Source organism: Anomaloglossus baeobatrachus, chromosome 7 (genome assembly GCF_048569485.1).
Source record: "Anomaloglossus baeobatrachus isolate aAnoBae1 chromosome 7, aAnoBae1.hap1, whole genome shotgun sequence".
NCBI lineage: Eukaryota > Metazoa > Chordata > Amphibia > Anura > Aromobatidae > Anomaloglossus > Anomaloglossus baeobatrachus.
The window spans coordinates 16648545-16720633 of record NC_134359.1 but is presented as its reverse complement, the minus strand read 5'-3'; the positions used below and the strand labels follow the sequence as shown (position 1 = coordinate 16720633).

Sequence of the window (72089 nt, the reverse complement as noted above, 5' to 3'; positions counted from 1 at the left end):
CCAATGTTATCCTATGGGAGACCCGAGTATTTTTGTGAAATGACCCCCGGCAGCATGTAGAAACTCTAAAAATGGCACAAAAGTCTCAGAAGAGTGCTCAAATGACATGGCAACAGCATGGGGAAGACCCCTTGAAGCATTTATCACTCAAAAGTCACAGCTGTGAACAATTTTGTCCGCGTTTTACGCCATTTTTACGGACTCACCAGAAAACCTTCCAAAATGACCCCAAAATGATTTTTCATGGCAGAAATGTTAAGGGCACATACCCAATAGTGAGATAGAGCTGGTGTATGTTACTTTTTGAGATTAATACATGAAAGATTTTACGTGAAAACATTGTGTGGCACTCCGATGTCCCTGAGAAGAGACGTACATGAAGGCCTCTTGAGTCTAATGTGCCCATTTTGAGGAAGTGAGTCTTTGTAGTATTTTCCTTTGCCAGGGCAGTCCAAAATTGTGAGGTTCACCAATGCCCCTGCATACAGACGTGCATGAGGGCCTGTAAACCTGAAGTGCCCATTGTAAGGAAGTGGGTCTATTGTAGTATAGCCCTTAGGCAGGGCAGCCAAAAATTGGGAGGCTCCACATTGTCCCTGGATAGAGACGTGCATGAGGGCCTGTAAACCTGAAGTGCCCATTGTAAGGAAGTGGGTTTATTTCAGTATAGCCCTTTGCCAGGGCAGCCAAAAATTGGGAGGCTCCACGTTGTCCCTGGATAGAGACGTGCATGAGGGCCTGTAAACCTGAAGTGCCCATTGTAAGGAAGTGGGTGTATTATAGTATAGCCCTTAGGCAGGGCAGCCAAAAATTGGGAGGCTCCACGTTGTCCCTGGGTAGAGACGTGCATGAGGGCCTGTAAACCTGAAGTGCCCATTGTAAGGAAGTGGGTCTATTTCAGTATAGCCCTTAGGCAGGGCAGCCAAAAATTGGGAGGCTCCACGTTGTCCCTGGGTAGAGACGTGCATGAGGGCCTCAAAACATTAAGTGTCCATTTTAAGGAAGTGGGTGTATTATAGTATAGCCCTTAGGCAGGGCAGCCAAAAATTGGGAGGCTCCACATTGTCCCTGGGTAGAGACGTGCATGAGGGCCTCAAAACATTGTTCCCATTGCAAAGGAGCGGGTCTCCTGTCGTTGTAATGTCCATTCTGCAAAGAATGGTCGAAAAAATTTACCACTGGGGGTATACCTGAAACAAAGGCCTAAGTATTGCAATTTGTAACAGTCATCATCATGGTGGCGCATGAGGAGAAGGAGGAGCAGTCCAGCGATTATCCAAAGTCCAGAAGTGTGTACCCATGGGTGAGTGGAGGTACATGGCAAACTTTAAATTCCGCTCTCATTTGCTGGTGGTGTGGTGAAGTCTGGCCCAATCCCACCCTTGTTCATCTTGATCAGAGTCAGCCTGTCAGCATTTTCAGTTGACAGGCGGGTGCGTTTATCTGTAATGATTCCACCTGCGGCACTAAAAACACGCTCTGACAAAACGCTAGCGGCAGGGCAGGCCAGGACTTCCAAGGCGTAGAGAGCCAATTCATGCCACGTGTCCAGCTTGGATACCCAATAATTGTAAGGCACAGAGGAATGTCGGAGTACAGTTGTTCGATCTGCAAGGTACTCCTTCAGCATCTGGGCAAACTTAGGATTTCTTGTGGCACTACCCCGCACCTCAGGGGCTGTGGTACGTGAGGGGCTGAGAAAACTGTCCCACATCTTAAAGACTGTTCCCCTACCTCTGGCGGATTGGACTTGTGCCTCTCTCGGCTGTACGCCTTGGTTGTCCACTGATTCATGACCTATGCCGCTAGCGTTTTGTGAGGGGAATGCTTTGCCTACTTCCGTGAGTATGGCCTTCCGAAACTGCTGCATTTTGGTTGACCTCTCCTCCACGGGAATAAGAGACAAAAAGTTCTCCTTGTAGCGTGGGTCTAACAGTGTTACCAACCAGTAATGATTGTCGGCCAAGATGTTCTTAACGCGAGGGTCACGAGACAGGCAGCTTACCATAAAGTCAGCCATGTGCGCCAGACTCTTAACAGCCAGGACTTCAGTAGCCTGACCAACAAGATGACTGAACATGCTGTCCTCCTCCTCCTCCTCCTCCTCCTCATCTACCCTGTCCTCTGGCCAGCCACGCTGAACCGAGGATATGACTGGTGTGCATGTCATATCCTCAATTTGGCCAGAGAGTTGCTCCATGTCTTCATCCTCCTCCTCGTCATAGTCCTCCACTGCACGTTGTGATGAGACGAGGCTGGGCTGTGTGTTATCACCCACACCCACTACTGTTTCTTGCTGCAACTCATCGCGCTCCGCCTGCAATGCATCATGGTTGTTTTTCAGCAGAGACCGTTTTAGAAGGCAGAGTAGCGGTATGGTGACGCTAATAATGGCGTCATCACCACTCACCATCTTGGTGGAGTCCTCAAAGTTTTGGAGGATGGTACATAGGTCTGACATCCATCTCCACTCCTCAGGTGTTATGTGTGGAGTTTGACCCATTTCCCGACGGCTTAGGTGATGCAGGTACTCAACAACTGCCCTCTTCTGCTCACATATCCTGACCAACATGTGCAGAGTTGAATTCCAACGCGTGGGGACATCACACACCAGTCTGTGAGCCGGAAGATGCAAACTGCGCTGAAAGCCGGCAAGGCTGGCTGAAGCAGTAGGTGACTTTCGAAAATGTGCAGACAGGCGGCGAACTTTTACCAGCAGATCAGACAGCTCTGGGTATGACTTTATAAACCGCTGAACCACGAGGTTGAGAACATGGGCCACGCATGGAACATGTGTCAGCTGGCCTCGCCTCAAAGCCGCCACCAGGTTCCGGCCATTGTCACACACGACCTTTCCTGGCTTTAGGTTCAGAGGTGTGAGCCAGTGATCTGCCTGCTGTTTCAGAGCTGTCCACAGCTCTTCTGCATTGTGGGGTTTGTCACCTATGCAGATTAGCTTCAGCACAGCCTGTTGCCGCTTCGCCGAGGCAGTGCTGCAGTGCTTCCAGCTTGGGACTGGTGTGGAGGGTACAGTGGATGAGGATGCGCAGGAGGAGGAGGAGGCTGAAGAGCATGACATTCCGGAGCTGTAGAGTGTGGGTGAAACACTGACTGAGGTAGGGCCTGCAAACCTTGGTGTGGGAAGGACGTGTTCCGTCCCTCGCTCAGACTGGGTCCCAGCTTCCACAATATTAACCCAGTGTGCCGTCAACGAGATGTAGCGGCCTTGCCCACAAGCACTTGTCCACGTGTCTGTGGTTAGGTGGACCTTGGGTGAAACAGCGTTGTTCAGGGCACGTGTGATGTTTTGTGACACGTGGTTATGCAACGCGGGGACGGCACACCGGGAGAAATAGTGGCGGCTGGGGACCGAGTAACGTGGGACAGCTGCCGCCATCAGGTCACGGAATGCTTCTGTCTCCACCAGCCTAAAAGGCAACATTTCCAGCGCAAGCAGTCGCGAAATGTTAGCATTTAGAACTGTGGCATGTGGGGTGTTGGCAGTGTATTTGCGCCTGCGTTCAAAGGTTTGCTGAATGGATAACTGAACGCTGCGCTGGGACAAGGACGTGCTTGATGATGGTGTTCTTTCTGCGTAGGCAACTGCAGGTGCAGGAGTGGAGGAGGCTTGTTCGCAGGCAGCATGGACAGAGGATTGGCTCGCATGCACAACCAGCGAAGACGTAGCAGTGACATCAGCAAGCACTGCTCCTCGACTCTGTTGTACTTCCCACAAAGTCGGGTGCTTGGCTGACATGTGCCTGATCATGCTGGTGGTGGTCAGGCTGCTAGTTTTGGTACCCCTGCTGATGCTGGCACGGCAGGTGTTGCAAATGGCCTTTTTTGAATCATCTGGATCCAACTTAAAAAACTGCCAGACTCGGGAAGACCTAACATTTGTACAGGCACCTTGTGTCGTCGTGTTGTTCCGGGGAACGGTTGCCTGACTTCTGCCTGGGGCCACCACCCTGCTTCTTACTGCCTGTTGTGATGCTACGCCTCCCTCCCCCTGTGCACTGCTGTCCTCGCTCTGCATATCCTCCTGCCAGGTTGGGTCAGTTACTGGATCATCCACCACGTCGTCTTCCTCTTCCGCACCCTGCTCCTCCTCCTGACTTGCTGACAATTGTGTCTCATCATCGTCCACCACTTGTTGAGACACGTTGCCAACTTCGTGAGAACGTGGCTGCTCAAATATTTGGCCATCTGTACAGACGATCTCCTCATGACCCACTTCAATATGAGCTGGCGAGAGGCCAGAATGTGTGAATGGAAACGTGAACAGCTCTTCCGAGTGTCCAAGTGTGGGATCATTAATGTCCGAGGAGGACGTGTACTCAGCCTAGTGGTAGGAAGGAGGATCAGGTTCAGAAATGTGCGGTGCAGTATCACGGCTACTGACACTTGACCGTGTGGAAGACAGAGTGTTTGTGGTGGTGCCAATCTGACTGGAAGCATTATCTGCTATCCAACTAACAACCTGTTGACACTGGTCTTGGTTCAAGAGCGGTGTACTGCTGCGGTCCCCAAGAATTTGGGACAGGACGTGCGAGCGACTAGATGTGGCCCTTTGTTGTGGCGAAATTAGAGCTTGCCCACGACCTCGGCCTCTGCCTGCACCACCATCACGTCCACTTCCTTGTTCCTTGCCAATGCCCTTGCGCATTTTGCAATGCTGTGCACTGCTGACGTGTATATTCACTACTTGTGCGTTATATCAAAGTGTGTGGAAATTGCACACAAGTGCACCTGTACGCTGCCACCAACAGGCACACACGTGCGGTTTTAAAAACCAAGCACGGACGCAATAATAACCTAACAGGTTTTTTTGGGGAGCGACAATTACAGACAAGTCAGACACTATCTGGACTGTTTTACACTGTGTACACCAGCCCCAGATATGATGAAGGCTGGTATACGGTCACCACTAGGAATGGCTATATACCCTGCCTGCCTGCCTGTATACTGGTACAATAGTCCTGACAAGGACTCTTTTGGTCACTAGCCTGTATTCAGACCTGGCTATACCCTGCCTGTATATAGCAACAATAGTCCTGAGAAGGACTCTGCTACTGTACTCCGACCTGGCTATACCCTGCCTGCCTGTATACAACTAGAATAGTCCTGAGAAGGACTTTTGGTCACACTGTTTGCAGCCCTGCAACTGAAAAAGCTATAAAGGGCCGCAAAGCTTTCCCTGAATCAGCGACACTCTCCCTACACTCACTGTCAGAATAGCTGTGAGCAGAGCACAGCGCGCCGGCCGGTATAAAGGCTCGGTCACGCTGTGCAGGCCGGCCAATCACTGCAATTCCACAACTAACAGGGCTGTGGCATTGCAGTGGTCTGCCAGCCAATCCCTGCATGAGGGCTGGCTCTCAAAAGAGCGCCAACATGCAGAAATGAAGACCACGAGTACAGCACGAGTATCGCGAGATTACTCGGTCCCCGCCGAGCAGCCTGAGTACAGCGATACTCGTGCGAGTACCGAGTAGTTACAAGCATGCTCGCTCATCACTACTCACCATCAGTAAGATCTTTGCTGTTCGTGAATGAGAAGCCTCTTAGTTACATTCAGATACAGCAATCCTGTCCATAGCTAGTGCTGCTCCCAGCTAGGAAGTAGATACAATTCAGACCAAAACATTGTAGCAAACTAAAGATTTCTGCTGCTGCTGTTGCTGATGATGATGATAATGATGATGATGATGATGATGAAGTGCTTTGCTCACAGAGCAGTCTCTGCACTGGTTACAATTGTTTCTACTTGTATCAGCTGTTATATACAGGTTGTCTGCCTTTGAATGAAGGCAAGAGTGTTTCTATTCAAGGACAACAAATTATTTTGAAACAAATTTTATTAGAAAGTTGTAAAATATTTTATTTATAGAGTAAAGGTTTTATAACATAAAACTGGAAAATCCTTTTCAATAATTAGAATATCCGCAGTGCATGGACTGGCCGTGGCTCTCCTGACCCGAGCGTCTTATATTTCTATAAGGTTGTGGTGCTCGGGTCGGGAGAACCATGGTCTGTGTATTGCTGGCCGAGATTGGACCGATTTGCACAGATGTCAATATTCTCACACGCAGAAATGCTATATTTTCTCTGCTGCATTTTTTTCTGCAGCTGTCTGAACCAAAATATGCAACAGCCGTCTGCACTGCATTTTTATTGGGCTTTTTCTGCAGAAATGCTGTAATTATTTACTTAAAAAAACAATTGTATTTTTCACATGAGTTTTTTATGGCTCTCTATAGAAGGCCTAGAGTGAAATTAAAAAAAACACAAAGTTTAACAGTCTTTGAATGTACAGCAGGCTTTTTCATTTAATCATACAGTATGTTTAACGTTGAAAAACAAAAAAGCCAGCAGTAAGGCTATGTCTGCACTTTGCGTCGAGGTAGTTGCAGTTCTAAACGCATCCTCTGGCAGAAATTGCTTTTGACCTTCAAAACGCTATAAATACACGTGCGTTTTTACCACGTTTTAGCTGCGTTTTTAGTGCTTTTTACATACGTTTTCATTGCATAAAGACAGATGGGTTTTGAACTCAAAGACACTGCTAAATAAAGTTTAAACATTCAAACACTATGAAAAAAAAAGAAAAAAATGTAAAAAAAAATAAGCTTAAAATAGTAAATTTTATTAAAATTATAACTGTTTTGTAATATTTATTGATAAAATTACGTTTAATTATATATTTTCATTATTTTAATTGTCGGACTAGGTGTGCCTGTAAAGGGACATATCATGCCATTAATATAATGTCCAAAACGCATGCGTTTATTTTGTCTAAAACGCATGTTTTCTGCATCAAAAAAGCATGTAAAACGCATATATTTTGATTTTGTTTGCATTTTGACTTTTCTCATTGACTTCAATGTTATCAAAACGCAGCCCAAATGGCAAAAACGTTTGACATGCTGCTTCTTTGAACGCTGAGTTTTTGCCCAAATTTATGCAAATTAAACGCAGCGTTTAGAAAAGCAAAGTGCGCACAAGAAAGCTCAATGTCCCATTGACTTTGCTTGAAAAGCAGAACGCAAGCATTTTGGAATGAAAACGCTGCAGTTCAAAACGCAGCAGAAACGCAGGTAAAAACGCAAAGTGCGCACACAGCCTAAATGTGCACTAACAGCACTAAAATTCCAAACTGTACTTATTATAAAAAATTGAGATTTTTAGCAAAAAAATTGCAATTTCTTGAGCTGCCTCGCCACGTCACGGCACATCTCTTTGGGGCAGTCCTACACTAAAATATTTTTAGAAAATGTGCCATACGGCCTCACATATGAAATAGTAGAACTGCTCTTAGCAGCACTTAAGGGCTATTTACATGCTGCGATATCGGTAACGATATATCGTAGGGGTCACGCCGTTAGTAACGCACATCCGGTGCCGTTAGCGACATCGCAGCGTGTGACACCAAGGAGTGACGATCAATGAGCGCAAAAATGTGAAAAATCGTTGCTCGTTGACACGTCGCTCTTTTTCCAAATATCGCTGCTGCAGGTACGATGTTGTTCATCGTTCCTGCGGCCGCACACATCGCTACGTGTGACACTGAAGGAACGACGAACATCTCCTTACCTGCGTCCACCGGTATCGAGGAAGGAAGGAGGTGGGTGGGATGTTCCGGCCGCTCATCTCCGCCGGCCGCTCATCTCCGCCCCTCCTCTTCTATTGGACGTCTGCCGTGTGATGTCGCTGTGACGCCGCATGACCCGCCCCCTTAGAAAGGAGGCGTATTGCCGTCCAGAGCGACGTCGCAGTGAAGGTAAGTGCGTGTGACGGGGGAGCGCGATGTTGTGCGCCACGGGCCGAGATTTGCCCATGACGCACAACCGACGGGGGAGGGTACAATCGCTAGCGATATCGGTACCGATATCGCAGCGTGTAAAGTACCCTTTAGTTGGTCTTTTTCAATCCCGTACCCATGACTGAATCATGGCTGTGGGCGGGACAGGCCTAAGCAAATGCTGGATGAAGTAAATAGCCTGTGGACAAAGCCTGATGACTTAATGTGAACAGTCACCAACCGCCAAAATCTAGACAGGTGGAATACAACCTAAATTAGGGTGCAAAGCAAGGTGGAGGTCAACCACCGACCAATTCAATGAAGAAAAACAAAAAAGCCAGCACAGTATGTATAATGTTGCAGATTTTCTTCACACAAAAAAAATAAGCAAAAAAAAAATACACCAGAAGAAAATACATTTAAACTATGTGGAAACGTGGGCTGAATGTGCTGTTTATGTGGACCATACTCCTGTTAAGTTCACACAATGCAGTTTTCTCACACCATGCTTTTTTTGCCATGATTTTCTAAGATGACAATAAGGCTAAGACCGCACTTTGCGTTTTCACCTGCGTTTTAGCTGCTTTTTAGGTCCGTCCATTCCTTCCATGTATAAAGCATTTGACATTTCATCTCTCTATACATACATCAGCTAATATACAAGAAGCGCTATGGAGCATGGTGGAAGTCAGAGATCGGCAAGTTCAAGATGGTGAGCATTGCAGATCCAGCCATACTGGAACTGGTGGTTGGACAAGAGGGCAAATACCCCCTGAGGAATGAGATCGACCTCTGGAGGCTGCACCGGGAGCTGCGAAACGTTTCATACGGACCTTTCACTGAGCTAAAAATAGCTGCGGATGCCGGCGGGCAGCTGCGGGAAACATGCGGCCGTACCTGCGGTACGAGCGCCCGTGGGCACATGGCCTTAAACTGAAGGAAAATCACTGCAAAATATGCCGTGTGTTTGCATTGTGTGAACATAGCCGTAAAGTTGCTGAAAACCCAACACTAAAGGGTACTGTACACGCTGAGATATCGGTACCGATATCGCTAGCGTGGGTACCCGCCCCCGTCAGTTGTGCGTCATTGGCAAATCGCTTCCCGTGGCGCACAACATCGCTTACACCCGTCACGCTACTTACCTGCCTAGCGACATCGCTGTGACCGGCGAACCGGCTCCTTTCTAAGGGGGGCGGTTCGTTTGGCGTCACAGCAACGTCACTGAGCGGCCGCCCAATAGCAGAGGAGGGGCAGAGATGAGTGGGCCAAACATCCCGCCCACCTCCTTCCTTCCTCATTGCCGGTGGACGCAGGTAAAAGGAGGTTCCTCGCTCCTGCGGTGTCACACATAGCGATGTATGCTGCCGCAGGAACGACAAACAACCTCGCTACTCACCTGTCAACGATTTTTGGTGTTGGAGCGACCGCTCCAATACCAACGATTTTTACCTCTTCTGCGATCGTTTTAGGTTGCTCAGAGGTGTCACACGCTGTGATGCCGCTAACGACGCTGGATGTGCGCCACAAACACCGTGACCCCGACGATATATTGTTAGCGATGTTGCAGCGTGTAAAGCACCCTTAAGAGATAAAAATGTCACCTATATAGCATTTGGTAATATACAAAAATAACAGTGCCATAACGACGTGGGGACCCCCCTATTTTTGTTAGCCAGTTCAGGTAAAGCAGACAGCTGCAGCCCACATCTGGCAGCTTTACCTTAGCTGGTAAGTCAAAACAGAGGTCAGCCAATGCTGTTTTGTTTTTTTTTAAATAATTTATTTAGAAATAAATGATAATAATAATTATAATAATAATAATAATAATAATAAATGGGGTACCCCCCAAATTTGATATCCAGCCAAGGTGAAGCTGACAGCTGGGGGCTGGTATCTCAGGGAGGGAAGGGCCATGGTTATTGGGCCCCCCAGCCTAAAAATAGCAGCCTGCAACTGCTCCAGAAATGATGCCTCCATTAGATGCTTCAATCCTGGCACTTTACCCGGCTTTTCCTGGTGTGGTGGCGATATTACATAATACTGCCATTCAGTATCCAAGTGACATATAGTGCCCAAATCACACTGCCTCAATAGCAATGTCAGAATTTCCTCTTCTGCAGAATTCCTTCCATGTATAAAGCATTTGACATTTCATCTCTCTATATACATCAGCTAATATACAAGAAGCGCTATGGAGCATGGTGGAAGTCAGAGATCGGCAAGTTCAAGATGGTGAGCATTGCAGATCCAGCCATACTGGAACTGGTGGTGCGACAAGAGGGCAAATACCCCCTGAGGAATGAGATCGACCTCTGGAGGCTGCACCGGGAGCTGCGAAACGTTTCATATGGACCTTTCACTGAGTGAGTTCAGGACAGGGGAGGCCTGAATACAATGTAACGAAACATAAAGGTCTGCAGCTGTGTAATACATGTCACGTTTCCTTTCCTCTGCTTCTTGACGGTGAATGTGGACATTTCTGTTAGTTCAATATGTCTTTCAGGTGAGAGATTGCTACAATTCTATCCAGCTTAGATATTCCGTGGACTCCAGACTGATACATTATAGCTGCACTGACACATTGATTTGTGCTGCTGATGCGTTTATCACAAGACTGCATGCAACGTCAGCTACAAGATGTATCAGGCTGTGTTCATACCTGCCAAAAAAACGCAACTGCATTTTTGAACTTTCATTGCTTTTAATGTTTAAAAAAGCAGCAAAAACGCTGAAAGAATTGACACGCGGCTTCTTTAAAAAACGCAGCAGTTTTCCATTTCAGTCAGGAAAAAAAAATGCAAATGTGTGCATGAGATTTCTGAAATCCCAAAGGTTTTGCAGGTGCTGTAACAAGCAACTTTTTATTTGCAGAAAACCAATGAAAAATCATGCAAAAAAATCATGTAAAAATATCATGCAAAAATGCAAAGTGTGAACATAGCCATAGGTCTTGGATATAAGCTCAAATATTCTATTTGTATTATACAGCGACCAGAAATCTTGACAAGTATGAGGATGTGATGCAAAGTGTATTAGGTATATAAAAGATAGAGGCCAGGGACACAGGGGGCGGCACGATGAATGTGGTGCAGTAGAGGGACTCGTTCTACAATGGGCGTGCATTACAGAACTTTCTGCAATTGTTATTTTTGCAATTCTCCATGTAGAATCAATGCATTGACTAATGGCCCCGTATGAAACATTACGATGTCTTGTCATTCCAGGCATGGGGAGAAGTGGCACGCTCTCCGGACAGTCCTAAACCAGAAGATGCTGAAGCCTCAAGAGGCGAAGAGCTACGCCGGGAGCATTAATGAGGTGGTCTCAGACTTCATGGCGAGGATCCAGGAGCTGCGCAGGCAGAGCCCGTCCGGTGAGACCGTCAGCGACGTGAACAACGAGCTCTACAGATTCGCCTTTGAAGGTATCAGTCATCAAAAATATAAAAAGCATTGGACGTTATAGAGGTACTTACCTGCATTACAGCAGCCGAGTAAGGTCAGCCCTCCACTCCGCAGCCGCCCCTCCCCTGAGGGGGCCGAAAAGTGACCTGCGACCCTAGGACTGCCATGTTATTACTTAGTTTTCCTTTGCGCATGCGCCAGATGACATGTAACTTAATTCCTTTCTGTGCCTTGTAAGGCTGCGTGCGCACGTTGCGTTTTCCCTTGCGTTTCCGCAGAGTTTTAAGCAGCAGCGTCTCATTGTCAAAATGCATGCGTTTTGCTTTTCAAGCCAAATCTATGGGATTTTGACAAAATTCGTTCCTACGATGCTTTTTTAAACGCAGCGTTTTTAGTGTAAAAAAATTGCCAAAATCTCTGCGTTTAAAAAAGCAGCATGTCAATTCTTTTGTCCGTTTTGGTAGCGTTTTGTTATCATTGAAGTCAATGAGATTTTAGAAAACGCATCCAAAAACAAAAATATTGCGATTTACATGCATTTATGTTGCAATCCGCATGCTTTTTTGACATAAAAAAGCATGCGTTTTGGCCTGTAAGTGAGGTCAAGTGGTTTACTATTGACCTCACATCCAGCCCTAAATAAAATTAGAGTTGTACTATAGTTAATATTAATTTTAATCAATAAATATTATCATTTAATATACTTTTTCTGAATATTCACATTATAGTGAATGAGTAGAAGCAGGAAATGACATCCGTAGGGTTTATTCTTTTTCATGTTGATTGATTGAAGAAACTTTATTTTCCATTCACAAAATTTTGTAAACGCATCAAAATTTAACCATGGAAAATGCATGGAAAAAAACGCTTAAAACGCAAGAAAAAAACGCATGCGTATTTTCAGCATTTTTTTTGACAAACAGAATTTTGACATTGTCAAATTCTGCCAGAGGATGCATTAATTTCTGCAAGGTACAGGACGCAACGTGCGCACATAGCCTAAAAATGCGCCCTCTGCCTGGGACTGGTCCTTCCATGGTGGGAAAATGAGTCTGGAAGGCGATAAACCAGAGGTTACATTGGGATTGGCGCATGTGCATCATACCATGGGGCAAACGCTCCGTCCACTGCTGTATAGAGAGGATATAGGAGGTGTCAATCAAAGGAAAAGGGCCTGGAGTAGTGTGGATAGACCAAGACACTTTATGGTCCGGAATGGCTTAAAAAAAATGTTATAGTCCGGAAACGCTCCGTGAACTAATTTGTACATAAAATAAGGGTTTAAAATGACAATTTCTAGAGTCAGGACTGCTGAGCAGTATTAGTTATCATTTTGGAATACAGTTTGCTAGACTTACCAAGGGTTGGGAGGAAGATTTGTAGTCCAGCTTATTAAGATCCATGGCTGCAACTGACTTGCATAGATATTGCTTAAGAACCTAATATTGTGACTGCTTGCAGCCACCACTAGGGGGAGCTCATTGCGCACTGTTATTATAGGGAGCATATGCGGTAAGCCCCACTGCTCCCCCTAGTGGCTGCAGGCAGCACGCCATCTTCACTATTCTATGTCTCGTCTCTCCAGGAGTCTCCTACATCGTGTTTGAGACAAGGATCGGATGTTTGGAGAAAGAAATCCCCCCCGAAACTCAGAGGTTTATAGACTCCATCTGCCAAATGTTCAAGAATTTGGTGTTTGTGACCTACCTGCCCGAGTGGACGAGGCGAGTCCTCCCCTACTGGAACCTCTACATGGAAGGGTGGGACAATATCTTCAATTTTGGTAAATTCACATTCATTATATCCACATTACAAGATGGTGAATGTAGTCCTGTGCGGATGCCTGGTGCTGTATCACATGCCATACTTAGATACACTAGACTGTATCACACAGGATGGGATTAGATACACAGCTCAGCAGACAGTATCACACAGGATAGGATTAGATACACAGCTCAGCAGACAGTATCACACAGGAGAGGATTAGATACACAGCTCAGCAGACAGTATCACACAGGAGAGGATTAGATACACCGCTCAGCAGACAGTATCACACAGGATAGGATTAGATACACAGCTCAGCAGACAGTATCACACAGGAGAGGATTAGATACACAGCTCAGCAGACAGTATCACACAGGAGAGGATTAGATACACAGCTCAGCAGACAGTATCACACAGGAGAGGATTAGATACACAGCTCAGCAGACAGTATCACCCAGGATGGGATTAGATACACAGCTCAACAGACAGTATCACACAGGAGAGGATTAGATACACAGCTCAGCAGACAGTATCACACAGGAGAGGATTAGATACACAGCTCAGCAGACAGTATCACACAGGAGAGGATTAGATACACAGCTCAGCAGACAGTATCACACAGGAGAGGATTAGATACACAGCTCAGCAGACAGTATCACACATGATGGGATTAGATACACGGCTCAACAGACAGTATCACACAGGATAGGATTAGATACACAGCTCAGCAGACAGCATCACACAGGATAGGATTAGATACACGGCTCAGCAGACAGTATCACACATGATGGGATTAGATACATGGCTCAACAGACAGTATCACACAGGATAGGATTAGATACACAGCTCAGCAGACAGTATCACACATGATGGGATTAGATACACAGCTCAACAGACAGTATCACACAGGATAGGATTAGATACACGGCTCAACAGACAGTATCACACAGGATAGGATGAGATACACAGCTCAGCAGACAGTATCACACAGGATAGGTTTAGATACACAGCTCAGCAGACAGTATCACACAGGATAGCATTAGATACAGAAGCTCAGCACTTAGTATCTTACATGACTCTGATTTTACATGCCTACTGTATATGATGGATTTAACCCTTTCTTCACCTTTACTTCCTATATAATAGTTATTATCACCATCCAATCCCTTATTTATGTCTTATTATTATATATTTATTATCTAGGTAAGAAGATGGTGGATAAGAAGATGAGTGAGATCCAGCAGCGTGTGGAGCGCGGGGAGGAGGTGCAGGGGGAGTACCTGACGTACCTGCTGTCCAGCGGGAAGCTCAGCGTGGCGGAGGTGTACGGCAGCGTGTGCGAGCTGCTGCTGGCCGGCGTGGACACTGTGCGTATATATATATATACATGGTCTCCTTTACCTACAGTGTGACAGTGACCTGACGATCCACAGACAGGGGACATTTCATTTTTGGATGGAGGCGGCTGTATCTAACACTCCGACTGCTGCTTGTTTTCCTTGTCAGAGGACATAGTCTCTGATTATACAAGACAACAAGAATCCACCATGGAGTCCTCCACCCTGGATGAAGGGGGAGCTATTAAACACCATGGGGGCGCTGTTGCTTGGTTTCCTATGAGAGTATTTGCTGCATACTCAGGCGAGAAGCGGTACTGCAAGTAATGGTAAATTATACACGGTATCTACAGTGGTTTTCCACCATACTAAGCTTTTGTGTTCATTTCCAGACATCAAACACATTATGTTGGTCCTTGTATCACTTGGCCCGAGACCCGAAGTTGCAGCAACTCTTATACGAAGAGGTCACAAACGCCGTTCCCATGGACCGCAACCCCGGGGCGGACGATATTACTCACATGCCCTTACTGAGGGCCGTGATCAAGGAGACCCTGAGGTGGGAGCATTAACTTTTACAGATAAGAGACTAAACCTGTATTAAGGTAACACATACTGGGTGACAACCTTCGATGCCGCTATGGGCCCCCTGCGGTTGTCACCGAGACCTTGAGTTGGTGTTTTGCTGTCACCCCTCTCCGCAGACTTTATCCCGTCATTCCAACCAATGCAAGAGTTGTTCATGAGCATGAAGTGGTGATCGGAGACTATAAATTCCCCAAAAATGTAAGTTTTGTGTCTCAGATGTGACACCGGCTCAGTGACTCAGGGTTCGAATCCCTTATTTCTGCTCCTCTTTACAGACCCTCTTTGTCCTGAGCCATTACGCCATTTCCAAAGATGAAGCCAACTTCAAAGACGCAGAGAAGTTTTATCCACAGCGGTGGCTCCGGGATGGGGGCATGACGCACCACCCCTTCAGCTCCATACCCTTCGGATATGGGTTACGCGCCTGCGTGGGAAAACGGATTGCAGAATTAGAGATGCACTTGGCACTGTCTCGGGTACGGTTGTGTATGGAAAGGAACAACTTTGCTTTTGCCCCTTTTTTGGTATAAATTTCAAGATACACCTTGCATTTACCTTCGGAGCTGCACTCATAATTCTGCTTTTTTTTTTTTTCTAAATCTTACTGGGTCTCCGGCCGGTCTCCATTCATCCAGCTCAGTCCAGACGGACGGGTCGGCTTCTCCAATTATTTATGTATTTTATAGTAAATGAAACGATCGCAGGTTCAAGTTCTCTAAGGGCACTAATAATAAGTGGGGGGGAGGGGAATATTTGTAATATATACACATATATATATATGTGTGTATATATATATATATATATATATATATATATATATGTACATATATATATATATATATATATATATACAGTAATCTCTCACCTATCACAGGAGTTACATTCCAGAGACCCCCGCCGCAAAAGGTGAAAATCCGCGTAGTAGCGGAGTTATATTTATTTTATTATGTACCCATATTTTTTGGATTATAAGATGCACTTTTGAGGGGTGCGTCTTATAAGCCGAATCTAGCTTACCAGGGGGTGGTGGAGAATGATGACAGGGACAATGCTCCGGACTATGGACTGTGCTCTGCGGGCTGTGATGCAGGGGAATCCTGAAAATGTTGGCAGTGAGGGCTTCAAATAATGGCGCCCGGAGTCAATGCGTGAGCAGATGGAGCTCTCGGCCCAAGATCTCATCCGTGCACGCAATGTCTCCGGTCCATTGATCTGCCAGCAGTGGACTTAAGGAAAATGGCGCCCGGAGGTGGCACGTGTGCAGGTGAGATCTCGATTCGTCATTGAGCCGATAGCCCAATCTGCGCACATGCCGACTCTAGGCGCCATATCTTTGAAACCCACTCCGCCGACAGTTTATGAATGTTCCTGCCACTGTTTGCAGACAGCATCGGGGACACCTGCCGCACCGCCTGCAGCATCGCCCTGCTCCACCACTGCTCCTGCCTCCTGTGACCCCACTCCACCACCGCTACCACGCTCCCCGCCCCCCTCCCCAGTACCCACGATGCAATCAAGCTGCAATAAGTGAACTGCGGTATAATGGGGGACGACTGTATTCCCATAAATTAAACAGCAAAATAATTTTTAAAAAAATCGTCATTTTCAGTTCTCATTCTTCCTGTAAAAAAATGCAATAAAAAGCTTCTAAAACGGCAAATACACCAAAGTAGTGTCAAGAAAACGTCAGCGACTGAGCGCACAGTAACAAAAACCAACCCCATGCAGATCCATGGACAGAAAGTGAAAGATTTTCAGGTCTCAAAAAATGTGGACTAAAGTCAGACTTTTATTCTGAATTTTAATTTAGTCAGTAAAATATAATAATAATAATAATAATAATAATAATAATATAATAATAATAATAATAACTGCACAGGTTTGGTATCACCATAATCACACTGACCTGAAGAATCATATTTCCAGCTTATTTTAACTGCACAATGAACACAGCCAAAATTAAAGCCAAAAAACAATGGCTGATCTGCTTTTTTTTTCAACATTTCAACACATTTGGACTTTTTTTCCCCCCATTTTTTAGTTTATTATATGGGACAGGGTATGGAAGCGAGTCTTATCCCGTTATATGGGTCAAAAACTAAAAAAAAACGTATGATTCTTGGAAGAAGGAAAGGAAAAATACAATCACTGGTCCCTCAAACTAAACCAAATAGTTACAATAAACAGCGCTGCGCTGTGACAACATATTTCTTTCAAATACTTGTGGTGATATTAATCTGTCCATTTATTACCACCATATAGTGCCGAAATAAACGTTCCTGCACTGCAATATCATCATACTGTGCCCATAAACAATCCTATAATGCTGCCATGAATCACTGAAATAATAGTCAGATATAGCGTCCAACTAATGATACCAAATTAATATCTGTGAAATTAATGCCACCATATAGTGCCAAAATACAGTACCAGTATCATGGGGTGCCCAAATAAGAACAACATATAATGCACAATTCCAAACAGTGTACAAATGACCCAGCAATAGTGCTGAATAATGCCATCTTGTAGCTCTCAAATTAAGTATCAATAAGTCTTGTGGTGGCTCAGTGATTAGCACTACAGTTTTATGGTGGCTCAGTGGTTAACACTGCTGTCTTGCAGTGCTGGGGTCCTGGGTTCAAATCCCATAAAGGATAGCATCTGCAAGGAGTTTGCATGTTATCCTGGTGTTTGTATGGCTTTTCTCCAGTTTCCTCCCACACTCCAATGGGGACAGTGTTAGTGACGTATGTAAAGCGCTTTGGAGTATGTTACCGCTGTATAAAAATAAAGATTTTATTTATATCCAATATGTAAAACTAATGGTGCCATTTAGTGGCCAAATGCTACCGCCATGCACTACCACAATAGCAGTGGTCATATAATACTGCCATATAGTACCCATGTAGTAGTGCTAAATAACAGGGTTATCATCTGATTTAGTATTATTAACCTTTTCTTTTTCTCCTGCAGATTATCAGGATGTTCGAGATTAAACCAGACGATAAAATGGAAAATGTGAAATCCATCGCCCGCATCGTCCTGTCGCCGAGCGAGAAAATCAACCTGCGCTTTGTAGAGAGAAAATCCGCCTGAGGTTGGATAAAATTCTGGACTCTTTATGTCTCTTCTCAGCGCCATTCACTTCTCATCAGAACCGGAAATCATATTGAGTAATGCGTCCGCCATGGCGTAGCTCAGATCTTCAGTGCCTATATATTGCCACATTATGGCTGAAAAATAATTGTGACATACTGTGCTAAAATATAACGCCATACAGTGCTAATATCATATGGCTATTTAGTGCTTAATAAGTAGTACCTACATACTGTACATAAATACTACCACCATTCAGTACACAGAGGATACCAACACTGATACTACAATTCGGCACTGTATGGCGGTATATTATTAGGACTGCCATGGCGGTATTATGTAGGCATATATTTTTGCTTAGCTGTAACCACAAATGCCTTAAGGTGCTCAAAGAGAATGTAGCCTCTAATTTATAGCCGAATTCGTCTTTGTTTTTTTTCCTTCATTTTTTTTTGTTTTTAGCCGTTGCTTTACTTGTCACGATGATTTGTTTTATTATGTTTGTTTTATGTGATTAACGTCTAAGGTTTATTAGATTGACCTTGAATAAACTTGTTTCATTAAAGTGAAGCTGTAATTAAAGGGAGAATAAAAAAAAAATAATTCACCTTGTAATAAGAGAGTGTAGCCTGCAGTGTAAAGCATGGAGGTTTTCATAATAGTTACTGTAACCATGTCCCATCACATCTTCTACTGTAATGGAATTTCTTCTATTGATTATTACTTGCAACAAAGAAACCTTTGAATCCTGCTTCCTAGGATGTCTCCATAGCAACCAGATTGAAGTCCTCCATTCTTTACACCTCTGGCTGCATCCAGAGAACTGAAATGAGGTTTATGTGTAATATATTCTAAGTAAAAAAAAAAGCTTGTTGAGGCAGGAAACAAAGAAAAAAGAATATTCCTTATAATAAGAAACATTTCTATTTTGCAACATTTTCCAGTTCACTAAGAAGGGGTCCATAATGTTTCCCACGCTTGTGTCCAGTGACATCTTCTACTGTCAAAGCCTTGTAAGAAAAAAAAAAACTTTAGCATTCTGATTCCCAGGATTTCTCAATTTTAAACAATACCCTCCATGCTTTACACTGCTGGCTGGATCCCGAAAAATAAAATAAAGCAATAATAATAATGTTTTTAATGCACGATCACATCTTCTGTGATATTCATCTATATATATAATTGCCTTATTCTGTCTGTCTGTCTGTCTGTCTGTCTTGCTCCAAAATTGTGTCCTTACGGTGACACAAAGCTGATTGGCCGCTGGGCTCGCCATGGCCCCGCCCCCCCCCACGGATTGGCCGCTCGCCCAGGCTCCGCCCCCACACGGATTGGCCGGCTGCTCGCCTAGGCTCCGCCCCCCACACGGATTGGCCTCTCGCCCCGGCACCCTGCAGGCATTGGCAACTCGCCCACGCCCCGCCCCCCTCACGCAATGCACGCTCGCTCTGGCTCCGCCCCCCGCACGCATTCCCCGAACCGACCGACACGGAGCCACGACTCCCAGGTGAGTACTGTACCCCCGGGAGCCCACATCAGCGTACGCCGACAACCCAGCCGACACATATCCTCGCATTGCTGGGGCTGGCCGGCGTATGCTGGTGTGGGCTCCCGTGTGAGCGAGGGACGGGATACGCTGGTAACCATGGTAGCATAGTTACCAGCGCATCAAGGTCCTGCAGCGGCGGAACATACACACACGCACGCACACACACACACATCAGATCACACTCACTCTCACACACACCTCACACACACATCACATCGCATCCACACACTCACAACATCCTAGGATATCGCTTGCTTCTCGGCGGCGATACTGTGCTGTGAGCTTCCAGGACCTGCCGGAGGATCACATGGCCAGAAGCATGTGGTATCTCCGGATGTTGTGAGTGTGAGCGCGTATGTGCGATATCGTCAGTGTGTGTGTGAGTGTATGCGATCGGGTGTGTGTGAGTGTATGCGATCGGGTGTGTGTGAGTGTATGCGATCGGGTGTGTGTGAGTGTATGCGATCGGATCTGTGAGTGTCGGCAGAGGAGCACGGCGTGCTGGAGGAGGCTGGGAGGAGAGAGGCTGATCCTGGGGAAGGCTGGGAGGGGGAGGCTGAGAGAAGAGAGGCTGATGCTGGGGGAGGCTGAGGCTGGGGTAGGCTGGAAGGAGAGAGGCTGATGCTGGGGACAGAAAAGGCTGATGCTGGAAGGAGAGAGGCTAATGCTGGGAGGAGAGAGGCTGATCCTGGGGAAGGCTGGGAGGAGAGAGGCTGATGCTGGGAGGAGAGAGGCTGATCCTGGGGAAGGCTGGGAGGGGGAGGCTGAGAGAAGAGAGGCTGATGCTGGGGGAGGCTGAGGCTGGGGTAGGCTGGGAGGAGAGAGGCTGATGCTAGGGACAGAAAAGGCTGATGCTGGGAGGAGAGAGGCTGATGCTGGGAGGAGAGAGGCTGAGGCTGGGAGGAGAGAGGCTGATGCTGGGGACAGAAAAGGCTGATGCTGGGAGGAGAGAGGCTGATGCTGGGAGGAGAGAGGCTGATGCTGGGAGGAGAGAGGCTGATCCTGGGGAAGGCTGGGAGGGGGAGGCTGAGAGAAGAGAGGCTGATGCTGGGGGAGGCTGAGGCTGGGGTAGGCTGGGAGGAGAGAGGCTGATGCTAGGGACAGAAAAGGCTGATGCTGGGAGGAGAGAGGCTGATGCTGGGAGGAGAGAGGCTGATGCTGAGAGGAGAGAGGCTGATGCTGGGAGGAGAGAGGCTGATGCTGGGAGGAGAGAGGCTGATGCTGGGAGGAGAGAGGCTGATGCTGGGAGGAGAGAGGCTGATGCTGAGAGGAGAGAGGCTGATGCTGGGAGGAAAGAGGCTGATGCTGGGAGGAGAGAGGCTGATGCTGGGAGGAGAGAGGCTGATGCTGAGAGGAGAGAGGCTGATGCTGGGAGAAGAGAGGCTGATGCTGGGAGGAGAGAGGCTGATGCTGGGAGGAGAGAGGCTGATGCTGAGAGGAGAGAGGCTGATGCTGGTGCAGCATGGGGGATGGAGCACGATGGGGGGTGCGCAGCATGGGGGATGGAGCACGATGGGGAGTGCGCAGCATGAAGGATGGCGCACGTTTGGGAGTGCGCAGCATGGCGGATGGTCCACGTTTGGGAGTGCGCAGCATGGGGGATGGAGCACGTTTGGGAGTGTGCAGCATGGCGGATGGACTACGTTTGGGAGTGCGCAGCATGGCGGATGGAGCACGTTTGGGAGTGCGCAGCATGGCGGATGGAGCACGTTTGGGAGTGCGCAGCATGGCGGATAGAGCACGTTTGGGAGTGCGCAGCATGGCGGATGGACTACGTTTGGGAGTGCGCAGCATGGCGGATGGAGCACGTTTGGGAGTGCGCAGCATGGCGGATGGAGCACGTTTGGGAGTGCGCAGCATGGCGGATAGAGCGCGTTTGGGAGTGTGCAGCATGGCGGATGGAGCACGTTTGGGAGTGCGCAGCATGGCGAATGGTGCACGTTTGGGAGTGCGCAGCATGGGGGATGCAGCACGATGGGGAGTGCGCAGTATGGCGGATGGAGCACGTTTGGGAGTGCGCAGCATGGCGGATGGAGCACGATGGGGAGTGCGCAGCATGGGGGATGGAGCACGATGGGGGGTGCGCAGCATGGGGGATGGAGCACGATGGGAGGTGCACACCTCCCCCCAACACACACACGGGCACTGCACAACACACACACACACACACTGGGAACCACAAACACCGCCCTACACAGACATCCACACACACAGACAACGCTGCACACACACAATACCCAACACACAAACACCGCGGCATACATAAATATACGCACATACCGCACAACACACACATTGCACAAAACATACCTCCCCCCAAAACACACCACACACACACAAACCGCGCAACACACACACACAACGCTACAGACACACAGCGCTCCACAAACAATGCAACACACGCAACACACATACAACACCGCTCTCACCCCCCGCCACACCCAGACAACACCCAGAACATGTACAGCCCCTACACAAACACTTGGTAAGTACACACAACAACATCTATATATATATAACAAAAATGATACATGAACTACACAATACGTAAATTCTAGAATACCCGATGCGTAGAATCGGGCCACCTTCTAGTATATATATATATATATATATATATATATATATATATATATATAGTACAGACCAAAAGTTTGGACACACCTTCTTATCTGTAGAACAACTGTTAAGAGGAGACTTTGTGCAACAGCCTTCATGGTAAAATAGCTACTAGGAAACCACTGCTAAGGACAGGCAACAAGCAGAAGAGACTTCATAAAAACAAAAAAGTGAGCCGGAGTATGAGATGGTATACATGGTACTTGTGAGACCATGTTCACACTGGCCATAAGACAAAGAGAAACCAAGGAAAAAATTGTGAAAAAATACCCTGCTGTAACTAAATAAAAGCATAGTGCATATAAACATAGGGTACTTAGTAAACACTGTTTTTGATCAAAAAAAGCATAAACCTATCCCACCAACGCCAAGGTGTACCCAGTTGGGATAGTACCTACACTCTCTAATATTAAAACCTTACCAAGGGTCTAAAATAGGCCTCAATGTGGCTAAGGGCTGAGAGCGACCGGGTCCCAACAGGACACACACAGTCAGGGGGATTCACAGAATGAAATGTCCAGCTCGCTGAGAAGGGGGCCACTCCCTGTTTGTACTGAATACAAAAAAAACTACATAAAAACAAAAAAGTGAGCCGGAGTATGAGCTAAGGGCTGAGAGCGACCGGGTCCCAACAGGACACACACAGTCAGGGGGATTCACAGAATGAGACTTGTTTGGGCTAAAGAGCACAAGGAATGGACATTAGACCAGTGGAAATCTGTGCTTTGGCCTGATGAGTCCAAATTTGAGATCCTTGGATCCAACCACCGTGTCTTGGTAGAAAAGGTGAACGGATGGACTCTACATGGCTGGTTCCCACCGTGAAGCATGGAGGAGGAGGTGTGATGGTGTGGGGGGGGCTTTGCTGGTAACACTGTTGGGGATTTATTCATAATTGAAGGCATACAGAACCAGCATGGCTACCACAGCATCTTGTAGCGACGTGCTATTCCATCCGGTTTGCGTTTAGTTGGACCATCATTTATTTTTCAACAGGACAATGACCTCAAACACACCTCCAGGCTGTGTAAGGGCTATTTGACTAAGAAGGAGAGTGATGGGGTGCTACGCCAGATGACCTGGCCTCCACAGTCCCCAGACCTGAACGCAATCGAGATGGTTTGGGGTGAGCTGGACCGCAGAGTGAAGGCAAAAGAGCCAACAAGTGCTAAGCATCTCTGGGAACTCCTTCAAGACTGTTGGAAAACCATTTCCGGTGACTGCCTCTTGAAGCTCATCAAGAGAATGCCAAGAGTGTGCAAAGCAGTAATCACCGCAAAAGGGGGCTACTGTGAAGAACCTAGAATATAAGACATATTTTCAGTTGTTTCACACTTTAAGTATTTCATTCCACATGTTTTAATTCATAGTTTTGATGCCTTCAATGTGAATCTACAATCTTCAGAGTCCTGAAAATATGAAAATAAAGAAAACTCTTTGAATGAGAAGGTGTGTCCAAACTTTTGGTCTGTACTTTATATATAATACTAGCTGTACTCCCCGGCTTGGACCGGGTTAATAACTGCTGTTAACAAAATAGAATGTATTAACAAAAATGTATTCTGCACACAGAAAACACAAAACAAATAGATAGAAATGTAATTATTAAATTGTTGCCTATATTAACCAATCAGAGCTCAGATTAATTAACTGTAGCAAAATAGAAGCTAAGCTGTGATTGGTTGCTATTGGCAGCCTGATAAATCTCCAGGCAACAGAAAGCCCTCCCCCTGACAGTATATATTAGCTCACACATACACATATAGACAGGTCATGTGACTGACAGCTGCCGTATTTCCTATGTGGTACATTTGTTGTTCTTGTAGTTTGGCTGCTTATTAATCAGATTTTTATTTGTGAAGGATAATCCCAGACTTGTGTGTGTTTAGGGTGATTATGTGGTAAGGTTGGTGTGTGTGTGGTGAGATGTGTGCTGAGGGTGGTATATGTACCAGACTTGTGTGTGTTTAGGGTGATTATGTGGTGAGGTTGGTGTATGTGTGGTGAGATGTGTGCTGAGGGTGGTATATGTACCAGACTTGTGTGTGTTTAGGGCGATTATGTGGCGAGGTTGGTGTATGTGTGGTGAGATGTGTGCTGAGGGTGGTATATGTACCAGACTTGTGTGTGTTTAGGGTGATTATGTGGTGAGGTTGGTGTATGTGTGGTGAGATGTGTGCTGAGGGTGGTATATGTACCAGACTTGTGTGTGTTTAGGGCGATTATGTGGCGAGGTTGGTGTATGTGTGGTGAGATGTGTGCTGAGGGTGGTATATGTACCAGACTTGTGTGTGTTTAGGGTGATTATGTGGTGAGGTTGGTGTATGTGTGGTGAGATGTGTGCTGAGGGTGGTATATGTACCAGACTTGTGTGTGTTTAGGGTGATTATGTGGTGAGGTTGGTGTATGTGTGGTGAGATGTGTGCTGAGGGTGGTATATGTACCAGACTTGTGTGTGTTTAGGGCGATTATGTGGTGAGGTTGGTGTATGTGTGGTGAGATGTGTGCTGAGGGTGGTATATGTACCAGACTTGTGTGTGTTTAGGGTGATTATGTGGTGAGGTTGGTGTATGTGTGGTGAGATGTGTGCTGAGGGTGGTATATGTACCAGACTTGTGTGTGTTTAGGGCGATTATGTGGTGAGGTTGGTGTATGTGTGGTGAGATGTGTGCTGAGGGTGGTATATGTACCAGACTTGTGTGTGTTTAGGGCGATTATGTGGTGAGGTTGGTGTATGTGTGGTGAGATGTGTGCTGAGGGTGGTATATGTACCAGACTTGTGTGTGTTTAGGGCGATTATGTGGTGAGGTTGGTGTATGTGTGGTGAGATGTGTGCTGAGGGTGGTATATATACCAGACTTGTGTGTGTTTAGGGTGATTATGTGGTGAGGTTGGTGTATGTGTGGTGAGATGTGTGCTGAGGGTGGTATATATACCAGACTTGTGTGTGTTTAGGGCGATTATGTGGTGAGGTTGGTGTATGTGTGGTGAGATGTGTGCTGAGGGTGGTATATGTACCAGACTTGTGTGTGTTTAGGGCGATTATGTGGTGAGGTTGGTGTATGTGTGGTGAGATGTGCGCTGAGGGTGGTATATGTACCAGACTTGTGTGTGTTTAGGGCGATTATGTGGTGAGGTTGGTGTATGTGTGGTGAGGTGTGTGCTGAGGGTGGTATATGTACCAGACTTGTGTGTGTTTAGGGCGATTATGTGGTGAGGTTGGTGTATGTGTGGTGAGATGTGCGCTGAGGGTGGTATATATACCAGACTTGTGTGTGTTTAGGGTGATTATGTGGTGAGGTTGGTGTATGTGTGGTGAGATGTGTGCTGAGGGTGGTATATATACCAGACTTGTGTGTGTTTAGGGCGATTATGTGGTGAGGTTGGTGTATGTGTGGTGAGATGTGTGCTGAGGGTGGTATATGTACCAGACTTGTGTGTGTTTAGGGCGATTATGTGGTGAGGTTGGTGTATGTGTGGTGAGATGTGCGCTGAGGGTGGTATATATACCAGACTTGTGTGTGTTTAGGGCGATTATGTGGTGAGGTTGGTGTATGTGTGGTGAGGTGTGTGCTGAGGGTGGTATATGTACCAGACTTGTGTGTGTTTAGGGCGATTATGTGGTGAGGTTGGTGTATGTGTGGTGAGATGTGTGCTGAGGGTGGTGTATATACCAGACTTGTGTGTGTTTAGGGCGATTATGTGGTGAGGTTGGTGTATGTGTGGTGAGATGTGTGCTGAGGGTGGTATATATACCAGACTTGTGTGTGTTTAGGGCGATTATGTGGTGAGGTTGGTGTATGTGTGGTGAGATGTGTGCTGAGGGTGGTATATGTACCAGACTTGTGTGTGTTTAGGGTGATTATGTGGTGAGGTTGGTGTATGTGTGGTGAGATGTGTGCTGAGGGTGGTATATGTACCAGACTTGTGTGTGTTTAGGGTGATTATGTGGTGAGGTTGGTGTGTGTGTGGTGAGATGTGTGCTGAGGGTGGTATATGTACCAGACTTGTGTGTGTTTAGGGCGATTATGTGGTGAGGTTGGTGTGTGTGTGGTGAGATGTGTGCTGAGGGTGGTATATATACCAGACTTGTGTGTGTTTAGGGTGATTATGTGGTGAGGTTGGTGTATGTGTGGTGAGATGTGTGCTGAGGGTGGTATATGTACCAGACTTGTGTGTGTTTAGGGTGATTATGTGGTGAGGTTGGTGTATGTGTGGTGAAATGTGTGCTGAGGGTGGTATATGTACCAGGCTTGTGTGTGTTTAGGGTGATTATGTGGTGAGGTTGGTGTATGTGTGGTGAGATGTGTGCTGAGGGTGGTATATGTACCAGACTTGTGTGTGTTTAGGGTGATTATGTGGTGAGGTTGGTGTATGTGTGGTGAGATGTGTGCTGAGGGTGGTATATGTACCAGACTTGTGTGTGTTTAGGGTGATTATGTGGTGAGGTTGGTGTGTGTGTGGTGAGATGTGTGCTGAGGGTGGTATATGTACCAGACTTGTGTGTGTTTAGGGTGATTATGTGGTGAGGTTGGTGTATGTGTGGTGAGATGTGTGCTGAGGGTGGTATATGTACCAGACTTGTGTGTGTTTAGGGTGATTATGTGGTGAGGTTGGTGTATGTGTGGTGAGATGTGTGCTGAGGGTGGTATATGTACCAGACTTGTGTGTGTTTAGGGTGATTATGTGGTGAGGTTGGTGTGTGTGTGGTGAGATGTGTGCTGAGGGTGGTATATGTACCAGACTTGTGTGTGTTTAGGGTGATTATGTGGTGAGGTTGGTGTATGTGTGGTGAGATGTGTGCTGAGGGTGGTATATGTACCAGACTTGTGTGTGTTTAGGGTGATTATGTGGTGAGGTTGGTGTATGTGTGGTGAGATGTGTGCTGAGGGTGGTATATGTACCAGACTTGTGTGTGTTTAGGGTGATTATGTGGTGAGGTTGGTGTATGTGTGGTGAGATGTGTGCTGAGGGTGGTATATGTACCAGACTTGTGTGTGTTTAGGGTGATTATGTGGTGAGGTTGGTGTATGTGTGGTGAGATGTGTGCTGAGGGTGGTATATGTACCAGACTTGTGTGTGTTTAGGGTGATTATGTGGTGAGGTTGGTGTGTGTGTGGTGAGATGTGTGCTGAGGGTGGTATATGTACCAGACTTGTGTGTGTTTAGGGTGATTATGTGGTGAGGTTGGTGTATGTGTGGTGAGATGTGTGCTGAGGGTGGTATATGTACCAGACTTGTGTGTGTTTAGGGTGATTATGTGGTGAGGTTGGTGTATGTGTGGTGAGATGTGTGCTGAGGGTGGTATATGTACCAGACTTGTGTGTGTTTAGGGCGATTATGTGGTGAGGTTGGTGTATGTGTGGTGAGATGTGTGCTGAGGGTGGTATATGTACCAGACTTGTGTGTGTTTAGGGTGATTATGTGGTGAGGTTGGTGTGTGTGTGGTGAGATGTGTGCTGAGGGTGGTATATGTACCAGACTTGTGTGTGTTTAGGGTGATTATGTGGTGAGGTTGGTGTATGTGTGGTGAGATGTGTGCTGAGGGTGGTATATGTACCAGACTTGTGTGTGTTTAGGGTGATTATGTGGTGAGGTTGGTGTATGTGTGGTGAGATGTGTGCTGAGGGTGGTATATGTACCAGACTTGTGTGTGTTTAGGGTGATTATGTGGTGAGGTTGGTGTATGTGTGGTGAGATGTGTGCTGAGGGTGGTATATGTACCAGACTTGTGTGTGTTTAGGGTGATTATGTGGTGAGGTTGGTGTATGTGTGGTGAGATGTGTGCTGAGGGTGGTATATGTACCAGACTTGTGTGTGTTTAGGGCGATTATGTGGTGAGGTTGGTGTATGTGTGGTGAGATGTGTGCTGAGGGTGGTGTATGTGTTCAAGCACGTGGTAGTGTGTGGCGCATTTTGTGTGTTCATATCCCAGAGTGTGGTGAGTATCCCATGTCGGGGCCCCACCTTAGCAACTGTACGGTATATACTCTTTGGCGCCATCACTCTCATTCTTTAAGTCCCCCTTGTTCAAATCTGGCAGCTGTCAATTTGCCCCCAACACTTTTCGTTTCACTTTTTCCCCATTATGTAGATAGAGGCAAAATTGATTGGTAAATTGGAACGTGCGGGGTTAAAATTTCGCCTCACAACATAGCACCCGGCGCTGCCCGGGATAGTAACTGTCTCTTTGTTTCTCTCCCATTCTCTGTCTATCTCCCCCTCTGTATATATCTCTCTGTCTCTCTCTCTATCTCTTTCCCTGTCTGTCTCTCTCTCTATCTCTTTGTCTGTCTGTCTCTTTCTCCGTCTGTCTCAATCTCTTTCCCTGTCTGTCTATCTATCTCTTTCCCTGTCTGTCTATCTATATCTGTCACTTTCCCTGTCTGTCTCTTTCCCTCGCTTTCCCTGTTTGTCTCTTTCCCTCGCTTTCCCTGTCTGTCTCTTTCCCTGTCAGTCTGTTTCTTTGTCTGTGTCTGTCTCTTTGTGTCTGTCTCTTACCCTGTCTGTGTCTGCCTCTTTCCCTGTCTGTGTCTGTCTCTTTCCCTGGCTGCATTGTGACACGCCAACATTCCATATAAGGGCGTGGCTGCGCATTCTTCTGAAGTTCTGGCTGCACTGTGGCTCCCAGCTCCATTTGCTTTAATTGAGGTAGGTTTTTTGGTGAATAACTGTAAAGAGCGGGGTTAAAATTTCCCCTCAAAACCTAGCCTATGACACTCTCGGGGTCCAGACGTGTGAGTGTGAAAAATTATGTGGCTGTAGCTGCGACGGTGCAGATGCCAATCCCGGACAAACACACACACACACACACACACACACACACACACACACACACACACATATACACACACACACACACACACACATTCAGCTTTATATATTAGATATATATCTATATTCCTTAAAGGGGAAAGAGCACAGTTCTGGAAATCCCTAGTACAACTAATGGCTCTGCAGTGGATGTTACTGCGGATTTTTCATTTTATTTCATATGTTATAAAAATAATTTCAAGTTCAATCTGACCAGATTTTCCTGATTTTCCACTTCTTACAATAGTTGATCCCGTTTACCACGTGAGAGGATTATAAACCTCATTACATTTACTGGAACCCAGAACAATAGAACAAAATCACATGAGAAGTTACAGGTCTATAGGATTTTAGGATTTTTCCAGCCGTGGAATATAAAGAACAATATTTCCATTCACTGATAACAAGCAGAGATCTTAAAAATAAAGTTTACTAAAAAGTTGTAGAAGTTTGCAAAATGCATCTAAACCCTCCTTTACACCTCTGTGTCTCCAGTACTTGTGGTGTCCGTTTCACATGTATCGGCGGAACATTCAAGCGCATATTAATTAAAGTCAACAGAGATCTTCACACCTGCGCGTTTCGGTGCTCCACATCATGGGTCAAATATGGACATCACACGGATGGCATCCTCATGACATCCCTGTGACCGGTACCGGAAAAAAATGGATGTAACTGAAATAAATGTCTTTTTATGTGTCAAAGATGTGAAAAGCTACAAAAATGACAGATAGATAGATAGATAGAGGGATAGATAGAGGGATAGATAGAGGGATAGATAGAGGGATAGATAGATAGATAGATAGATAGATAGATAGATAGATAGATAGATAGATAGATAGATAGATAGTGGGATTGAGGGATAGATAGATAGATAGATAGATAGATAGATAGATAGATAGATAGATAGATAGATAGAGGGATAGATAGATAGAGGGATAGATAGATAGAGGGATAGATAGATAGATAGATAGATAGAGGGATAGATAGATAGATAGATATAGAGGGATAGATAATAAATAGAGGGATAGAGATAGATAATAGATAGATGAATAGATAGAGAAATATCTAGATGGCTTATACTGCTATTTAGTATAATTAATTACTAAATTTAGAAAAAAAAAGATGTGGGTTCCCCCCAATTTTCATAACCAGCACAAGTACAACAGTAGCTGTGGGCTGGAACCCCTCAGCTGTGCCTTGGCTATTTTTGAAAAATAGAGGGGATCCCCTCTATTCAAAACCAGCCAAGGGACAGCACACAACTGGGGGCTGATATTTTTAGGATAGGAAGGGTCATGGTTATTTGGCCCTTCCCAGCCTAAAAGCAGCCCACAATCTCCCTAGAGATAGCGCATCTATTAGATGCGCAAAATCTGGTACTGTATTCAGCTCTTCTCATTGCCCTGGTGCGGTGGGACAGCAGACAACTGGGGGCTGAAATTTTTAGTATGGGAAGGGCTATGGTTATTTGGCTCTTCCCAGCCTGAAAATAGCAGCCCAGAGTCACTCCAGAGATGGCACATCCATTTAATGCCCGAAATCTGGCTCTGTACTTGGCTCTTCCCATTGCCCTAGTGCGGTGGCAAGCAGAGTAATATATAGGGTTGATGCCAGCTGTGAATTGCCAGCTGGCATCAAGCCCTGGTTTTTCCAATGGGTGGGCATCTATCAGACACTAATCCGTTAGAAGTCTAAAAACTATATATTTTATTTGAACAAACACCACCCAACTACAGTGCTCTTTAACCAATTTCTTAAATCCAAAGGGGGTCCCACGGCATTCCCATACTCACTGTCCACATTCAAATACTCACTGTCCACGTTCCCATACTCACTGACCACATTCCCATACTCACTGTCCATGTTCCCATACTCACTGTCCACGTACCCATACTCACTGTCCACATTCCCATACTCACTGTCCATGTTCCCATACTCACTATCCACGTACCCATACTCACTGTCCACGTTCCCATACTCACTGTCCACATTCCCATACTCACTGTCCCCGTTCCCATGCTCACTGTCCACGTTCCCATACTCACTGTCCACGTACCCATACTCACTGTCCACATTCCCATACTCACTGTCCACATTCCCATACTCACTGTCCATGTTCCCATACTCACTGTCCACGTACCCATACTCACTGTCCACGTTCCCATACTCACTGTCCACATTCCCATACTCACTGTCCACGTTCAAATACTCACTGTCCACGTTCCCATACTCACTGTCCACATTCCCATACTCACTGTCCACGTACCCATACTCACTATCCACGTTCCCATACTCACTGTCCACATTCCCATACTCACTGCCCATGTTCCCATACTCACTGTCCACGTTCTCATACTCACTGTCCACGTTCCCATACTCACTGTCCACGTTCCCATACTCACTGTCCACGTTCCCATACTCACTGTCCACGTTCCCATACTCACTGTCCACGTTCTCATACTCACTGTCCCAGCCTATGAAGAACAGTTGGTTCCTCATTGGTAGGGAGAGCAGCCACTTCAGCCTCACATGGACGGCCATATGGACGTCCAAAACGGACCGTGCAAAACTTGCTTTATTTACACGGACGTGTGTGCAGCGTGTAATCCAATCTTCTGTCTCCTGGGACTGGGCTCAGCCGGCACCGGCAGTCACTTAGCAGCCAGCTCCCAGCACGAAGCTTTCGTGACTTGAATACATCACCCTGTTATTTTTGTATTGCAAAATACCTCCCCAACGGCCAAACAGTTAATAGGTGTAAGGAAAATCCTTCCTGCAGCCAAAAAATAAAAATCAGCAAAAGGTGCCAGGATCAGAGAAGACATGTTCCTTTGCTTTTCTCCACCCGTAAAGGGAACGCTCAGATCCCTGCTGCTGGCATTCAGGACCGGGGTCATCGAGGGCAGAGCTTTACATGGGGCTGCAGCTGCCGGAAAAGCAGAGACGGGCAAGAAGATGAAGACGTTTGATGATTTGCCGGGACCCTCCCTGATCACCAACCTCTACCTGTTCTTCCTCAGGGGCTACCTGCTCCACACACACGAGCTACAGGTCAGATCTGTTCATTACATACGTGTAATATGAGTCGTTCTCATGCTGCTGCGTTCCTGCCATTCATTTTGCACCATCTGCCACAATAGAGTCCATGGTGGTAGTGCCGCACGTCGCACGCACAATGTGAACGGTCACCCAGTACTTGGTTTCTCAGCCAATCTAATCACTGGGCTGCAGACATGGATCACTTGTAATCATAAAGATTCATTATGGTTTGCCAATATGTCCATAAAAACTATTGTCTGTCCGTGATTTAGGCAACTGTGTTCGGAGCCGCTTCCGGGTTCCGGCTGTTTGCACTATGTCTTCACATTGCTAGCAAGCATAGGCAAAGCACTCAATAACCATTAGTGTGATATCGCCCATCCATTAGATATGACGCTGCACAAGCAACAGTCACCACTGCAAACTGCAACCCCAAAAAGAAAGGACAATTGCAAAATGCACCTCCCATTATACAAGTGCAATGCTCCGAGTCCTTCCAGTTTATCCTATAATCCTGACATGTTGATCCAGAGGAAGGCAAAAACCCCATGAGACAGGTGCGAATTGTCCCAAATCGGGGAAAATATACCTTCCTGAGGCCACATATGACAATCAGACCAGCAGCCTGGATCCCCAGAGAATCACCGAGCTTGTACAATCACCGAAACGGAAGATTCACCAGTGAGGTAGTTTAATTTTCTAATGGTTGAATCTGGTGGAGAGAGATGATCACTCCCATCACTCACCACTTACAGGTGACATCTGTGGTTATAGATGTTTTATTTCCTTTTCTTATTCATCCATCCCAGACCACCATGACCACTTCTCCTTCTAGAACATTGTTGCAGCCATCCCCAACATCTTTAGCAACACAACCCAGCCCAGACCTCTAAATAAAGTCAGAACCTAGAAGAGTTTTGTTAAAAAAAAATCAGACCCAAAACTAAAACCCTAAATCAATCTACTCCCTACGCCCTCAAACCAGGCCGTCAGCAGTATGTGGGTGCCCTAGACATGCAACCAGGCTATGGGGTGCACCAGTTGTGCACTCCATAGCCATGTGCCCCTTGTCTCCAATTGCAGCCATTGTCTGCTTCACCCAGACACTATCATCATTTCTATCTATACATAATGATGATTGGATGCCCATGGGTTCCTCAGGACACCCCACAAATTGCCCATATCATAACCCACCCCCTTCATATTAATGATATGACCGGTTGATTATTGATGATTTCTGCGTCTCGTCATAGATGAAGTACAGACGCTATGGGCCGATGTTCAGATCTGTTATCAGGCAATACAAGTTGGTGAATATAATGGACCCAGAGATTATGGAGGTCGTGCTGAGACAGGAGGGAAAATACCCCAAGAGGAACGAGATGGACATCTGGAAGGATCATCGTAACCTAAGGAGTCTGTCCTATGGACCCCTGACGGAGTAAGAGCTCTATGTAAGTGGGGCTGCTCCTGCTTTGTGTGATTTTCTATTTTCACCAAAACCATGAGGATAATTGATCTGGAACACTGAAGCACAAATATAAAATTGCACAAGCCTCTGACCACCAATAGGGGGCAATCTGTATGCGATCAATGTGGGGGCGCCCCCTAGTGGAGAATGCATTATGTAGTGTACTTCCCATAGAGGGAGACGAGGCTGAGTGCAGGTGAGCGGGGCCTCAGCATTGTACTGCTTCACCTACTACTGAACAAGCAGTGATAGGGGAGTCCTGATGCCACCACTAGGGGGAGCTTACTGCATACAGGTTTGCAGTGAGCTCCCCCTAGTGGTGGCTACAAGAATCCACAATTTTATACTTTACCTACTGCTGTGCTCCAATTGCAGTAATTAATAGCCGAGAACAGTCACTACACAGTGTATGGAGCTGTTCTGACTGTGCAGTGTGAATATGCAGCCAGCATGGTTGCTGAAAACAACTACTCCTGGAACACCCCCTTGAATATTAACTTTTTTTAAACTTTATTATGGCCAACCTTTGCAAAATTAGGAATCTTTTTCATGTACTCTATTACCTTATTTTGCTTCCTTTTCATTGAAACATCATGCTGAAAGTCCTGTTTTAACTGACTATTTCATGGTTTTCTAGAAGCTGCTTTGAACTGCTGCCTTAGGGGTACTTTGCACGCTGCGACATCGCTAGCCGATGCTAGCAATGCCAAGCGCAATAGTCCCCGCCCCTGTCGCACATGCGATAGGTAGTGCGAGCTGCCGTAGCGAACATTATCGCTACGGTAGCGTCACACGCACATACTTGGACGTCACTGCGATGTCACTAAGCGGCTGGCCAATAGCAGCGGAGGGGCGGAGATGAGCGGGATGTAAACATCCCACCCACCTTCTCCCTTCCGCATTGCCGGTGGACGCAGGTAAGGAGATGTTTGTCGCTCCTGCGGCTTCACACACAGCGATGTGTGGAGCTGCAGGAACGACAAACAACATCGTACCTGCGGACGCACCGACATTATGAAAATGAACAACGTGACACAGATCACCGATTTTTGACTGTTTCACGCTCGTTCATTTTCTCTCCTAGGCTTTACATGTTGCGTCGTCGTTACCGGCGCCGGATGTGCGTCACTTTCGATTTGACCCCGACAATATCGCAGGTGCGATGTCGCAAAGTGCAAAGTACCCCTTAGTCCTTACTCAGACACTATTTACTAACACTCTCCCTATGTAAGTTTTTTTTTTCTCCTCTCCCCTGCACTCAAACAAGGAGAATATTTGTACAAAGTGTAGGAGTATGGACTCATGCTAGAGCAGCAATTCAAAGCAGCTTCTAAAGAGCATAAACTAGTCCATTTAATCAGCACGTTCGTCAAGATGTTTGAGAGAGAAGGAAGCAAATTAAGGATTGGAGAAGTTCTTGCAGAGGGACCTTCTCTGATATTTGTCTTGGCTTCTATTATTATGTGCCCCTTCACTAATAAGCAGCGCATTGTAGAAGAAACCCATAACAGAAAGTACTAATTGATATAGTATATCCCACCCTCAGGGAAGGACATCGGTGGCACACGCTTCGGACCACTCTAAATAAAAAGATGTTGAAGCCATCTGAAGCCAAAATGTTTGCAGGGAGCATTAATGAAGTGGTGACCGACCTCATGGAGAGAATTCAGGAGCGGCGCAGGGACAGCCCCTCCGGAAACACGGTCACTGACATTGCAAATGTTCTCTACAGATTCGCCTTTGAAGGTGAGAAAGCGACGATGATGAGGGTAATTGTTCTCCATTATGTAAAAGCTGTATTGATATTCCCAGTCTACTCCAGTCATGCACCAGCAGGAGCCATCCAGCATCCATCAAACCCATGGGGAGTTTTAGTCTCCCCGGTCCTGCAGGTTTGGACCGTTACAGTTGTGCACCCCATAGCCATGTGCCCCTTGTCTCCAATTGCAGCCATTGTCTTCTTCACCCCGGTCCTGCAGGTTTGGACCATTACTTTTTACAGTGATTGTGATTATATTAGGAAACTCCTGGTGATGAAATTCCTTTATATAAAATAATAGCGCCAAACCAGTTATAAATGGATATGAGGATAATCTGGGCAGCAACATGAAAATGAAAAAAAAATAACCAAAAGTGACGCCATATTGGTCACCACTTTTGAGTTCATTATTTTCAGGCGGTGATGGTAAAAGGTCACCAAGGTAGAAGGATACGCTGAGGTCGGTGTATCTGCCATAACTAAGGTGATGTAAAACTGAAAGGACAAGGGCGCAGATGGTGTCTTACCTGATAATCACAGGTAAAGAAATTCACAGATCCATTGACCTGACGTGTTTGTGTGACACAAGAGCGCATGACTGAGGCTGGCTGCTGCAGATCCCAGAGTTAACAGTGATGATGTGCAAGGAGAAAAGGGTTAATCCGCGCTGACAGTATGAGGAATGATCACTGAAGATCAATTGGAATAAAACATGTGTTAGGGCCAGGTGGACGGGCGGACCCAGGAGGTGGATCCACTGGGCCGAACACCTTACTGAAGGCAAGGGGTCCGTTAGCTGGAGCACTACAGGTAGCAGGACAGTCCGTGCAAAAGAGTGGAATGGAGAAGTCCCTGGGACCACGGAGTCACTGATGGTAGTCCGGGTGACGGAGCTCAGGTTCGGAGGCCGAGATGTTGTCAGGCAGAGTCCGGAACCGATGGAGCGAGAGGACGGGTCACCGCAGGGATCAGAGATAGTACGGACTGACGGGATGGCAGATAGACAGCGTTCGGGGTTCGGGAGTCGGCAGGACCGGATGGCGAGGCAGGAGCGGCTCTAGGAGAGAGAGAGGTAAGTATATCACAGAGACACAAGGAGACCTGACTCCTAGCTTAGGAAACACGAAGAACAGGCCCCGCCCACTTGGACATTAAACCCCTTTATACCCTGTACCTGTGTGTTCAATATCCTGTCTGTGGACGCTGGCCCTTTAAGAAAGGGTCAATGACCGCGCGCGCGCCCTAATGCGCATGCGCGAGGCCCGGGTGCCAGAAGCCAGGGCAGGAAGCGGCGAACAGGAGGCAGGGGAGCCGGGCTGGAGCGAAGCTGCCGGCGGACGCTGGGAGCGGGGACCGGGACGCCTGGGGATCATAGGTGAGGAGGCCTGGAGGCTGTGGAGCGGGGGACGCCAGACAGAGGAGCCGGGGAGCGAGCCAGGGAAGCCGGGGAGCGTGGCAGGGGAGCCGGGGAGCTGGACAGGGGACCCGGGGAGCGTGACAACATGCAATTTTTATTGTTGCGCGTTTCGGAATCATTCAAAAACTCCTTCCTCAGGATCAAAAATCATTCATGTACATCCTCGAATGCTTCCATTAAATTACAAGGTGAAGTGATATTGAAATGGTGAAGAATGGAAATATAAAACATATCACAAAGCTGCAAAAGAAAAGATGTAATCCGTAATCCTTGTGCAAGATTTGGGAACTTTCTAAGCCAATCCTCCAGTATTTTCAAAATCTCTGTTTGCTGTTAGAGAATGAGATCCTTCTTTTTTACTCCTAATAAATGAAAACTTTGTAAAGATTGATATATACAAGCTGAAGCTAAAGTTTGCTACAATTGTATCCAGTCAAGAAAATCTCTGAACTCCAGGCTAATCCATATCTGCACTGATACACAGTAACAGAAGGGAGACTTGTGCTGTGATGTGTTTGATTGTCTAGACTGGATACAATGGTGACAAACCTTCAGCTGTGCACATTGCTTTATACCTTTGATAGTTTGTTACAATGAATCAGACTGTATATATCGCTGCGGATTGTCTTCGCTGGATAGAACCTTCAGCTCTCGGTCTGCAGAGGTTTTCAGACGCTGTGTATGGAAGGTTTCTCTTTACTGACAGCAATCAGAGATCTTCAAAATTGTGAAGGATTTAAACATAAAGTTAAAAAAAATTGTTAATTTTTACATTCCGAAAACATAAAACTGTGCGACCCGTATCCGTATCAGACACTTGTCATGTGTGAGCCCGGTGTCTTCTCTCCCGCAGGGGTGTCCTATATTTTATTTGAGACCCGGATTGGCTGCTTGCGTGAACAGATTCCACCCGAGACCCAGAACTTCATCAACTCCATTGGATTTATGCTTAAGAACTCGGTGTATGTCACCTACCTGCCGCCGTGGACCAGGAAGGTTCTGCCGTACTGGAAGCGTTACATCAAAGGCTGGGATGACATCTTTGATTACGGTGAGTAAAGGCCGAAGAGGGGTCTCAGGAAGGCGATGGTGATGCCCCCTCCTAGAACTGAGCACGGGGGGATAAACCAAGGAGGGTGTTATTGTAAACCTGCCCCAATTATCTCATTTAAAAAAGTAAGAACATGGGCATCCATAGAAATCATGGGCCCAACGCAGAAGTCCTAATTATAAAAAATAATAATTAATATTTCGCTGCATCACAGAAGAGCATATATTACAACTCTATAGCCCGTATTACAAAGTAATTCTCCTCCTATTGAAGCCCCTAGATTCCCCTATCATTGCAGCCATAAAGTGTGATACCAACAAAAGTGCCCCCCAAACACTGTATGATACCCCACAGTGAATTCTTCCACAGAACCCTCCACACACAGTATAATGACCTTCTTCTATCCTCCAACTACCCCAGCAAAGTGTGGTGACCCCAACATAGTATAATCCCCAACTGTGTCCCCCACATAGCCCTCCATGCAGTATAATGGGCCTACATACAGTATAATGCGCCCCACACCTCTTCACACTGTATAATGGCCCACACTATCCCTCCAAACAGTATAATGGCTCCCACTAGCCATGTGCACAGTATGATGGACCCCACACAATCCTTCACACTGCAAAATTGCTTGCATATAGTATAATCGCCCTCAAATAGCCATACATAAAGTACAAATACTCCCTCATAGCCCTCCAAATATGATAATCGCCTCCTCATAGCCCTCCATATAGTATAATGCACCCCCATAGCCCTCCATATAGTATAATGCACCCCCATAGTCCTCCATATAGTAAAATGCACCCCATAGTCATCCATATTGTATTATTGCCACCAGTGTGCTCATTGATAAAAAAAAATATATAATTTCATATCTCCTCATTCCCCTGCTGCTCTGGTCTCTGTGTTAAGAGGTTTGCAGCTCTGCTCATCTCAGAACAGCAGGTACAATGTAGTGCAGTCACCACTAGGGGGAGCTCCCTGTATACAGAGATATATGATAAGATTCTGTCTGCAGCCACCACTAGGGGGAGCTCCCTGTATACAGAGATACATGATAAGATCCTGTCTGCAGCCACCACTAGGGGGAGCTCCCTGTATACAGAGATACATGATAAGATCCTGTCTGCAGCCACCACTAGGGGGAGCTCCCTGTATACAGAGATACATGATAAGATTCTGTCTGCAGCCACCACTAGGGGGAGCTCCCTGTATACAGAGATACATGATAAGATTCTGTCTGCAGCCACCACTAGGGGGAGCTCCCTGTATACAGAGATACATGATAAGATTCTGTCTGCAGCCACCACTAGGGGGAGCTCCCTATATACAGAGATACATGATAAGATTCTGTCTGCAGCCACCACTAGGGGGAGCTCCCTATATACAGAGATACATGATAAGATTCTGTCTGCAGCCACCACTAGGGGGAGCTCTCTGTATACAGAGATACATGATACATGATAAGATTCTGTCTACAGTTACTACTAGCGGGAGCTCCCTGTATACAGAGATACATGATAAGATTCTGTCTGTGGCCACCACTAGGGGGAGCTCCCTGTATACAGAAATACATGATAAGATTCTGTCTGCAGCCACCACTAGGGGGAGCTCCCTGTATACAGAAATACATGATAAGATTCTGTCTACAGTTACTACTAGCGGGAGCTCCCTGTATACAGAGATACATGATAAGATCCTGTCTGCAGCCACCACTAGGGGGAGCTCCCTGTATACAGAGATACATGATAAGATTCTGTCTGCAGCCACCACTAGGGGGAGCTCCCTGTATACAGAAATACATGATAAGATTCTGTCTGCAGCCACCACTAGGGGGAGCTCCCTGTATACAGAGATACATGATAAGATTCTGTCTGCAGCCACCACTAGAGGGAGCTCTCTGTATACAGAGATACATGATACATGATAAGATTCTGTCTACAGTTACTACTAGCGGGAGCTCCCTGTATACAGAGATACATGATAAGATCCTGTCTGCAGCCACCACTAGGGGGAGCTACCTATATACAGAGATACATGATAAGATCCTGTCTGCAGCCACCACTAGGGGGAGCTCCCTGTATACAGAGATACATGATAAGATCATGTCTGCAGCCACCACTAGGGGGAGCTCCCTGTATACAGAGATACATGATAAGATCCTGTCTGCAGCCACCACTAGGGGGAGCTCCCTGTATACAGATACATGATAAGATCCTGTCTGCAGCCACCACTAGGGGGAGCTCCCTGTATACAGAGATACATGATAAGATTCTGTCTGCAGCCATCACTAGGGGGAGCTCCCTGTATACAGAGATACATGATAAGATCCTGTCTGCAGCCACCACTAGAGGGAGCTCCCTGTATACAGAGATACATGATAAGATCCTATCTGCAGCCACCACTAGGGGGAGCTCCCTGTATACAGAGATACATGATAAGATCCTGTCTGCAGCCACCACTAGGGGGAGCTCCCTGTATACAGAGATACATGATAAGATCCTGTCTGCAGCCACCACTAGGGGGAGCTCCCTGTATACAGAGATACATGATAAGATCCTGTCTGCAGCCACCACTAGGGGGAGCTACCTATATACAGAGATACATGATAAGATTCTGTCTACAGTTACTACTAGCGGGAGCTCCCTGTATACAGAGATACATGATAAGATCCTGTCTGCAGCCACCACTAGGGGGAGCTACCTATATACAGAGATACATGATAAGATCCTGTCTGCAGCCACCACTAGGGGGAGCTCCCTGTATACAGAGATACATGATAAGATCATGTCTGCAGCCACCACTAGGGGGAGCTCCCTGTATACAGAGATACATGATAAGATCCTGTCTGCAGCCACCACTAGGGGGAGCTCCCTGTATACAGATACATGATAAGATCCTGTCTGCAGCCACCACTAGGGGGAGCTCCCTGTATACAGAGATACATGATAAGATTCTGTCTGCAGCCATCACTAGGGGGAGCTCCCTGTATACAGAGATACATGATAAGATCCTGTCTGCAGCCACCACTAGAGGGAGCTCCCTGTATACAGAGATACATGATAAGATCCTGTCTGCAGCCACCACTAGGGGGAGCTCCCTGTATACAGAGATACATGATAAGATCCTGTCTGCAGCCACCACTAGGGGGAGCTCCCTGTATACAGAGATACATGATAAGATCCTGTCTGCAGCCACCACTAGGGGGAGCTCCCTGTATACAGAGATACATGATAAGATCCTATGTGTTTTACAGCAGATTTCATAATTTTATTGACAAAGTAAAATGGAGCTTGAATTGCTTGCTAGAAATATATACTGTATATGTATTAAGAAATTAATCGTTGCTGAATTTTTAGATTAGAAAATGATGAATCATGAACATTCGCTATAAATGTAGATATTCTCGCAGGCGACATTCCAGCATTTCCCCACCTGTGAATAGATAACTGCAGCCGCACAGTGTCATTGTATCACTGTAACATAATAACCCGGAAAATCTGCTGAATCGCAGCGGTCTCTGAACAGACGTGCAATAAAGTGACGGGTTCACCGGCTTTCCACATGACCTGGGATTGGCGTTTTCCAGTGATCTGCTGCCTGTTCACACAGCGATTCTGTCACATGGATGATAAAACTTCACACGTTCATCTCACAGAGGATTGTAGAGAGTGGAAACAATTGTAACAAATCTTCTCCTGTGAAAAGTTTGGAATATGTACAGTTTTTAGCAGCAAATATCAGAAAATATGCACATAATGCCTGAATTTCTTAGCATTTCCAGGATCTCTGCTTGCTGTTAGTGAATGAGAACACACTCGTCTACATCCAGAAACTAACAGCATGTATAGACTTCTCATAGCAGAGGGTTTGCTTAGTTTGTTTCCTAGACAACTCTATGAGCAGAACAGTCTGGACTGAGACCTTTTCCCTGCACATAATAATCAATGGGCCCCTCCTCAAGGCTTTGTCCAAGAAAGAAGAAAAATAGCAGATATTCTGATCTATTGCTAAGTGTCAATAGAAATAAAAAGCTTTCCGCCTCACTTTACCTTCAGTTTTTAAAAATGGAAGAGAAAAAATAAATAAATACAACATGGAAGATAGATAGGAAAGAGATAACATTTATCTCTTTTTTTTTTCTCTCATCTATGTATCTACAGTCCCTTGAAAAAGTATTCATACCCTGTGAGTGTTTCCACATTTTGTCATGCTACATGCACAAACGTAAATGTACAGTATTTTATGTGATATCTAAGCAAAGTAGCAAGTATTCATGCAGTATAAAGGAAATGATACAAGGTTTTGTAAATATTTAGAAAATATAAATCTGACATGCATTTGTATTCAGTCCCCTGTAATCTGAATGTCCTGAATAAAATCCTGAGTGACCAGTTGCCTCCAGAAGTCACATAATCAGTACATCGAGACTAACTGTGTATGATTTCTTCTCAGTATAACTACAGCATCATGAAAACCAAGGAACCCACCAGACAGGTCAGGAATAAAGTTGGGGAGAAGAGTAAAGCAAGGTTAGGTTATAAAAAATAGCCTAAACCCTGAACATGTCAGAGAGCACTGAAAACCTACCAAGACATGGCCTTCTACCGAAACTGACATCCCAAGAAGGAGAGCACTAAAGAGAGAAGCAGCCAAGAGGGCCATGTTCACTGGAGGAGCCGCAAAGATTACAGCTCACAAGGAGAATCTGCCCACAGAACGACTGTTAGGGGCACTTTGCATATTACGACATTGCAGGTGCGATGTCAGTGGGGTCAAATTGAAAGTGACGCACATCCGGCGTCGCAGGCGATATCGTAGTGTGTAAAGCCTTTTTGATACGATTAACGAGCGCAAAATCGTCGTAATTGTATCATCGGTGTAGGGTCCGATATTTCTATAATTTGGAAATGACCGATGTTACGATGTAGTTCCTTGTTCCTGCAGCAGCACACATCGCTGTGTGTGAAGCCGCAGGAGCGAGGAACATCTACCTGCGTCCTGCGGCTCACGACAGCTCTGCGGAAGGAAGGAGGTGGGCGGGATGTTTACGTCCCACTCACCTCCGCCCCTCCGCTTCTATATGCCGCCTGCCGTGTGACGTCGCAATGACGCCGCACGACCCGCCCCCTTAATAAGGAGGCGGGTCGCCGGCCAGAGCGACGTCGCAGGGCAGGTAAGATAATGTTCGCTACGGCAGCTATCACAAGAGATCGCAGCTGCGACGGGGGCAGGGACTATCGCGCTCGGCATCGCATGCATCTGCTAGCGATGTCGCAGAGTGAAAAGTGCCCCTTAGTCATAGACTCCACAAATCTGCCCTTTATGGATGAGTGACAAGAAGAAAGTCATGTAGGAGGCACAGCAAGCAGTGGAAGAAGGTCCTCTGGTCAGGTGAGAGCAAAGCTGAAATTTTTCAGCTCAATGCAAAACGCTATGTGTGGTGGAAAACTAATACTGCATATCACCCTGAAAAAACACCATCCTTACAGTCATACATGGAAGAGGCAGCATCCTGCTGTGGGGATGCTTTTCTTCAGCAGTGGCAGGGAAGGCGGTCAGCGGTGATAGGAAGATGGAGGGAGAGAAATGGAGGAAAACCTGTTAGAGGCTGCAAAAGACTTGACGTTTGGGAATAGGTTCACCTTCCTACAGGACAACGATCCTCAACATCCTGCAGAGCCACAATGGAGAGTTTAGATCAGAGCATATTCCTATGTGTGACCGGCCAAGTCACAGCCCAGACCCACATCCACCGAGAATCTGTAATAAGATGTGAAAATCACCGATCACAGACGTCTCCATCCAATCTCACTGAGCGAGAGAAGAAGAGGAAAATGTCACCTCAAGATGTGCAAAGCTGGAGAGACCCCAAAAGACAGAGAAAGGTGGTCCTACAAATTACTGACTCTGGGGGCTGAATGCAAATGCAAGGCAGAGAAAGGTGGTCCTACAAAGTACTGATCAGGGGCTTAAAACTAATGCACCTCACAATTTTCAGATCTATATTTTTTTCACATATTTGGGAAACCCTGTGTCATTTCCTTTACACTTCAAAAATATCTGTACTTAATGCTGATATATCACGTAAAATCCCAATAAAATAGATTTAAGTTTATGGGTGTAACATGAAAAAACGTGGAAAAGATCACAGGGTATGAATACCTTTTCAAGACACATTATCCATCAGTCTCATCTTTATCTATACGTTTCTATCCTCCAGGAAAGAAGATGGTGGATAAGAAGATGAGTGAGATCCAGCAGCGTCTGGAGCGCGGGGAGGAGGTGCAGGGGGAGTACCTGACGTACCTGCTGTCCAGCGGGAAGCTCAGCGTGGCGGAGGTGTACGGCAGCGTGTGCGAGCTGCTGCTGGCCGGCGTGGACACCGTGCGTATATATATTTACTAGCTGTACTCCCCGGCTTCGCCCGGGTTAATAACTGCTGTTAACAAAAGAGAATGTATTAACAAAAATGTATTCTGCACACAAAAACCACAAAACAAATAGATATAATTGTAATTATGTCTGTCTCCCCCTCTGTATATATATCTCTATCTCTCTCTTTGTCTGTCTGTCTCTTTCCCTGTCTATCTCTGACTGTCTGTCTCTCCGTCTGTCTCAATCTCTTTCCCTGTCTGTCTATCTATCTCTTTCCCTGTCTGTCTATCTATCTCTGTCACTTTCCCTGTCTGTCTCTTTCCCTGTCTGTCTCTTTCCCTCTCTTTCCCTCTGTCTCTTTCCCTGTGTCTGTCTCTTTATCTGTCTTTATCTGTCTTTTACCCTGTCTGTCTCTTTCCCTCTCTTTCCCTGTCTCTGTTTCCCTGTATCTGTCTCTGTCTCTTTGTCTGTCTCTTAACCTGTCTCTCTCTTTCCCTGTCTGTCTCTATCCCTGTCAGTCTGTCTCTTTGTCTGTGTCTGTCTCTTACCCTGTCTATGTCTGTTTCTTTCCCTGTCTGTGTCTGCCTCTTTCCCTGTCTGTATCTGTCTCTTTCCCTGGCTGCATTGTGACACTCCAACATTCCATTTAAGGGCGTGGCTGCGCATTCTTCTGAAGTTCTGGCTGCACTGTGGCTCCCAGCTCCATTCGCTTTAATGGAGGCAGGTTTTTGGTGAATAACTGTAAAGAGCGGGGTTACAATTTCCCCTCAAAACATAACCTATGATGATCTCGGGGTCCAGAAGTGTGAGTGTGCAAAATTTTGTGGCTGTAGCTGCGACGGTGCAGATGCCAATCCCGGACACACACACACACACACACACACACACACACACACACACACACATTCAGCTTTATATATTAGACTAGCTGTACTACCCGGCTTAGCCCGGGTTAATAACTGCTGTTAACAAAATAGAATGTATTAACAAAAATGTATTCTGCACACAAAAATCACAAAACAAAAATGATAGAAATGTAATAATAATGTCTGTCTCCCCCTCTGTATATATCTCTCTGTCTCTCTATCTCTTCGTCTGTCTGTCTCTTTCCCTGTCTGTCTCTGACTGTCTCTGTCTTTTTCTCCGTCTGTCTCAATCTCTTTCCCTGTCTGTCTATCTATCTGTGTCTCTTTCCCTGTCTGTCTCTTTCCCTCTCTTTCCCTGTCTGTCTCTTTCCCTCTGTCTCTTTCCCTGTGTCTGACTGTCTCTTTACCTGTCTGTCTCTTTACCTGTCTTTGTCTGTCTCTTACCCTGTCTGTCTCTTTCCCTTTCTTTCCCTGTCTGTCTGTTTCCCTGTGTCTATCTCTGTCTCTTTGTCTGTCTGTCTCTTTACCTGTGTGTGTCTGTCTCTAAACCTGTCTCTCTCTTTCCCTGTCTGTCTCTTCCCCCGTCAGTCTGTCTCTTACCCTGTCTATGTCTGTCTCTTACCCTGTTTGTGTCTGTCCCTTTCCCTGTCTGTGTCTGTCTCTTTCCCTGCCTGCATTGTGACACGCCAACATTCCATATAAGGGCGTGGCTGCGCATTCTTCTGAAGTTCTGGCTGCACTGTGGCTCCCAGCTCCATTCGCTTTAATGGAGGCAGGTTTTTTGGTGAATAACTGTAAAGCGCGAGGTTAAAATTTCCCACACACACAATTTCCCACACACACACACACACACACACACACACACACACACATACACACATTCGGCTTTATATATGAGATATACATGGACAGGTCTTGTGGGTTTTTTTCTTTTCTTTTTTCTTGGGCTGGAATCATACATTCAGGTTTTCTGGCGTTTTTGTTAGCCAAACATAGAAGTGGTACAGAGAAGAGGAGCCGCATCAGGGACAGATTTATCAAAACTGTGTACATAAAAGTCTACATACCCCAAAGCAACCAATAACAGCCAATGGAGGGGAAAGTGTCTAATGTGTCCAGCCCGAGGCCTTATGTATGATAGAACATATAGTAGTAGTAGAACATAGTCTGATTTATTGATTGTAACTTTTTTAAAAAGTGGCAAAAATTGACCCAAATGTATTCCAGTTTCCCCCTGGAGTGATTTTATGAACGCCAGTTATTATGCACCATTTAGGGAAACTGGTGACTTTTTTGGGATAAAAAGTCACAAAATAGGTCAGACACAAAAACAAAAAGCTCTACTTTACTTTGTGCAAAATTCATGAACCATGAAGAATTTGGAGCAAAAAACCTCAACGAACACAAGAAAAAAATGACAAAAAAATCCTGCAAAATAATATCTAGAGGCTGGTGATAGAATCAGATCTAATACAATGTAACAACATTAGAACAAAGCGGAGATTTGTGTTTAGCTCAGAGGGTTTTTCAGACTGGTCAAAAAAAACTGCTCATTTTCTGAAAGCAGCAGCAAGGAGAGATCTGAAAAATAGAAAGTGTGTGTATTTACCAGGTTGTGCTTCGCTTCGTCCATGTTCAGGTCCGGTGTGAGACCTCGTGGCCGTCTATTGTTAGCCATTTCTTGCTATTTGTAGTCAGTGGGGATAAGCAGCCGCTATTTCTCCCTGTTTCCTGCATAATTTCCCTGCATCTTCCTATATTTCTGCAGACGTCGAACACCTTATCATAGTCTCTGTATCATCTGGCACAAGACCTGGCGCTGCAGCAGTCCCTGTATGATGAGGTTACAGAGGCCGCCCCTGCGGATCGTATCCCTGCGGCGGACGACATCGCCCGGATGCCATTACTACGGGCTGTCATCAAAGAGACGCTGAGGTACCTCCAGAAGGGACAAGGGTCCACCCTAATTACAATCATTGAGTCACTTACAGGAGCCACTTTTGCACTTTATAAACCTGTTTTTTTTAATCTTTTCTTTTTTATCTCCCTTTTTTTTATTTTTTCAAACAAACATTTTAAGGCTATGTGCGCACGCTGCGGATTTACTGTGCATTTTACCGCGGATTTGCTGCAGAAAATGTGTCTAAGGCCTGCAACACACATCCATAGAATACGTGCGTGTTTGGTTCGTTTCCGTATATACCGGAGACACGGCCAAACGTGCACCAATGTTATTTAATGTTTGAGGACACATGTGCGTTTTTCATTAAGGTCCGTGGGTCCGTGTGCGTGCTACGTTTGTGTCTCCATTTTGCACGGAAGCATGTCCGTTTTCTGCACGCAACACGCAGCACGGATCCAATGAAAGTCAATGGGTCTGTGCGCACGAGTGACACGGACGCATCTCTGTTTGCTCCCTGTACGTTTTGTGCTTTTTTCATGTGATGTCGTTCTTTTTTCTTTCTCTGTTTCGTTCTCTCCCTCAATCCGTCGGTCGGTCGGTCTCTCTGTCTGTCTGTCGGTCGGTCTCTCTGTCTTTTCTGTCCCTCTCGCTGTCTGTCGGTCAGTTCCCCGCCTCTCTCATACTTACCGTTCCCCGATCTCCGGCGCAGCGCTGCACGGCTGTTATAAAAACTCCGGCGGCTTTTACTATTTTGAAAAAGCCGGCCGCTCATTAATCAATCTCGTATTCCCTGCTTTCCCCGCCCACAGGCGCCTGTGATTGGTTGCAGTCACACACGCCCACCACGCTGAGTGACAGCTGTGTCACTGCACCCAATCACAGCAGCCGGTGGGCGGGTCTATACTGTGCAGTAAAATAAATAAATAAATAATTAAAAAAATCCGGCGTGCGGTCCCCCCCTATTTTAATACCAGCCAGATAAAGCCATACGGCTGAAGGCTGGTATTCTCAGGATGGGGAGCCCCACGTTATGGGGAGCCCCCCAGCCTAACAATATCAGTCAGCAGCCGCCCAGAATTGCCGCATACATTATATGCAACAGCTCTGGGACTGTACCCGGCTCTTCCCGATTTGCCCTGGTGCGTTGGCAAATTGGGGTAATAAGGAGTTAATGGCAGCCCATAGCTGCCACTAAGTCCTAGATTAATCATGTCAGGCGTCTCCCCGAGATTCCTTCCATGATTAATCTGTAAATTACAGTAAATAAGCACACACACCCGAAAAATCCTTTATTAGACATAAAAAACACAAACAAATTCCCTCATCACCAATTTATTAACCCCGACAAACCATCCATGTCCGGCGTACTCCACGGACCTCCAGCGTCGCATCCAGCTCTGCTGCATGGAGGTGACCGGAGCTGCAGAAGACACCGCCGCTCCTGTCAGCTCAACGCAGTAAATGAGGTGAGTAGCGCGATCAGCTGCTGTCACTGAGGTTAATAGCGGCCACCGCTGGATCCAGCGGTGGCCATGAGTTACCTGATTGACAGCTCAGCTGATCGCGCTACTCACCTCATTTGTTGTGTGGAGCTGACAGGAGCGGCGGTGTATTCTGCTGCTCCTGTCACCTGCATGTAGCAGAGCTGGAAGCGACGCTGGAGGTCCGTGGATTACGCCGGACATGGAGGGCTTTGTCAGGGTTAATAAATTGGTGATGAGGAACTTTGTTAGTGTTTTTTATTTCTAATAAAGGATTTTTCGTGTGTGTGTGTTTATTTACTGTAATTTACAGATTAATCATGGAGGGTATCTCGGGGAGACGCCTGACATGATTAATCTAGGACTTATTGGCAGCTATGGGCTGCCAATAACTCCTTATTACCCCGATTTGCCAACGCACCATGGCAAATCGGGAAGAGCCGGGTACTGTCCCAGAACAGCCGCATCTAATGGATGCGGCCATTCTGGGCGGCTGCTGACTGATATTGTTAGGCTGGGGGGCTCCCCATAACGTGGAGCTCCCCATCTTGAGAATACCAGCCTTCAGCCGTATGGCTTTATCTGGCTGGTATTAAAACAGGGGGGGGGACCGCACGCCGGTTTATTTAATTATTTATTTATTTATTTTACTGCACTGTATAGACACGCCCACCGGCTGCTGTGATTGGGTGCAGTGACACAGCTGTCACTCAGCGTGGTGGGCGTGTGTGACTGCAACCAATCACAGGCGCCGGTGGGCGGGGAAAGCAGGGAATACGAGATTGATTAATGAGCGTCCGGCTTTTTCAAAATAGTAAAAGCCGCCGAAGCTTTTATAACAGCAGTGCAGCGCCGCGCCGGAGATCGGGGAACGGTGAGTATGAGAGAGGGCCGCTAACTTCAGTCACTCGGGGGATTAGCGGTCACCGGTGAGTCCTTCACGGGTGACCGCTAATCAGTACGCGGCACACAGACAGGGCCGCAGCATGACAATGAAGTCGGGTGAAGTTCACCCGAGTTCATTCTCATCGCGCAACTCTGTCTGCTGTCAGCCGACATGTATCAACGACACTGAGCATCACACACACACACGGAACATTTCACACGGACAACACACACACGTCAGTTATTTCACTCACGCACACACGGACATTCCACACGCACATACGGCTAGCATACGGGATACATACGCACGCCACACATACCATAAAAACGGACCTAAAAAACGGAAAACGGACCCGAAAAACAGCCCGTTTTACACGGACGTTGCTTTAACGGATGTGTGTTTTCGGCCTAACATTGCAGTCAATCCCCAGCAAAACCTATGGGTATAAAAAAATGCTGTGCGCACACTGTGTTTTTTTATACCTGCGGATTTACCGCTGCGGAATTAATGAGCATGTCACTTCTTTTCCGCAGGTACCTGCAGATTTTGCCATAGATAATGTTAAAAATACGCAGGGACCAACCCGCGGAAAAGCCGCGGCAAATCCGCAGCAAATCTGCGGCAAAACCGCATGCGGATTTCGTTGCGGTTTTTTACCGCAGGTGCGGGATTCTTTAAGAGGGTCCAGATTTTCCTTGAGAAAAAGTCACTTACTAGTGCGCACATGGCCCAAAGGTTGTAATTGGCTTTCACAAAATCACAAGGTGCCGATGTTTGGCCAAGATGGTCAGGGGAGTACTGAAAGCTCCATCCTTGTAGCTGGGCTTCGTAGGCAGGGGCGGACATATCATTGGGGTAACATGTGCAGCCGCACAGGGACCCAAGAGGACTGGGGGCCACATCCAGCGCCAAAAGCGGTGGAATTGGGCATTTTAAGGAGCTATTGGACTGAAAAGGGCCCAAATATTGTTCTTGCACAGGGGCCTTTTTCTGTCTGTCTCCACCAATGTTCGTAGGAATTGTTAGGATATGTGCACAAGACGTCTGCTTCAGCGGGTCTGCACCGATTACCGAAAAAAAACTGCCCTAAAATGAATATCTGCATTTCTATGCAAAGCAGCTCGCTGTTCATGTGCATTTATTTCAGCATCTTTATATATTTTTTTATTATTATTCTTATTATTCATTTTATTTATTTTTTTTCTTTTTAATATTCAACATATCACAAGCCACACATCAATCATTTGGAGGCCAATGACAACAAAGAGAAACAAATACTATTGTCATGCCTTGTTTCAGCATCTTTTAACCACTTTAGGTGTCAAAAGACTCCAATTGTCTAAAAGCAGTGACCGCTCCATCGTTCTGTCGTCTTCTGCTCTCTAGACATTCTGTACTTTATAATAGAAGTCAATGTGAAGGCTCAAAAGACGCGCAGAAGACGAGGTGCCCATACCTCTGAACCAACGTTCAAAAGGGTGACCAGAATTTGCATCGTGGCCCATTGCATTCTAGCTATGCCACTGCGGGCAGGCATCTTGTTGAGTTTTTTCGCTTAAGAAGCCTCCGTTCCATTCATTGTTTAATGGTGAAGAATACAAAAGACGCCACAAAAAAAGTTAGAAAAATTATTTTAAAAAAAAAAATCCCAGTAAGGAAAAACAACAACCGAGCACTCAGGAAATTACCAAAAAGATTCAAAAAAATTCAAGAAAAAAAAAAAATACCAACGTGTCTTAAAGCATCTACCTCTTGAACTATCCAGCCGAAGGCTGTGACCACAGACACTTAATTTCCTATACACCCCAATGATCACAGCTTGCAGTACCTTAAGGGACTGAAAAAAATAAAGTAAAATATTAAATACTTGTTTAAATTTTTTAAAAAAAAAAATGTATGATTCACTCCTCTTATTCCAAATTCAAAAATAAAGCAAAAATAAATTAAATAAATAAATACATAAATAAAGTGCAATTAATATCACTGAGTCTGTAAAAGTCCAATCTATCAAAATATAAAATTATTAATACCATAAGTTGAATGACAAAAGAAAGAGAAAGAGGAAACCCCAGAATTTTTCTATTTTTTGGCCGATCATTTACCCAATTGCATGGAATAAAAAAACTATTAAAATGTCATATCCGCCCCAGCAATGTAAAATCTACAGCTTAGTATGTAAAAAAAAAAAGAAACAGAAAAATAAAATAATAAATATCCAGGTTTCAGAAAATGTTCACAAAAAAACAAAAAAAAAAAGAAAAATGTTCACAATATATTAAGAAATAAAATAATTAAAGTCACACAATAAGTATAAATCTAGTATTGGTGGAATCTACTGAATCTACTGATAATCAAAAAATACCTTTAAAAACCGCAGGGGGTTCATAAAAAAGGATTGGTGTCTTTACTTTAAAATGTTAATTTTTATTCACAAATTTTTGTTAAAAATACATAAAGTATATATTCATAGAAATAAATGTAAAGGACAGGATCAAAAAGCCCACAATAATGCAGCAACGGTAAAACGGAAAATATAAATATACAGTGTACTGACCAAAATGTATATACTACCATTAATATATAGCATATAAATCAATAATAAATAAAGTGCAAAAGTGCTTTTCTTTGTATATATTGCTATATATACATGGTAAAAAGGAATGAAGCAGAAACAGCATATAAACATAAAGTGCTTGTGAAGTGCAAAAAAATTGCTAGATTCAATATACCTTAATGATGGTTAGGGATAGGGATGTTCTGTGTACCTGTCAGGGCTGAGAGGACTGATGGGCCCAGGAGGTGGATCCACTGGACCGAGTATCCCACCGGGGGGCAGGGTACACGGCAGCCGGAGCACTGGCGTGGCAGGGACAGGTATAACCAGGTCAGCAGAGTCACAGAGTTCTTCAGGACGGTAAGGAAACAGGCACAGGTACCAGGGAGCAAAGACAAGGAGTCTACAGGACACGGCACCAGGGGGCCTGAGCACCTAGCACAAAAGACAAAGCTTCCAGACACGTTGATCAGGCAACGCCCCTATGGAAGGGCAAGTCTTATATATCCAGCACAGCCGTAGGTCACTTCCTGCTTCAGGTGTGCTGGGCCCATAAAACCAGGAGAGTGGGCGCGGCCTGGTCCTATACAGAGGCATGAGGCTAATACTCAGAGTCAGACTCATGAGACCAGGACACAGGAGAGCACGAGCGGGAGCGGTAGCCATGACCGGTGGACACGTGGAGTGGATCAGTGGGTAAGGAGCAGTGCAATGACGGTGAGGCCGGATCAGTGGGTACGGAGCGGTGGTGCGATGCAGGTGCGACTGGATCAGTGGGTACAGAGCGGTGGTGCAATGCAGGTACGACTGGATCAGTGGGTATGGAGCGGTGGTGCGATGCAGGAACCGGCTCAGTGGGTAAGGAGGGCTGCTGGGACATCGTGAGCGTGACAGTACCCCCCCCCTTGAAGCCCCCCTCCCCGCGGCCGGGACATGTAGGCGCGCCGAAGAGGGGCAGCAACGTACTTCCGGGACAACCAGGACCGAGCCTCGGGACCGCAATCCACCCAATCGACCAGGAAGGACTGCCTACCCCGGACCGTTTTCATGGCCACTATGTCCCGTATTGGAGAACCCAAGTCAGCGGCAACGGAGGCAACGGATAGGGGAAGACAGTCAGAAGCAGGACTGGAGTCGTGGGCGACCGGTTCGGGCGTCTCGGACCGGGTACAGGATAGTGTGTCATCCTCAGTAGCAGGGGGCATCAAAGTCTCAAGTGCCAGGGATGGTGGCACGACGCTGGACTGCGTCGACTCTGCTTCTGGGTCCGGTGGCACCACAGGCACAAGTGCCAGGAGCTGTGGTACACCGCTGGACTGCGTCGTCGCCTCTTCTTCTTCCAGCGGCATAGCAGGTTCAGGTGACAGGGGCCGAGGAACGGGCTGTAGGCAGTGGTCATGACACCAGGACCCCCAGCGAGTAATAGCGCCAGAGTGCCAACTAATGGCAGGGTCATGGAGTTGAAGCCAGGGTAGGCCCAACAGGAGCTCAGGAGCCATCCTCGGGATCACATAGAAGGTGATGGTCTCAGTATGCACAGTGCCAACCTGGAGTCTCACTGGTTCAGTGGTATATCGGACAGGTTCGTATAGCAGTTTGCCGTCCACGGAGGCGAACCAGAGGGGCTTGGCAAGCGGGATCACAGGTACCTGGTATCGGTCCACTGCAGACTGGCGTATGAAATTACCCGCCGCCCCAGAATCGATGTGGGCCTCTGCTGTGAACCTAGTCTTCTTCGTCGTCACCTGGACAGTCTGTGTAAGTGGAACGGAGGGGATCCGGTGCCCAGGGTAGCGGTTCCCACCATCCCTTGGGCCGGGGGTCTACCAGGTTTCTCAGGGCATGTCCGAAGCATGTGTGACCCGTCTCCACAATAGAAGCACAGGCCCAGGGCGAGCCGTTCTGCACGGCGTTGCTTGGCTTGGTTCAGTCGGTCGATTTGCATGGGTTCCGGAAACATGTCACAGGAAGGCAGGGGCAAAGGAGCGGTAGGCCTCTGCGGGGACAAGGCGTGACGGGGTGGTCGCTTCTCCCGGAATACCTCTTTGGTTCGTTCCTGGAAACGGAGGTCAATCCGGGTGGCTAAGGATATTAAAGCGTCCAAGGTGCGTGGAACGTCACGGCCAGCAAGCTCGTCTTTGACGCGGCCAGAGAGTCCTTCCCAAAAGGCCGCCGTCAAGGCCTCATTGTTCCAGCCCAGCTCAGAGGCGAGCGTGCGGAACTGGATGGCGTATTGGCCGACGGTCAGGGTCCCTTGGCGTAGCCGGAGGAGCGAAGAGGTCACCGTGGTGGCACGTCCGGGTTCATCGAATGTACCTCGGAAAGCGTGCAGGAATTCCCGGATGTCAGTGGTCACTGGATCCTCATTCTCCCACAGGGGGTTAATCCAGGCTAGAGCTTCGCCTTCCAAGTGTGACATCAGGAACGCCACTTTAGCCTGGTCTGAGACAAACAAATGAGGAAGTAACTTGAAATGCAGGGAGCACTGGTTCAAAAACCCCCGGCAGTTCTTGGGGTCCCCAGCATAGCGAGGCGGGGCAGCGAGGCGAAGTTGCGAAGTTGCGGAGACAGCAGGTTCAGATCCGGACGCCGTTTGCTGCGTGGACCGAGACGAGGCGGCAGTCTGTAATGTGTACAACCGGTGGTCCACAGACGTCAGGAACTTTAGTATGCGGTGTAAGGTGTCACGCTGTTGCACCAGTTCCTGGCGTAGTTCGGCCAGCTCCGATGTTTGTGCTCCAGCGGGATCCATGGCCTGATCAATCTGTCAGGGCTGAGAGGACTGATGGGCCCAGGAGGTGGATCCACTGGACCGAGTATCCCACCGGGGGGCAGGGTACACGGCAGCCGGAGCACTGGCGTGGCAGGGACAGGTATAACCAGGTCAGCAGAGTCACAGAGTTCTTCAGGACGGTAAGGAAACAGGCACAGGTACCAGGGAGCAAAGACAAGGAGTCTACAGGACACGGCACCAGGGGGCCTGAGCACCTAGCTCAAAAGACAAAGCTTCCAGACACGTTGATCAGGCAACGCCCCTATGGAAGGGCAAGTCTTATATATCCAGCACAGCCGTAGGTCACTTCCTGCTTCAGGTGTGCTGGGCCCATAAAACCAGGAGAGTGGGCGCGGCCTGGTCCTATACAGAGGCATGAGGCTAATACTCAGAGTCAGACTCATGAGACCAGGACACAGGAGAGCACGAGCGGGAGCGGTAGCCATGACCGGTGGACACGTGGAGTGGATCAGTGGGTAAGGAGCAGTGCAATGACGGTGAGGCCGGATCAGTGGGTACGGAGCGGTGGTGCGATGCAGGTGCGACTGGATCAGTGGGTACAGAGCGGTGGTGCAATGCAGGTACGACTGGATCAGTGGGTATGGAGCGGTGGTGCGATGCAGGAACCGGCTCAGTGGGTAAGGAGGGCTGCTGGGACATCGTGAGCGTGACAGTACCGCTATGTCCCGACGCACATTTCAAGCGTTTTTTCTTCAGGGGATGCTGCACTGACCTTAAGGATGAAGTACAAACAAGATACAAAATGGTAGCATTTCATTTTTTCACCTTTTCACATCCCTTGGATTTTTTTCCCATTTTTGCTATATTATATGGTAAAGGGGACGATGGTACAAATCCCACAAACAACCAGCCAGCCCGTATGCAGCTGTTGTGGAAAAATGAGAAAAAAAAAATTAGCGAAGAATAAAATAAAAAGGATTCTTTTTCAAAGGGGCAGGATAGCAAAAAGCAGTAATGATGTGATTGTGGCTTCCGCTCCAGAATAAGTGATACGATTATACTACATTTCTATAGTTTGTTTTATTATTTTTGCACCATAAAAACTATTTTTTAACATGTTTTTCATTTTTATGATGCCATCTGCAGATGAGTGAGGGCTTCTATTTTTGAGGGACCAGATGTTGTATATTCAGGTTTGTGCAGGCATCGCCACCTGTCATGGCGGCATCAGGATCTGAGGAAAGTTCAGATTCTGCCACTTTAACTGCTAATTTCTTTGATGTCTGTGATCAGCGCAGGGAGACGGCCAACAAACATAGGCAGGCTAGCAAGAGTTAATCTCTGCTGGGCTGCTTGTTAGTCTCCTTTGATCACATACTGTTGGGGAGCCAGTCATATTCTCTTCCCTCCTGTATATGCTGGCTGGACTATTCCATTAATGCCAGCTATGGCTTCTCTATACTGATCTGGTGAGGTGTTGAGAACCAGACTTACTGGTGGTGGTAGTACTTTGTTGCTGTGAGCGGTTGTGGTGTTAATCCTTTGTCCTTTTTGTTACTGCCTTCCTGCTCTTGCTTTTCTCTTTAGTCTCTTACTTTTTATTCCTCTGGGTTTGCAGTGTGTGAGAGTTTTGGTTTCCCCCTATCTGTCTTTATCTCTGTTTCTATCACACTCCTGCCTCTTCTCTGGGGCTAACAGATTAGATCTGGTCAGGAGAATAGTGAGGCACGGGGCTCTGGCTTCTCCACCTTCAGGTCTATCCGGAGGTCAGGGATAGCCTGGGATGACAGTATGAGGGACAGTATAGGAGGCCCCTGTCCCTCGGTATCCTGCAGTCACATCAGGGCAGAAATTCATTATTTCTTTTTAATTATTGCTGATGAGCCAAAACTAGAATTCTGCTGGTGATGTTTGCAGTTTACTGTGCAGGTTATGAATGTGATAAGTTTATGGTTTGGGTCAGTTCAACAGTTCAGATGGTCATTATGTGAGAACAGCTCCTGTGCCGCCACCACCGCTCCACCGAGACCTGCCCCACGCTGATGACGTATATGTTGGTCAGTGCTCAGTAAGGGGTTAATGACACAACTCTTATTAGCTCTTGTTTGTGGTGAGTGTGATGAAATGACAGACTGATGCTGGAACAGACAGATTGTAGGGAGCATCGTATACTCTAGTTACATCCAGAGCTGCATTCACAATTCTGGATACAATTTGTTATTTTCTGTACACTATGACATACAGGGATAATTGATACTGTGCGATCTGTTCTGCAGACTGTACCCCGTCGTGCCCATCAACGCCAGGATCATAAATGAAAACAAAGTCATCATTGGGGACTATGAGTTTCCAAAAAATGTAAGTAATGCTAATTTGTGGCAAGTCTCTTAAAGGGGCTGTCTGAGATTCAGTCAGACCTATAACCTTTGTGTTTGTTTCCAATTGTGGTTCATAGAAAAAACCAAGGAGAAAAATTGTATGAAAAATACCCTGAATATAAATAAATAAATTGCAAGTGCTTAATAACAGGGTACTTAGTGTATACATTTTTGCAAAAAGGTAAAAAGCTGTCTCACCTCGTCACGGTGTACCCATCTGAGACAGTCCCTAACCTACTGAAGATAAAAACATTATCAATACCTGACTTGTGTCATGTCAGAACTCCAAAATGGATGGTGGCAAGTGGTTAGCTGTGTCCCAGATAAAATACACAGCAAAGTGAGACGCAATCAGCTGTTCAGTCTCAGTACTAGGAGGGCTGCACCCCCAACTTGCAACCAAGCAAGAAAACATACAAAAAACACAAAAACCTGAGCTGAAACAGTGTTCAGTAAACATGCAACATTAAGCATGTGAATTGCAGCCTTAAGACTAGAAAAAACCAAGGAGAAAAATTGTATGAAAAATACCCTGAATATAAATAAATAAATTGCAAGTGCTTAATAACATTGTACTTAGTGTATACATTTTTGCAAAAAGGTAAAAAGCTGTCTCACCTCGTCACGGTGTACCCATCTGAGACAGTCCCTAACCTACTGAAGTTAAAAACATTATCAATACCTGACTTGTGTCATGTCAGAACTCCAAAATGGATGGTGGCAAGTGGTTAGCTGTGTCCCAGATAAAATACACAGCAAAGTGAGACGCAATCAGCTGTTCAGTCTCAGTACTAGGAGGGCTGCACCCCCAACTTGCAACCAAGCAAGAAAACATACAAAAAACACAAAAACCTGAGCTGAAACAGTGTTCAGTAAACATGCAACATTAAGCATGTGAATTGCAGCACTTGCAATTTATTTATTTATATTCAGGGTATTTTTCATACAATTTTTCTCCTTGGTTTTTTCTAGTCTTAAGGCTGTAATTCACATGCTTAATGTTGCATGTTTACTGAACACTGTTTCAGCTCAGGTTTTTGTGTTTTTTGTATGTTTTCTTGCTTGGTTGCAAGTTGGGGGTGCAGCCCTCCTAGTACTGAGACTGAACAGCTGATTGCGTCTCACTTTGCTGTGTATTTTATCTGGGACACAGCTAACCACTTGCCACCATCCATATTGGAGTCTTGACATGACACAAGTCAGGTATTGATAATGTTTTTAACTTCAGTAGGTTAGGGACTGTCTCAGATGGGTACACCGTGACGAGGTGAGACAGCTTTTTACCTTTTTGCAAAAATGTATACACTAAGTACCCTGTTATTAAGCACTTGCAATTTATTTATTTATATTCAGGGTATTTTTCATACAATTTTTCTCCTTGGTTTTTTCTAGTCTTAAGGCTGCAATTCACATGCTTAATGTTGCATGTTTACTGAACACTGTTTCAGCTCAGGTTTTTGTGTTTTTTGTATGCTTTCTTGCTTGGTTGCAAGTTGGGGGTGCAGCCCTCCTAGTACTGAGACTGAACAGCTGATTGCGTCTCACTTTGCTGTGTATTTTATCTGGGACACAGCTAACCACTTGCCACCATCCATTTTGGAGTTCTGACATGACACAAGTCAGGTATTGATAATGTTTTTAACTTCAGTAGGTTAGGGACTGTCTCAGATGGGTACACCGTGACGAGGTGAGACAGCTTTTTACCTTTTTGCAAAAATGTATACACTAAGTACCCTGTTATTAAGCACTTGCAATTTATTTATTTATATTCAGGGTATTTTTCATACAATTTTTCTCCTTGTTTTTTCTAGTCTTAAGGCTGCAATTCACATGCTTAATGTTGCATGTTTACTGAACACTGTTTCAGCTCAGGTTTTTGTGTTTTTTGTATGTTTTCTTGCTTGGTTGCAAGTTGGGGGTGCAGCCCTCCTAGTACTGAGACTGAACAGCTGATTGCGTCTCACTTTGCTGTGTATTTTATCTGGGACACAGCTAACCACTTGCCACCATCCATTTTGGAGTTCTGACATGACACAAGTCAGGTATTGATAATGTTTTTAACTTCAGTAGGTTAGGGACTGTCTCAGATGGGTACACCGTGACGAGGTGAGACAGCTTTTTACCTTTTTGCAAAAATGTATACACTAAGTACCCTGTTATTAAGCACTTGCAATTTATTTATTTATATTCAGGGTATTTTTCATACAATTTTTCTCCTTGGTTTTTTCTAGTCTTAAGGCTGCAATTCACATGCTTAATGTTGCATGTTTACTGAACACTGTTTCAGCTCAGGTTTTTGTGTTTTTTGTATGTTTTCTTGCTTGGTTGCAAGTTGGGGGTGCAGCCCTCCTAGTACTGAGACTGAACAGCTGATTGCGTCTCACTTTGCTGTGTATTTTATCTGGGACACAGCTAACCACTTGCCACCATCCATTTTGGAGTTCTGACATGACACAAGTCAGGTATTGATAATGTTTTTAACTTCAGTAGGTTAGGGACTGTCTCAGATGGGTACACCGTGACGAGGTGAGACAGCTTTTTACCTTTTTGCAAAAATGTATACACTAAGTACCCTGTTATTAAGCACTTGCAATTTATTTATTTATATTCAGGGTATTTTTCATACAATTTTTCTCCTTGGTTTTTTCTAGTCTTAAGGCTGCAATTCACATGCTTAATGTTGCATGTTTACTGAACACTGTTTCAGCTCAGGTTTTTGTGTTTTTTCAATTGTGGTTCATGTCTGCAATTCATGTGGCCAATCTGAAATACTGGACACAACCCATACAGAGGCCTGGCACTGTTTCTATAAAATTACATGACCTTCTGTTAACCCTTTAATTGCACTGGTCTCATTGTTTAATAAAAATAGCCCTTATAACAGTCCGACCAGAAGTCCTGCTGCACTAAGGGATCCACCAAATTTTAGATTTTTCTTATTAAAATTCATGCATAATACCATTTTTCATAATAAAGCCGAATTTTCAAATTTATCAGAGTTGAATGATAAATTCCTATCTGCCTGCTGCTACCACTAGGGGGAGCTCAGTGCATCAAATGTTATACAGCAAATATTAACTCCACTGGGTGTGTATTGTGCTCCCTCTAGTGGTGACTGCAGGTAGTTGCTCTCATTGTATGAAATAAGATGAGATGAGACCCGCTGTAATCACAGGCACAATCGCTGTGTGTTACACAAAGATGCCCAAAATGAAATATAATGCTCACCTGTTACTGCAAGGAACTAGTTAGAATATGCATGTGATGCTAGACACTACAGTCAGAAAAGCCAGGAGGTAACGTATAAGGGTCAGAGAGAAGACAGAGATGTGATCAGGAAGAGGTCTAAGTCAGAAAGCCAGGAGGTAATGTATAAGGTTCAGGGGGTAGACAGAGACGTGGTCAGGAAGAGGTCTGAAGTCAGAAGCCAGGAGGTAATGTATAAGGTTTAGCGAGCAGACAGAGACATGTTCAGGAAGAGGTCCGAGGTCAGAAGCCAAGATCAGACCACTTACACCAGACAGGAGCCAAGAGCACACTGAGGAAACAGAAAGTACGACTGGCGTAGTTCAGACAGAGCAAGCCCAGTAAAGAAACAGAGCAATTACCAGGAATGAGGCGCATCTGTGAAGACACCTCCCATAACCAGTGTGGACCCTAGCGCTGAAAGACCACCTGTAAGCAAGTGCACAAGACACATAGCAGAGCATTTTCAAATGCAAAATGCTCCGCACAACGGAGCCATGACAAAAGCATTCTAACTGCAACATGCTCCGCACAGCGAAACTGTGACAATGCAGCATTGTATGTACATGAGGAATCACACTATTTATGGCCATTAAATGACTTGTATAGTGCATTGTTCACCAATTTTCCACTCTACAAACTCTATATCTTATCTGCTTTGTCTCCCATACACAGCACACACAGACATGAGGGATTCCTGCTCTCCTGTCTCTATGTAGCCCATGTTCAGATTCAGCAGAATGGAGGACATTATACATCAGTACTCAGCAGTGTAGCTGTGAATCCAGGTCATTTACTTCTCCTTATGCAATCTCTAATCCCGCAGACACAATTTGTCCTGAATCACTACGCCATCTCCCGGGATGAGAACAACTTTGAGCAACCAGATAAGTTCCTGCCCAGTAGATGGTTGCGTGGTGGAAGGATGAAGCACCACCCTTTCAGCTCCATTCCGTTTGGGTTTGGGGTCCGAGCCTGCGTTGGTCGGAGGATTGCCGAGTTGGAGATGCATTTGGCCTTAGCTCGGGTAAGTACTTCACACGAGTCTGCACTGCATGAGCAGGGATCATGCATGCTACGGAGCAGCGCAGGCAGGGGCTGGTATCCATCATCTGTTTTTAGGTGGCTGCCCCCCAAAAAGAAAAATGGGATGTCATACAGTATTACAATGATACCATTAATTATACCTCATCTAAAGGCAACACAACACAACACTAAAGTAAAACAATATTGAAAACTAGGTTTAATGCATAATTGTCATCTCAGGTGTCTGCTCAGAATGAGAATACTGTTTATATGAGGAATAACACTATTTCTGGATATTATTCGACTTATATCATGGACATTTCACCATATCTGTATTTATCAATTGTCTCTGAGCTGATGGGTTTAGACTGGCTGCTCTGATGTCCCCATACACAGGATATGAGGGATTTCTGCTGTCCTGTGTTTATGTAGCACATGCTGAGAAACAGCAGCAGCTGCATGGAGGACATTATACAGCAGCATGGAGGATATTGTACAGCAGCATGGAGGACACTATACAGCAGCATGAAGGACATTATACAGCAGCATGGAGGACATTATACAGCAGCATGGAGGACATTATACAGTAGCATGGAGGACATTATACAGCAGCATGGAGGACATTGTACAGCAGCATGGAGGACATTATACAGCAGCATGGAGGACATTATACAGCAGCATGGAGAACACTATACAGCAGCATGGAGGACATTATACCGCAGCATGGAGGACATTATACAGCAGCATGGAGAACACTATACAGTAGGACTGAGCAGTGTAGTTGTGAATCTAGCTCTGGGGTGTGAAAAAAAACTTACTGGAAAACAGCAGCATGGAGGATGTTAAACTGCAGAATTGAGCAGTGTATCAGTACATCCTGCTGTGGGATTAGATAAATACTTATTCTCTCTTCTCCTTTCACCTCTCTCTCGCTTCTTAGAGGTAATCTCATCCCCCAGGAATTTTCCAGGATTTTAGCATTATTTCATTATGAAAGCAGAGTTCAGGAAGGTTGTAGTTGGGGGAAAGGGGCTCATATGTGTAGAAATGAGCAGATTTCTCTGATAAGATATATTATAAAGTTTAGTCTTATCACTACTGATTTATTTACTGAGTTTGTTGACACAACGGTGACCAGTGAAGGTCTATGGAGTGGAAGGTCCTGGCAGGGTAGTAGTACATGGATAATTTGCAATGATGCAGATAAATAGCTAAGATACGATTGGATCTATAAACTACAAATCTTTATAAGCTGATCAGTGTACACTCGGTGCAATACTTTGCAGGTTAGAGGTGATGCCCCGGGTGTAAGGAAACCAAGCAGGAGCCATGGGTGATTTAACGGCACAAAACCTCTATATAGCAGTGACTGTAATAATACACAATGTCATATCTTACAGATAATAAAGATGTTTGAGGTTCACTACAATCCCCAAGAGGAAGAAATAAAACCAATGGTGAGAATTGTCCTAGTGCCGAGCAAACCCATTAACCTGGAGTTCATGGAGAGATGACGCTGACGGGAATGAAGGATCCTGATCCGACCTCTGATGAGCCGAGCGCAGTGTGATCAATCAGGATAATACAGAGAAAAACAAATAAATGTCAAATGGTCAATAAAAATAAATAAAATAAACAGAAAGTGAAAATATGTGTAAGGTTCAATGTGTACAATACAGGAACAAAGGAAAGAAACCTGTACTGGAGGAGTAATGGATGCTGACGCCAGGGATGTGGGGTCATGACGCTGAGACTCGGGGTGCAGTGTTATGACGCCAACACTCGGGGTGCAGGGTTATGGTGTTGACGCCAATGGTGCGGAATAATGGTGCTGACTCCCGGGGGGCAGGATCATGGCGCCGACGCCCGGGATCATGCCGCCGACTCCCGGGATCATGGCACCGACACCCGAGATCATGCCGCCGACGCCCGGGATCATGCCGCCGACGCCCGGGATCATGCCGCCGGCTCCCGGGATCATGCCGCCGACGCCCGGGATCATGCCGCCGGCTCCCGGGATCATGGTGCCGTCGCATAATCTTGATAATCTTGGGGTTCTCATTGTTTTGGGGTTTACCAAAGAACAAATGTTCAAGAAACATAACGAGGATCAATAACAGCACAATCTTATCTCAGTTTCTTCTACCAGGGTGAATGTCACTTCTGATACTCAGGATAGAGTTCACGGTCAATGTCTCCTGTAATAGAACATAATATATGGAGCATGGAATGTATACACTGTAACATGCTGCAAGCATTATAGAGCGGCACGTCGGTGACAGACCAAAACCAGTCCATATAAAGTAAATGTGAAGCTTTTATTTTCAGCCAGAGACTTGCAAAGAAACATACAACAGAAAACAATAAACACTTCCCGTCTGGGCAATTACTAACATACGTTCTCCCTGACTCACACTACCAGGGGCTTGAAGCTCCAGTCACTGGTCTTTAGTTTGCACCATCCTCCATATCCAGCTCACACCACAGCATGTTACTCCTCAGGCCACCATCCTCCTGCTGAAGGGTTCTTCAGCCTTCTATGTGGCTGTAATTTAGGCAAACTCTCTCAGCTGAGTTAGCTCACCATCTGGCCTGCCACAGCAACATCGCACCCAGGTAATTTCCTGGGTAAGATATACACTACATCCAGTATCATACACACAGACATACATACATACATACATAGGGGCAGTATTAAAGTAGTTATATTCTTGTACATAGGGGGCAGTATTATAGTAGTTATATTCTTGTACATAGGAGCAGTATTATAGTAGTTATATTCTTGTACATAGGGGCAGTATTATAGTAGATATATTCTTGTACATAGGGGCAGTATTAAAGTAGTTATATTCTTGCACATAGGGGCAGTATTATAGTAGTTATATTCTTGTACATAGGGGGCAGTATTATAGTAGTTATATTCTTGTATATAGGGGCATTATTATAGTAGTTACATTCTTGTACATAGGAGCAACATTATAGTAGATATATTCTTGTACATAGGGGCAGTATTATAGTAGTTATATTCTTGCACATAGGGGCAGTATTATAGTAATTATATTCTTGTACATAGTGGCAGTACTATAGTAGTTATATTCTTGTACATAGAGGCAGTATTATAGTAGTTATGATCTTGTATATAGGGGGGCAGTATTACAGTAGTTATATTCTTGTACATAGGGGGCCTTATTATAGTAGTTATATTCTTGCATATAGGGGGCAGTATTATAGTAGTTACATTCTTGTACATAGGGGCAGTATTATAGCAGATATATTCTTGTACATAGGAGTAGCATTCTAGTAGATATATTCTTGTACATAGGGGCAGTATTACAGTAGTTATATTCTTGTACATAAGGGTAGTATTATAGTAGTTATATTCTTGTTCATAGGGGCAGTATTATAGTAGATATATTCTTGTACATAGGGGCAGTATTATAGTAGTTATATTCTTGTACATAGGGGCAGTATTATAGTAGATATATTCTTGTACATAGGGGCAGTATTATAGTAGTTATATTCTTGTACATAAGGGTAGTATTATAGTAGTTATATTCTTGTACATAGGGGCAGTATTATAGTAGATATATTCTTGTACATAGGGGCAGTATTATAGTAGTTATATTCTTGTACATAGGGGGCCTTATTGTAGTAGTTATATTCTTGTATATAGGGGGCAGTATTATAGTAGTTACATTCTTGTACATAGGGAGAGTATTATAGCAGATATATTCTTGTACATAGGAGCAGCATTCTAGTAGATATATTCTTGTACATAGGGGCAGTATTATAGTAGTTATATTCTTGTACATAGGGGCAGTATTATAGTAGATATATTCTTGTACATAGGGGCAGTATTATAGTAGTTATATTCTTGTACATAGGGGCAGTATTATAGTAGTTATATTCTTGTACATAAGGGTAGTATTATAGTAGTTATACTCTTGTACATAGGGGGCAGTATTATAGTAGATATATTCTTGTACATAGGGGGCAGTATTATAGTGGTTATATTCTTGTACATAGGGAGCAGTATTATAGTAGTTATATTCTTGTACATAGGGGGCCTTATTATAGTAGTTATATTCTTGTACATAGAGGCAGTATTATAGTAGTTATATTCTTGTACATAGGGGGCAGTATTATAGTAGATATATTCTTGTACATAGGGGGCAGTATTATAGTAGTTATATTCTTGTACATAGGGGCAGTATTATAGTAGTTATATTCTTGCACATAGGGGCAGTATTATAGTAATTATATTCTTGTACATAATGGCAGTACTATAGTAGTTATATTCTTGTACATAGGGGGCAGTATTATAGTAGTTATATTCTTGTATATAGGGGGGCAGTATTATAGTAGTTATATTCTTGTACATAGGGGGCAGTATTATAGTAGTTATATTCTTGTACATAGGGGCAGTATTATAGTAGTTATATTCTTGTACATAAGGGTAGTATTATAGTAGTTATATTCTTGTACATAGGGGGCAGTATTATAGTAGATATATTCTTGTACATAGGGGCAGTATTATAGTAGTTATATTCTTGTACATAAGGGTAGTATTATAGTAGTTATACTCTTGTACATAGGGGGCAGTATTATAGTAGATATATTCTTGTACATAGGGGGCAGTATTATAGTGGTTATATTCTTGTACATAGGGAGCAGTATTATAGTAGTTATATTCTTGTACATAGGGGCAGTATTATAGTAGTTATATTCTTGTACAGAGGGGGCAGTTATATTCTTGTACATAGGGGGCAGTATTATAGTGGTTATATTCTTGCACATAGGGAGCAGTATTATAGTAGTTATATTCTTGTACATAGGGGCAGTATTATAGTAGTTATATTCTTGTACATAGGAGCAGCATTATAGTAGATATATTCTTGTATATAGGGGGCAGTATTATAGTGGTTATATTCTTGTACATAGGGAGCAGTATTATAGTAGTTACATTATTGTACATAGGGGCAGTATTATAGTAGTTATATTCTTGTACAGAGGGGGCAGTATTATAGTAGTTATATTCTTGTACATAGGGGGCAGTATTATAGTGGTTATATTCTTGTACATAGGGGGCAGTATTATAGTAGTTATATTCTTGTACATAGGGGCAGTATTATAGTAGTTATATTCTTGCACATAGGGGCAGTATTATAGTAATTATATTCTTGTACATAGGGGCAGTATTATAGTAGTTATATTCTTGTACATAGGGGGCCTTATTATAGTAGTTATATTCTTGTATATAGGGGGCAGTATTATAGTAGTTACATTCTTCTACATAGGGGCAGTATTATAGCAGATATATTCTTGTACATAGGAGCAGCATTCTAGTAGATATATTCTTGTACATAGGGGCAGTATTATAGTAGTTATATTCTTGTACATAAGGGTAGTATTATAGTAGTTATATTCTTGTACATAGGGGCAGTATTATAGCAGATATATTCTTGTACATAGGGGCAGTATTATAGTAGATATATTCTTGTACATAGGGGCAGTATTATAGTAGTTATATTCTTGTACATAGGGGGCAGTATTATAGTAGTTATATTCTTGTACATAGGGGCAGTATTATAGTAGTTATATTCTTGCACATAGGGGAGGTATTATAGTAATTATATTCTTGTACATAGGGGCAGTATTATAGTAGTTATATTCTTGTACATAGGGGGCCTTATTATAGTAGTTATATTCTTGTATATAGGGGGCAGTATTATAGTAGTTACATTCTTCTACATAGGGGCAGTATTATAGTAGATATATTCTTGTACATAGGGGCAGTATTATAGTAGTTATATTCTTGTACATAAGGGTAGTATTATAGTAGTTATACTCTTGTACATAGGGGGCAGTATTATAGTAGATATATTCTTGTACATAGGGGGCAGTATTATAGTGGTTATATTCTTGTACATAGGGAGCAGTATTATAGTAGTTATATTCTTGTACATAGGGGGCCTTATTATAGTAGTTATATTCTTGTACATAGAGGCAGTATTATAGTAGTTATATTCTTGTACATAGGGGGCAGTATTATAGTAGATATATTCTTGTACATAGGGGGCAGTATTATAGTAGTTATATTCTTGTACATAGGGGCAGTATTATAGTAGTTATATTCTTGCACATAGGGGCAGTATTATAGTAATTATATTCTTGTACATAATGGCAGTACTATAGTAGTTATATTCTTGTACATAGGGGGCAGTATTATAGTAGTTATATTCTTGTACATAGGGGGCCTTATTATAGTAGTTATATTCTTGTACATAGAGGCAGTATTATAGTAGTTATATTCTTGTACATAGGGGGCAGTATTATAGTAGATATATTCTTGTACATAGGGGCAGTATTATAGTAGTTATATTCTTGTACATAAGGGTAGTATTATAGTAGTTATACTCTTGTACATAGGGGGCAGTATTATAGTAGATATATTCTTGTACATAGGGGGCAGTATTATAGTGGTTATATTCTTGTACATTGGGAGCAGTATTATAGTAGTTATATTCTTGTACATAGGGGCAGTATTATAGTAGTTATATTCTTGTACAGAGGGGGCAGTTATATTCTTGTACATAGGGGGCAGTATTATAGTGGTTATATTCTTGCACATAGGGAGCAGTATTATAGTAGTTATATTCTTGTACATAGGGGCAGTATTATAGTAGTTATATTCTTGTACATAGGAGCAGCATTATAGTAGATATATTCTTGTATATAGGGGGCAGTATTATAGTGGTTATATTCTTGTACATAGGGAGCAGTATTATAGTAGTTACATTCTTGTACATAGGGGCAGTATTATAGTAGTTATATTCTTGTACAGAGGGGGCAGTATTATAGTAGTTATATTCTTGTACATAGGGGGCAGTATTATAGTGGTTATATTCTTGTACATAGGGGGCAGTATTATAGTAGTTATATTCTTGTACATAGGGGCAGTATTATAGTAGTTATATTCTTGCACATAGGGGCAGTATTATAGTAATTATATTCTTGTACATAGGGGCAGTATTATAGTAGTTATATTCTTGTACATAGGGGGCCTTATTATAGTAGTTATATTCTTGTATATAGGGGGCAGTATTATAGTAGTTACATTCTTCTACATAGGGGCAGTATTATAGCAGATATATTCTTGTACATAGGAGCAGCATTCTAGTAGATATATTCTTGTACATAGGGGCAGTATTATAGTAGTTATATTCTTGTACATAAGGGTAGTATTATAGTAGTTATATTCTTGTACATAGGGGCAGTATTATAGCAGATATATTCTTGTACATAGGGGCAGTATTATAGTAGATATATTCTTGTACATAGGGGCAGTATTATAGTAGTTATATTCTTGTACATAAGGGTAGTATTATAGTAGTTATATTCTTGTACATAGGGGGCAGTATTATAGTAGATATATTCTTGTACATAGGGGGCAGTATTATAGTGGTTATATTCTTGTACATAGGGAGCAGTATTATAGTAGTTATATTCTTGTACATAGGGGCAGTATTATAGTAGTTATATTCTTGTACAGAGGGGGCAGTATTATAGTAGTTATATTCTTGTACATAGGGGGCAGTATTATAGTGGTTATATTCTTGTACATAGGGAGCAGTATTACAGTAGTTATATTCTTGTACATAGGGGCAGTATTATAGTAGTTATATTCTTGTACATAGGAGCAGCATTATAGTAGATATATTCTTGTACATAGGGGGCAGTATTATAGTGGTTATATTCTTGTACATAGGGAGCAGTATTATAGTAGTTATATTCTTGTACATAGGGGCAGTATTATAGTAGTTATATTCTTGTACAGAGGGGGCAGTATTATAGTAGTTATATTCTTGTACATAGGGGGCAGTATTATAGTAGTTATATTCTTGTACATAGGGGGCAGTATTATAGTAGTTATATTCTTGTACATAGGGGGCCTTATTATAGTGGTTATATTCTTGTACATAGGGAGCAGTATTACAGTAGTTATATTCTTGTACATAGGGGCAGTATTATAGTAGTTATATTCTTGTACATAGGAGCAGCATTATAGTAGATATATTCTTGTACATAGGGGGCAGTATTATAGTGGTTATATTCTTGTACATAGGGAGCAGTATTATAGTAGTTATATTCTTGTACATAGGGGCAGTATTATAGTAGTTATATTCTTGTACAGAGGGGGCAGTATTATAGTAGTTATATTCTTGTACATAGGGGGCAGTATTATAGTGGTTATATTCTTGTACATAGGGGGCAGTATTATAGTGGTTATATTCTTGTACATAGGGAGCAGTATTATAGTAGTTATATTCTTGTACATAGGGGCAGTATTATAGTAGTTATATTCTTGCACATAGGGGCAGTATTATAGTAATTATATTCTTGTACATAGTGGCAGTACTATAGTAGTTATATTCTTGTACATAGGGGCAGTATTATAGTAGTTATATTCTTGTATATAGGGGGGCAGTATTATAGTAGTTATATTCTTGTACATAGGGGGCAGTATTATAGTAGTTATATTCTTGTACATAGGGGGCCTTATTATAGTAGTTATATTCTTGTACATAGAGGCAGTATTATAGTAGTTATATTCTTGTACATAGGGGGCAGTATTATAGTAGATATATTCTTGTACATAGGGGGCAGTATTATAGTAGTTATATTCTTGTACATAGGGGCAGTATTATAGTAGTTATATTCTTGCACATAGGGGCAGTATTATAGTAATTATATTCTTGTACATAGTGGCAGTACTATAGTAGTTATATTCTTGTACATTGGGGGCAGTATTATAGTAGTTATATTCTTGTATATAGGGGGGCAGTATTATAGTAGTTATATTCTTGTACATAGGGGGCAGTATTATAGTAGTTATATTCTTGTACATAGGGGGCCTTATTATAGTAGTTATATTCTTGTACATAGAGGCAGTATTATAGTAGTTATATTCTTGTACATAGGGGCTGTATTATAGTAGGTATATTCTTGTACAGAGGGGGCAGTATTATAGTAGTTATATTCTTGTACATAGGGGGCAGTATTATAGTGGTTATATTCTTGCACATAGGGGGCAGTATTATAGTAGTTATATTCTTGTACATAGGGGCAGTATTATAGTGGTTATATTCTTGTATATAGGGGGGCAGTATTATAGTGGTTATATTCTTGTACATAGGGGGCAGTATTATAGTAGTTATATTCTTGTACATAGGGGGCCTTATTATAGTAGTTATATTCTTGTACATAGAGGCAGTATTATAGTAGTTATATTCTTGTACATAGGGGGCAGTATTATAGTAGATATATTCTTGTACATAGGGGGCAGTATTATAGTAGTTATATTCTTGTACATAGGGGCAGTATTATAGTAGTTATATTCTTGCACATAGGGGCAGTATTATAGTAATTATATTCTTGTACATAATGGCAGTACTATAGTAGTTATATTCTTGTACATAGGGGGCAGTATTATAGTAGTTATATTCTTGTATATAGGGGGGCAGTATTATAGTAGTTATATTCTTGTACATAGGGGGCAGTATTATAGTAGTTATATTCTTGTACATAGGGGGCCTTATTATAGTAGTTATATTCTTGTACATAGAGGCAGTATTATAGTAGTTATATTCTTGTACATAGGGGCTGTATTATAGTAGGTATATTCTTGTACATAGGGGCAGTATTATAGTAGTTATATTCTTGTATATAGGGGCAGTATTATAGTAGTTATATTCTTGTACATAAGGGTAGTATTATAGTAGTTATATTCTTGTACATAGGGGGCAGTATTATAGTAGATATATTCTTGTACATAGGGGCAGTATTATAGTAGATATACACCGTGTGCAGAATTATAAGGCAAGTTGTATTTTAGAGGATTTTTTTATTATTGGTCAACAACTATGTTCTTAATCAACCCAAGAGCCTCATAAATATCAAAGCTTAATATTTTTGGCAGTTGGAGGTTTTTTAGATTTGGTATCTGTTTGTGCAGGTAACTATTAACTAGTAACTATTACTGTGCAGAATTATTAGGCAACTTAATAAAAATCAAATCTATTACCCTCTCACTTGTTTATTTTCACCAGGTAAACCAATATAACTGAACAAAATTTAGAAATAATCATTTCTGACATGCAAAAACAAAACCCCAAAAAATTATCACCCAATTTAACCCCCTTTCTTTCTGATGACACTCAGCAGCGACCATCCATAGATTCTGTCATTGCTTGATCTGTTTACGATCCACATTGCGTGCAGCAGCCACCACAGCCTCCAGACACTGCTCCCAGAGGTGGACTGTTTTTCTTGAACGATACGACTTCTTCCTGTACCACTGCTTGAAGAAGTTGTCTTCCAGAAACTGGCAGTAAGTCTGGGATTTGAGCTTCTCTCCATCCTCAACCTGAAAAGCTCCCACAAGTTGATCTTTGATGATCCCAGCCCATACCAGTGCCCACCTCCACCTTGCTGGCGTCTGAGTCGGAGTGGAGCTCTCTGCCCTTTACTGATCCAGCCTCTGGCCCATCCATCTGCCCATCAAGAGTCACTCTCATTTCATCAGTCCATAAAACCTTTGAAAAATCAGTCTTCAGATATTTCTTGGCCCAGTCTTGAGGTTTTATCTCCTGTTTCTTGGTCAGAGGTGGTGGTTTTCAGCCTTCCTTACCTTGGCCTGTCCCTGAGTATGGCGCACCTTGTGCTTTCTGATACTCCAGTAACGTTGCCGCTCTGAAATATGGCCAAACTGGTGGAAATGGCATCTTGGCAGCTTCACGCTTGATTTTCCTCAATTCATGGGCAGTTAGTTTGCACTTTTTTGCCCAGCACGCTTCTTGCGACCCTGTTGGTATTTGCCATGAAACGCTTGATTGTTCGGTGATCACGCTTCAAAATTTTAGC

At 44.7% G+C, this 72089-nt stretch overlaps 1 protein-coding gene, 1 long non-coding RNA gene and 1 pseudogene across 2 annotated transcripts in view; 2 read left to right on the top strand and 1 right to left on the bottom strand.

Annotated features, from left to right (window-relative positions):
* LOC142244951 (sterol 26-hydroxylase, mitochondrial-like) overlaps positions 1–18558 on the top strand; it is a 23522-nt gene extending 4964 nt beyond the window's left edge. Inside the window, exons 2-9 of the mRNA XM_075317083.1 lie at positions 9977–10167; positions 11029–11228; positions 12794–12991; positions 14176–14339; positions 14702–14868; positions 15014–15095; positions 15173–15373; positions 17871–18558. Coding sequence (XP_075173198.1) covers positions 9977–10167; positions 11029–11228; positions 12794–12991; positions 14176–14339; positions 14702–14868; positions 15014–15095; positions 15173–15373; positions 17871–17993 — 1326 coding nt within the window. The 3' untranslated portion in view covers positions 17994–18558. The remainder of the gene's footprint in view (positions 1–9976; positions 10168–11028; positions 11229–12793; positions 12992–14175; positions 14340–14701; positions 14869–15013; positions 15096–15172; positions 15374–17870) is intronic.
* A 13219-nt stretch (positions 18559–31777) lies between these two features.
* LOC142244949 (sterol 26-hydroxylase, mitochondrial-like) lies at positions 31778–62806 on the top strand (annotated as a pseudogene).
* On the bottom strand, positions 34008–44150 carry LOC142244950 (uncharacterized). The gene is made up of 4 exons (XR_012724722.1): positions 44024–44150; positions 41150–41412; positions 37636–37768; positions 34008–36300 (listed from the first exon to the last, which is right to left on the bottom strand). It is a non-coding gene; the product is annotated as an uncharacterized LOC142244950 (long non-coding RNA).
* Positions 62807–72089: the final 9283 nt, after the last annotated feature.